The 62,827-nt window shown below is 40.3% G+C and overlaps 3 protein-coding genes across 13 annotated transcripts; all 3 read left to right on the plus strand.

The window, feature by feature from the left end:
* The first annotated feature begins 4,911 nt into the window (after positions 1-4,911).
* ZMYM6 (zinc finger MYM-type containing 6) lies at positions 4,912-47,856 on the plus strand. 9 transcript variants are annotated; one of them, XM_046023610.1, is made up of 17 exons: positions 4,912-5,032; positions 5,351-5,434; positions 6,328-6,494; positions 16,012-16,096; positions 16,785-17,034; positions 20,159-20,333; positions 20,432-20,623; positions 24,141-24,291; positions 24,720-24,835; positions 25,628-25,921; positions 26,094-26,244; positions 27,379-27,551; positions 28,878-29,025; positions 30,252-30,392; positions 30,834-30,871; positions 44,082-44,226; positions 45,930-47,856. In XM_046023610.1, exons 3-17 carry the CDS (start codon positions 6,402-6,404, stop codon positions 47,759-47,761), a joined length of 3,984 nt encoding a protein of 1,327 aa, XP_045879566.1. In that variant the 5' UTR covers positions 4,912-5,032; positions 5,351-5,434; positions 6,328-6,401; the 3' UTR covers positions 47,762-47,856. The 9 variants fall into 9 exon arrangements, with proteins under 9 accessions (XP_045879566.1, XP_045879558.1, XP_045879600.1 ...); XM_046023602.1 differs by lacking the exon at positions 5,351-5,434; XM_046023594.1 differs by lacking the exon at positions 4,912-5,032 and having other exon boundaries at positions 5,159-5,439.
* A 1,277-nt stretch (positions 47,857-49,133) lies between these two features.
* On the plus strand, positions 49,134-52,270 carry TMEM35B (transmembrane protein 35B). Of its 2 annotated transcripts, none has more exons than XM_045979277.1 (3): positions 49,134-49,342; positions 50,804-50,942; positions 51,850-52,270. In XM_045979277.1, exons 1-3 carry the CDS (start codon positions 49,235-49,237, stop codon positions 51,951-51,953), a joined length of 351 nt encoding a protein of 116 aa, XP_045835233.1. In that variant the 5' UTR covers positions 49,134-49,234; the 3' UTR covers positions 51,954-52,270. The 2 variants fall into 2 exon arrangements, with proteins under 2 accessions (XP_045835233.1, XP_045835224.1); XM_045979268.1 differs by having other exon boundaries at positions 49,159-49,342; positions 50,762-50,942.
* A 2,386-nt stretch (positions 52,271-54,656) lies between these two features.
* Positions 54,657-59,328, plus strand: LOC123925757 (platelet-activating factor receptor-like). 2 transcript variants are annotated; one of them, XM_045979249.1, is made up of 2 exons: positions 54,657-54,761; positions 56,278-59,328. In XM_045979249.1, the coding sequence occupies exon 2, from the start codon at positions 56,636-56,638 to the stop codon at positions 57,635-57,637; it is 1,002 nt and encodes a 333-aa protein (XP_045835205.1). In that variant the 5' UTR covers positions 54,657-54,761; positions 56,278-56,635; the 3' UTR covers positions 57,638-59,328. The 2 variants fall into 2 exon arrangements, with proteins under 2 accessions (XP_045835205.1, XP_045835212.1); XM_045979256.1 differs by having other exon boundaries at positions 54,718-54,761; positions 56,403-59,328.
* Positions 59,329-62,827: the final 3,499 nt, after the last annotated feature.

The raw sequence follows: 62,827 nt of genomic DNA on the forward strand, positions 1-62,827 counted from the left end.
GGCCTGTTAATGAAAAAAACAAGTTATCTGTTCCCCTTGCTCTCTGCTCCCCACACACCAAAAACTCCTGATGATAGAGAAACATTGTGACTCCAATGAATGCTTCTGTTCAAGAAGAAGAACAGAAAGCATATAACAGTCATTGATCCAAAGTAATTCACTACCTGGGCACCTGTTGTCAGATTCTCCTACTCCAAGGACAAGGACATTCTTTGATTGTTTTGTTCCCTGGGAATGGCTTCATAATCAATTTTCTCCAGAGGATTTTGGTTCTTCCCTCTGGGCTCATAGCTTTCTTCTATCCTTTATTTTCCATAAGAAATGGTCCATATTTGCAGCTGAGTAGCTTTCTCAGCTTCTATAGATATCTTCTTCATTTCAAACAGTCCATAAACCTTAAAGTCTAAGGTTTTGGTTTTGTCCAAATGCTTTCCTTAAAAACTTTGTGGATCTTATGGGGATTCACTCTGTGCCCCCCAAACCACCTCCATTCTTCTTTCTGAGACAGAACTCTCTCTACTCTGAGTGTGTCAGATTGCTATGGACAATGCCCTTGTGTTTCTTAGAAGTCCTTCTGTCTAGACGAAAAGGTCTATGAGGTACTGTTTAACTCCTTTCAAGGTCTTACAGCTGCACTCTTGAGTTCTTCTTTACCTTGAGGCCACATTTTTCCTGTAATATCCTATACATGATATTTTTTCTGAGATTTGTTTATTTCGATGATATTTTGCTAGCTGGAGAGACTGTCTTGGACCCTTTATATTTTGTCTAATTTCTGCTTGAAAACAAAAGTTCCTTCTTTAACTTATTTATCTTTTGCAAAGCTTTATCATAGATGACTAAAATAAATCAGCACTTTTTTAAAAGATTATTTATTTCTTTATTCGAAAGAGAGAGAGATCACAAGTAGGCAGAGAGCTAGGCAGAGAGAGAGAGGGGAAGCAGGCTCCCCGCCGAGCAGAGAGCCCGACTCGGGGCTTGATCCCAGAACCCCGAGATCATGACCCGAGCTGAAAGCAGAGGCCCAACCCACTGAGACACCCAGATGCCCCTAAATCAACATTTTTATATATTCTGCCCAGAAATCTCCTAAGCCAGATCTACAAGTTCACAATTTACATTTTCTATCTCCCATGTTATTATAGGTGGCAGTGCTGCAAAAGATTTTGCTGCTGCCTTGCACTGGTTAAACTTCCTTCAGCCTCCAGTAACAATTTCCTCACTGCTGTTCTGGCCTCCACTAACAGACTCCTTGTCCTTTTAGACTCTGCTGGCTGCCTGGTCCCAAAGTCAATGTCACATGTTTTAGATTTCAGTTATGGCAGTACTCCATTTCTAGATATCAATCCTATAACAGTTATCTACTGCTAAATAACATAGCACCCCAAACTTACCAGCTTATGATAAGAACTGTTTATTCATTCATGAGTCTATAATTTGGGCTTAGCTGGGTAATACTTCTGCTTATCTTGCCTGGGCTCACTCATGAGGCTGCAGTCATTTATCAACCTGGAGGATCTAAAATGGTTCCACTCATATGTATGGGGCTTTGGTGCTGGCTATAGGGGTACTCTCTGCACATGATTTTTTTCATCACTCAGTAGTTTAACCCATCTAATCTTGACATGGTGGTGAGAGTGTTCCAAGAAAGTCAAAGCAGAAGCTGCAAAGATTATTGAGCCCATATTTGGGAATTTATAGGATATCCCTTCTGCCATATTCTATCAGTCAAAATAAGTCACAAAGCCAACCAAGAAACAAGGGATAAGGAAACAGACTCCCTCTCTTGATGAAAGAAGTTGCAAAGAATTTTCCGTATTTAATCCAAAAATTCTAAAGCAAATTTAATATTTGATGATTTTATATTGAAAAAAACATAGCAGGAAGAAGATACAGATGCCCAATATCACCATTTCCATTAAGGCAAGAAAATGGGATAAAAATTATATGCTTAGAAAGGAAGAGATAAATTTGTCATTATTCTCTATATAGTTGAAAACTTAGAACACTTTTACAAATATGGATAAACTATTAGAATTAATAAATGAATTTAGCAAGGGTGCTGGCTTCAAAAACAACACAGAAAAGTCTATTATATTTCTTAAATTTATACTGGAAATAAACAGTTAGAAAATGATACTTTACCCTTTATAATACCATAAGAGGGGTACCTGGGTGACTCAGTCAGTTGGATGTCTGACTCTTGATTTCAGCTCAGGTCTCATGGGTGTGGGATCAAGCCCTGCATTGGGCTCCACACTCAGTGGGGAGTCTGCCTGGAGATTCTCTCCTTCTGCCGCTCCCCCAACTCTCTCTTCATATAAATGGGTAAATCTTTTAAAAAACCCATAAATTATCAAAGATCTAGAATAAATCTAAAAAAGATGTGCAATCTCTATACTTAAAGACTGTAAAACATTATCAAGAAAAATTACAGAAATAAATGGAGAGATATGCTATTTTCATGGATTGGAAGATTCAACCATATTAGTTTCCTAGGCCTGCTGTAAGAAAGTGCTACAAACAGAAATTTATTGTCTTACAGTTCTGGAGGCTTAAAGTCTAAAATCAAGGTATCAGCAGAGCCTTCTTCTCTCTGAAATCTGAATGGGAGAGTCCTTCCTTGCCTCTTCTAGCTTCTGGTATTTACCATTAATCCTTGGCATTCCTTGGCTTGCAGCTGCAGTACTTCAATTTCTGCCTCAATTGTCACCTGGTGTTCTTTCCACAAGTGTCTGGCTCTATATCTCCTTTCTTTATAAGGGCATGAGTTATTAAGGGTCAACCCTACTCCAATATGACCTCATCTTAATTAATTATGTTTCCTGAGGTCACCATATCTCAAATACCAATTCTCCAAGACAGGTCTACAGCTTCAGTGCAATACTAAACAAAAATTCTGGCTCAGTCCAAAATATATGAGGAAAATTTGGTCACATTTGGCGAGCAGAACCTAAAATTTATATGGGGGTACCTGGCTGGCTCAATCAGTGAAGCAGATGACTCTTGATCTCAGGGTTCTGAGCTCGAACCCCACATTGGGTGTAGAGATTATTTAAAAATAAAATATTAAAAAAATAAAATTTATATGGGGCACCTGGGTGGCTCAGTGGGTTAAGCCTCTGCCTTCGGCTCTGGTCATGATCTCCAGTCCTGGGATCAATCCCTGTGTCGGGCTCTCTGCTCAGCGGGGAACCTGCTTCCCCTGTCTCTCTCTGCCTGGCTCTTTGCCTACTTGTGATCTCTGTCTGTCAAATAAATAAATAAAATCTTTAAAAAATAAAATTTATATGAATATGCAAAGGACCAAGAAGAGCCAAGACAATTTTGAAGAACATAATGGGAAGGAAGACTTATTTCTACCAGATACCAAGATTTACTATAATGCTGTTACAGAAATTAAGACAGTGTGATATTTCCACAGAGAGAGATAAAATAAATAGATTATATAGTCCTGAAGTAAATCCACACATTTATAGACAACTTATTTATGCGTAGGTGACAATATGGAGCAATAGGGGAAAGGACAAACTTTTGAAAATAATACTTAATCAATTTAACATTCACATGTGAAAAATGAAACCTGACTTACCTCACACCATACACAAATCCCCACTTCGAGTGGATTGCAGAGCTCAATGAGAAAGACAAAGTAATTACAATCCCAGAAATTAATTAGGATCTTTGGTGGGAAAACATTTCTTAACAGAACACAAAAAGCACTAAGCATAAAGGTCTTTTATGTTTGTTAAAGACACCAATAATAAAGTGGAAATGCTGGCTACTGAGTGGGAGAAGATATTTACAATACATATATTCAACAAAGGGCTCATACTTAGAATATATGTCCATAATAAAATGGCAGACAACCCATACAAAGATGGGTAAGAGATTTGAACAGGCACGCATAAAAGCATATCCAGGTATCCAAAAACATAAAAACGGGCTCAATCTCATCAGAAATTTGGGAAATACAAATTAAAACCACAATGAGGGGGCACCTGGCTGGCTGACTTAGTTCGTGTAAAGAGAGACTCTTGATCTCTGGGTGGTGAGTTTGGGCCCCATTTTGGTTGTATAGATTACTTTAAAATAAAATCTTAAAAAGCCAAAAACAAACAAAAAAACCCATAATGAGATACCACTATACACCCATCAGAATGGTTAAAATTAAAAAGATGTACAGTTGTAGTTATTGGCAAGGATATGGGGCAATTGGATCTCTCATAAATGGCTGGTGGGAGTGCCACTGAAAAACCACTTTCTAAAATTTCTTGACATTATCCACTTAAGTTTTAGATATACATAGGAAGCACGTTCATTGCTGCATATAAACCTAGGATATGTGCAACAAAAGACGGGGAAGTTCACATCAGCATTATGCCTAATAGCCCAAACCTGGAAATATCGCAAATGTACTTCAGTAATAGATAAATTGTAGCATATTCATAAAATGGAATATTACACAGCAGTCACAAATCAAAAAACAATTCTGAATGAAAAATACTGAATCTTGGCTTTGAGCAAGTTAATTAATCTATTCATTGGGGTTGTGCTGAGGTTTTAGTGGAATGATGCATGCCAAGTGTTTATGTCAGCCATTACTTATTCCTATGTTCCTTAGTAGGCTATCTTTCTGGAAATGGGAATTAAAGAATAATGCAGACTATTTATAGTGCCAATGCCCCCAACTTTCTGCCCCAAATCCTTTTTTTCTTTTCTTTCTTTCTTTCTTTTTTTTTTTTTTTTAACCTTTTCACCCTTGGGTCTTGGTCTCTTTAAGAAGTCAACCATAACTTGAGGGAAACGGAATCCTGGGAAGATCCACTCAGCTCAGGTCCAGAGCATGACGGGAAAAGAAGGGACGGGGACCAGGGCTGCGCACGCGCAGTTGGCTGAGTGTTGCGTTGCGATGGTTCAGGCGGAAGAATTCCAGTAAGAGAAAATAAACCTTGTCCCGGCGCGGGGAGCCTTGGGTCCTAGTCCTTTTTACCCACCCGGCGTTCCCCGGGAGCAGGGAGGCGACCGGCAGGTGAGAGTGGCCGGTGGCGGCTGCAGGGGCTGCGCGGGATGGGGCGGGGCGGCGGTCGCGCCACGTGACGAGGCGGGCACCGGGCGGGGGCGGCGCCGGGAGGGCTGCGCGGCTACGCCGTGCGGATTTCGCCGCAGGGACGTGGTGATAGGGATTTGCGGGTGGCATTCTCTCTATCGGATACAACGTTGCCCCGCTCGTACTCGGTGACGGGCGCGGGGATTATTGGTGGGGACGAGACGTTGGCGGGATGAGCACCCGTAGATTGTTGTAACTGTGGCAAGTGGTCAGAAGTTCTCATCTCTTCTTCCCCCACAGGCTTTTCCACCAGTTGCCCATTTCCATATCTGGCTTGACTATTTGGATAAGGACAACTTTGGGGGAGCTTCCTTTTTGCCTCAGGTTTAGTACGTTTACTCTTAGGGGAAGGGAAATCTGCTGGATAGCTAATAGAGTTTCTTGTTTACAGGGAAGCGATTGAGAAGCAGAGCTCAGAGGGGCTTACTCGTGGGCTTGGCCCCCCAGGGAGACCCTGGAAGGTGCAGGTGGTCCACTTTAAACAAGGGCGTAGCTTTTGTTCACTGATGGTGGCATCTGGAGCTCTCATCTATCGTTAGGCCGAGAAATGGGGCCCTTATGGAGGCTTCCAGTAAAGGCTGAGTTAGAGGTGGGGGTGGGGAGCTTGGTGTGCCCCACTTTGAGAAATTAAAGCTTAGGTGGGCTTCCAGGTACTAATTCTGCTGGAGTCAGGAATTGTACTTCCGAGTTCTTTCCCCTTAGTGCTTGGTAACTTCTTCCCATATCTTGGCCAACTGGTCTGATTCCCTGTGTAAGTTTTCACATTTGAGAAGCCAAAGTGTTTGTCTTTAAAGTTATTAGGGAGGGCGGATCTTTATCCAGAAGACTTTTCTTATTTATTTATTTTTAGAGAGGGAGGGGGAGGGGCAGAGGAAAAGAGGGAGAGACTGTTGGGCAGGCTCCACACGCAGCTCTGAGCCCTTGGAGTTGGAGTGGGGCTCTATCCCAGGACACTGAGATCATGACCTGAGCGAAATCAGGAGTCGGGTGCTTAACTGATCCTCCAGGGTGCCCCCAGAAGACTTTTCTTACGTGAAGATAACTATTAAAAGAGCAGAAGGCAATAAGGGGGGAGAATAGTCATGGTCCCAGAAGAGTTGATTTTCAAAGGCTCAACTCTGAAGCCTGTGCTCATACAAAGCTTTTAATATAGATAAACATGAAGGAGAAAAGAAAAGGAATAAACCTGAGTACCAATCCTTTATGTTGTATTTTAGGAGTCCAGCTATCCTTTATCAAGAAGAAATCTGTTAGTTTTAGACTGGGGAATTCCTTTACATAAAAAATTAGAATGAAAGAACCTTTGGATGGTGAATGTGGCAAAGCAATGGCACCACAGCAGGGGCTTCTGGACAAAATTAAAGAAGAACCTGACAATGCTCAAGTAAGCATTTCATTTTATTTAAAATTTTTTTTTTATTCTTTTCTAACTGGTGAACAGATTTTTAGTTAGGCAGTTTCTGGCTTGTATGTTAAAACAACCCCAATTTTTTCCCCATTAGATGAGTAAATCAGTTTTTCTTCTCTTTAAATGAGAAAAGATCTTGGTAGCCGTATATTTCTTCTTGTAAAAAGAAAGTACAATGTATTATCATTTTTCTATACTTGGTAACTTTTTTTTTTTTTTTTAATTCTCTTGGATCTGACAGTCGTTTCCTTTCCTTCTGTAAGTATTTGTGTTCTATTCTATGCCAGGGGATTGAGGAGTCAGTTTAGTCCCTCCCCTCACTGAGCTTATAGGTTAGTAGGGAAGATAGATACTACACAAGTAATTGATCAAGTAATATATATAATTAAAAACTATGACAAGTGCTGTACAAGAAAAGCCTAAAATGGGGAATCTGATCTGGTTTTGGTTGGGGGCAGAGGCTGGGTAGGGAAGGCTTCCCTGAGGGAAGGATCTTTAAGCTGAGTTATGAAGAATGAATTGACTGGGCAAAGACATGGAGAGCGTTTCAGACAGAGATATCTGCGTATAGGAAAGTCCTGAGTTGGAAAGGTGGTTGGTTTTTTTGAAGAACTGTGAGACCAGTGGGCCTAGAACAGAAAAGGTATGAAAATAGCGATGATGGTAATGTTGATCATAACAACAACACTAATAGTATTTATACATAAACATGTATATATTATATCATAATAATTTGTGACATTATAAATATTAACTTACTGATATTTATATGTGCTTAGATTATTCCAGGCACCATTCTCACAACCATATTATTATCCCCATTTTACAGATGAGGAAACCAAAGTACAAAGAAGCCAAGCAGTTTACCAGGGATCATAGCTCATAAATAGGAGACTAGATTCAAATCCAGCCTGTTATCCTTCTTCTAGGATGAGGCTCTGAAGGTAGTTTGAGGCCAGATTATGCAGGACTTTGGGACCATGTTATAAATTTTGGTCTTTATGGGAAGACTCAGTGGGAAGAGAGCAATGGGTAGAGATTGGAGGATTTTAAGTGGGAGAGTAAGATAAATGTGTTCAGAAAGATCATCTAGGTACCCTTAGGGACCCAGATTAGAAATCTGTGGCAATCACAATAGAGACGTGGTTAGTTGTTTTGGCAAAGAATGATTTGCTTCAGGGGTACAGGTCTATGAATCATCAGTCTTTCACAATTCACAGCACTCACCATAGTACATACCCTTCCCAATGTCCATAACCCAGCCACCCTCTATCCCTCCCCTTTCACACTCCAGCAAGCCTCAGTTTGTTTTCTGTGGTTTATCTTCCTCCCCGGTCCCATCTTGTTTCATTTTTTCCCTCACCCCCATGACCCCCTGCCCTGCACCTCAAATTCCTCATATCAGAGAGATCATATGATAGTTGTCTTTCTCTGATTGACTTATTTCGCTTAGCATAATACCCTCTAGTTCCATCCAGGTCATTCTTGCATAATTCTTTTGCTTGATGCTCTTGAGTTACTGCATAAGCGAACTAATAATACTAAAAATATAAATAATATAATAACAAAATAATAAATAATAATGGTAATATTTTATTTCTCATATCATCTCAAAGGCAGTATTATTCCAGGACAGGGATGCCAAGTAGGTTTTGTCTCATTCATCAACTCTATGTCTTCCTAGAGTGCTGTGCTAAGAAGCATCTGAGGTAGTGTCTACAGGATGTAGGGTGGGGGCTGGTGGCATCCATGACATTTATTTTGCCCCCAGATGGCAAACACTTCTTCTTCCAGAAGTAACCATTTGTTTGCTAAGTTTTGTGGATTCTACCTCTGAAGTATTTACCGTCTCTGTCTTTTCATCCCTATTTCATTTTTTCTCATCTGAATTTTTTTTAACAATTTGCTACTCATCCTTTTTCCTTCGGTCACAGTCCCCAGCAAAACACAGTGTAATGATACTACTGTAGCTCTACAGATCTGATGACATCTCTCCCTGTAAAGACCTGGTCTCCTCATGTGTGATAAAGCATGAACTTTTTAGTGTAACTTCCAAACTATCCATGTTTTGGTGTTTTTGTCTTCAGTGTTATTGGTCATCCTTGCCACCTTTTCGAATCTGTTTACCTGCAGACTATCTGCAATTTATTTGAAGTCATATTCTGTTGACTTTTGTTTTTTGTTTTGTTGGCTTTTGTTTTTTTGCCTTTGCACATGCCATTTCTTCTGCCTGTGGTGTTCTAAACTAGGTAACTTGGCAAAAATTTTTCTTCTCTTTGAGATACAGTGTAACAGTTGGTCACTTGGGTAGAATTAATCATTCTTTTTTTTTCTTTCTTTTTTTTTAATTTTAAAGATTTTAAATTTATTTGTCAGAGAGAGAGAGTACACACAAGCAGGCAGAGAGGCAGGCAGAGAGAGAGGAGAGGAGGAAGCAGGCTCCCTGCTGAGCAAGGAGCCAGATGCAGGACTCGATCCAGTGATCGATCCATGATGCAGGATCATGACCTGAGCCGAAGGCAGCGGCTTAACCAACTGAGCCACCCAGGCGTCCCTCTTTTTTTCTATTGTATATTGCATTTACTTTTGCTGTGGCATCTGCAGGTCAATGAATTTTGTTTTCATACAGAGTCTGGAATCCTCAATTTTTAGTGCAACGACTGGCTGAAGGTACATGCTCAATAATGGAAATAAAAGAACCTGTGTTTCACAGATGAGGAAACTGGACCTGAAGGGACAAGGGACGTCATTAGAGTCCCATGGCAAAGTTGGGATACAAAACCAGTTTTTAAAAATTCTAGATCCAAGTTTTTTTCCATGATGCCTTGTCTCTAATATATAAATTTAACCAATATTGTGTTATGAGTTGAGTGTTCTTTCTGAACATCAAAATTGTGATAATGAAAATCCCTCTACAGCTTACATTTTATTTCTTTTATGATTTAATTAATTAATTTATTTGAGAGAGAGAGAGAGTGAGTGAGCTGGGTTGGGAGGAAGAGCTGAGGGAGAGGGACAAGCAGACTCCTTGCTGAGTGCAGAGCCCAAGACCCTGAGATCATGACCTGAGCTGAAATCAAGAGTTGGACGCTTAACTGACTGAGCTACCCAAGTCTCCCAACAGCTTACATTTTATTTATTTTATTATTGTTATTATTTTTTAGATTCTATCTATTTGTCAGAGCACACACAAGTGGGGGAACAACAGGCAGAGGGAGAAGCAGCCTTCCCACTAAGCAAGGAGCACAGCGCAGAACTTGATCCCAGGACTCTGGGATTGTGACCAGGGCCGAAGGCAGACACTTAACCAACTGAGGCACCTAGGCATCCCAACGGCTCACATTTTAAATTTAAATAGGGCCAACTCCATTCTCTTTGGTTTGTGTTAATGTTACTCAAGGTGAATAGGCTATAATTTTTTCATAATTGAGAGGGCAGGCTATGATAGAAAAGCCAATTAAACAAATAGTGTATGATGTTTTCCATGTTGCATTTGAATATTGGAAAATGGGAAGCAAGAAATAAAAAAATGTTTAATGAAATGGTGTAAAATGAAGAAGTGATTACCACTAATTTATATGGAAAATTTTTTGAGCATTTCTAGATTAAGCCTTTGTGATAACTTAGTGATATTTTTGTGATACCTTTGTGATACTAACAGATGCACAAAATAAACCAAGATAAAGCACTGATGCTCACATAGTTCAGAGCCATAGCAGCTGAGATGGTAGACGCTGAGGGGTTGAGTGTGCTTCCTGGGAAAGGAGCTTGGTGGTGCTGTTCTCGCTTCTTGCTTCTTGGGATGCACACTGCCTCTGTAACTGCTTGCTGCAAGACAAAGCTGAAGGCTGTTTTTGCTTTTTGCCCTTTCTCATAAAAGCAGAAATCTTCAGATTTCTTTTGGTTAGCAAAAGCAGGTACTAGTATATTTTGTGAAAGCGAAGTGGCGCTACCTGAACTTTTGACAAGTGGGGAGTACCTCTACTAAGAGTCTGTTCTGGATACTCAAGTTATAGTTGAGCTGTCATTCGTTCCTTGAGTTTTTAATTCCTGCTTACCATAAATTTCATAGCACTTGTTCAACATTGTTGTAAGTAGTTTACCTATATTAATCCATTTGATGTGCACGGCCCTAGGAGTTAGATATTATTCCTCTTCCTGCTTTACCCATGAAGATGCTGAGACACAGAGAGTAACTTGTTAAAGGTCACACAACTAGTATATGGTTGAACCCAAGCAGTCTGGTTCAAGATCCCATAAACCTTCCACAGGATACTGCAGGCTAAGTTGTGTTAAGTTATTTTGTCTACAGAAGAGCTACCAAGATGAAAGGACAGGACTTCTGCTGTCAAGGGAATTGATACTGTTAAGGGGGAGATGTGGGAATAAGAGGTAATTATTTATTGAGTGCACCTCACCAAAATCTATGCTAGTTGTGTCTTGTGCATTCTCATTTAAATTCTACAACCATATGAGGGATGTATCTTTATCCCATTTTACAAATGAGGGAACTGAAAAAAATGAGGGAACTGAGGAAAAGAAAAGTTGGTAATTTACCAAATTCAAAGACAGCAACAGAGTTGGAATAGGAACTGGCTTCAAACTTGTATTCTTTCTGTTGCTTTGCGTGGCCTCTGTACAGATACAAAGTCACAGTATTATGTAATTATGGTAACAGCAAATTGTGTAAGGTGTATTGGGATCTTACAGGAAGGAGCCCTTGAGTCTGATTCTGAGGAAAGGAAGGCTTCAAGGCAGCACTTGAATTGTGACAGTTACTGTTTTCAGGCAGAGGATGTGCCAAGTCACGGAGAGGTGAGAGAATGTGGTATGTTCAGTGGTTGAGTATTTCAATAACAAAGAAGAAAAGAGAAGAGAATAGATTTAAGATATTTAGGTAGAGTTGATCAAACTTAAAGATAGCATATGAGGTATGTGGGTCAAGGAGGAGTCCCTAGAATACTTAGAAGTTTCTGTCCTCAGTAAGTTGAATTTTTGGCGATACTGTTTACTGAGGGGCAAGGAACGGGATTTGGGCGGAAATAAGTGCTGTTTGGGATCTGTTGTGTTTAAGAGGCTAGTGGGACATTCAACTGGTAACTTGCACTGGGAGGCATTTGCATATATGGATATGGTATTTAGAGATTTGAAAGTTATCTACCTGTAGGTGTAGTGTTGTCAGATAAAATACAGAATGCCTACGTAAATTTGACTATCAAGTTACTGTGATTTTTAAAAAAATATTTATTTGAGAGAGAAAGAGAAAAAAATGTGAGCTTCGGGGAGGGGCAGAGGGAGAGAGAGTCCCAAGCGGATTCCACACTGAGTGCGGAGTCCAGTATGGAGCTTTATCTCACAACCCCAAGACTACAACCTGAGCAGAAACCAAGACTCAGGAAGGCCTAACCAACTGCACCACCCAGGCACCTCAACATTCATTATTTTTGATAAAGATATGTTATATGCAATACTTGGGACATACTTTACTAAAAAAGTATTTGTTGTTTATCTGAAATTCAAATTTGACCAGGCTTTTGTATTTTTATTTGCTAAATCTGGTAGTCCTATATAGGTGATAGTTGAAGTTATGAATGTGGATGAGATCTTTCTGGGAACGAAAGTTGAGGAGAGAAGAGCTCCAGATAGAAAATTAGAAAATGGATTAATTTAGGGCTTCAGAGGGATTTCATAATAGTCCCCCCAATCAGCAGCCTGAGCATTACCTGGAAACTTGTGAAAATTTTATATTTTTGGACCCTGCTGCAGACCTCCTGAGTTAGAAACTCTGGAGTGGAAGCCCAACAATCTGTGTCTTTTTTTTTTTTTTTTTAAGATTTTATTTATCTGAGAGAGAGAGGGTGCTTGAGAGAGAGTATGATCACAAGCAGGAGGGAGGGGTAGAGGGAGAAGCAGACTCCCTGGTGAGCAAGAAGCCATGTGGGCCCAGGACTCTGGGATCATGACCTGAGCTGAAGGCAGATGCTTAACTGACTGAGCCACCCAGGTGCCAAAGAATCTATGTCTTAACAAAACCTTTAGGGGCTTTTGATGCCACTGAATTTGGGAACCATTGACTTTAGGGCTGAATATAAGATCAATGAAGGATAATAAGACATAGAAATGAATTGAAGTAACAGAACCAGAAGACAATGAAACGGAATCATTGGCAGTGTCAGATATATCTGAGAAGCCATGTAAGATAAAACCTAAAAAAAAATGTTTATTGGGTTAAGCAACTGCAAGGTGATTGCTTAATCTTAAAACAGTTTCAGTTGGGGCTGCCTGGCTGGCTCAGTTGGAAGAGCATGCCACTCTTGGTCTTAGGGTCGTGAGTTTAAGCCCCATGTTGGGAGTGGAGATTACTTAAATATATAAACAAAAACAAAAAACATAAATATATAAACAAAAACAAAAAACAAAACAAAACACCAGTTTCGGTTGAAACAGTAGCCTGACAGCATTGGGTTCAGGAGGGAATCAAAGTAAAGAAGTAGGGAAATAATTTTTTTTTATTTTTCTTTTTCTCTGGCTGGCTGGAAGGGCAGAGAAGAGGGCAGTAGTTCCTTAGGAAATAGATTTTTCATAAACTGAGAGAAAAAAACCAACATGGAGGTGGTGAGGGGCTGAAGATACATGTCGGTGATATGGAGTTGCTGAAAGAGGGGAGAGGCAGAGGGATTCGAAATGCAAGTACTGTTTTTAGTCATGGTTAAGAAGATTGCTTTTTCCTGTAACATAGGAGGAGAGTTTGTTGATTAATTTATAGGCATGGTGGAGGAGGGAATCAGGGTGTTAAGGGAGTTCTTAGCTGTTTCTTTTTTTTCTTGGTACAGGTGAAATATCAGGGAGCAGGAAATTCATAGGGTTGATTTATTAGTGGTGAAGGTTTGGAACAGTTACTTTATAAATCAAAAGGGACATTTAACAGGCATATTAGAAAAATATTAGAGATTGAGTTGATGACAAGGCAAAGTAGTTTTATATTGATTCTTTCTGGTAAATTAAAGGGGGGATGTATGTAGATTACTTTGAACTTCTTTTTGCAAGTGCCAATAAATATTGTTATTTAAGTATAATGTTTAAGAACATTTACTTGGATTCATTCATTCAATGAATATTTAATACCATAATTATGAAAATAATAAAAGCTAGAATTTTTGTGGGTAAGTTATGCTTAACTTTTGGTTTGTAAGGTATAATGCTATAAACTGTATTTGTACTAAGTCATTTATCCCCCCTAATGGCAATATGGATTAGATAATATATTTTATAGATAAGGAAATTGAAACTGGAAGAGATTAAGTAACTTGTTTGAGCCAAGATTACATCTGTTTCTGCCTGCTGTCAGAACCCATAGCTTTCTTGTTAGGTTATGTTGATTGTGCCAAGGTGGGAAAACAGATATGGTCCCTATCCTTAATGGGCACGGTCCTTTTGTGTGTATGGAGGAAAGAGGAAGGGTATTAGACATAGTAAATTATCACTCAAATAAATAGGAGATGATGTATTGTGATAGGTGCAATGAGTGAAAGGAAATGGGAGACTATAGCAGGAGAATTTCTTTTTCAGTGGGGTCTGGGGTTTGAATTCATTGTAGTAATTTTTAAAAATTTAATTTAATTTAATTTTTCAAAAGATTTTATTTATCAGAGAAAGAGCACAAGCAGGGGGAGTGGCAGTCAGAAGAAGAAGCAGGCTCCCTCCTGAGCAAGGAGCCCATGTGGGACTTCATCCCAGGATCCTGGGATCATGACCTGAGCCAAAGGCAGATGCTTAACCAACTGAGCCACCCAGGCATCCCCATTATAGTAATTAAAAAAAATATTTATTTATGAGAGAGAGAGAGAAAGAGAGGGAGTACATGTGAGAGGTGGGGAGTGAGGAGAGGGGTAGGGGGAAAGGGAGAATGAGTCCTGAGCAGACTATCTGCTTAGTGCAAGCCCAGTGCAGGACTTGATCTTATGACCCTGAGATCAGGACCTGAGCTGAAATCAAGAGTTGGATGCTGAGCGCCTGGGTGGCTCAGTGGGTTAAGCCTCTGCCTTCCGCTCAGGTCATGATCTCAGGGTCCTGGGATCCAGGCCCGCATCGGTCTCTCTGCTCAGCAGGGAGCCTGCTTCCCCCCCTCTCTCTGCCTGACTTTCAGCCTACTTGTGATCTCTCTGTCAAATAAATAAATCTTAAAAAAAAAAAAAGAAAGAAAAAAGAGTTGGATGCTTAACCAACAGCGCCACCCAGGCGCCCCTATAGTAATTTTTTTTTTTTCGTATTGTATTTATACATCTGTGAGGGAGATAGCATGGGTTTTGGAACAGAGAGAGCTAGATTTGATTCCCTTCTGTGCACTTAATGTGTTTGTGACCTTGGACAAATTGCTGAACCATCTACCTCTAAGCTTCACTTTCCTCATCTATAAAGAAGATATCATATCATAGTTCCTGCCTGATTGGCAGCAGCTCATTTGGTGCCATAATGTATACTATGGGAAGTGGTAAATTAATGCAGTCGTATTTAGTCTTTGGCATGTATTAGTCCAATGCAATTTCTAAAGTAACTTTGGGAGCTGACCTATCAGTCATTTATATTGCTAAATATAGAGATATTAAAAATACAACTACTGGGGTACCTGGGTGGCCCAGTGGGTTAAAATCTGCCTTTCGCCCAAGTCATGATCCCAGGGTCCTGGGATCGAGCTCCACATCATGCTTTCCGCTCAGCGGGAGCCTGCTTCTCCCCTCTCTCTGCCTGCCTCTCTGCCTACTTGTGATCTCTGTCTTGTCAAATAAATGAATAAATCTTTAAGAAAAAAATACAACTACTGTTTATATCACCATTGTTTCAGAAGACTATTTCTTTAACTTTTTATTTTGAAATAGGTATTTAACACCAAAAAAAAGTAGGATGGTTGTGATCTCAGAATAAAGAACAGTATTTTTCAAAATAGATATATGTATTTTAAAAATTTTGTTTTATGATTATATTTCATCTTAAAACATTTTAAAGAATATATGATTAGGATAAATCTGATTTAGCCTGTGATGATTTTATGTATAATGAACAGATTGCATTGAAACTCTTGTGTCTTTTCTGCCATTAACAGATATGACAGTTTGTAAGTCTGTTGGCTAAAATTACTGATTGGATCCAATCTCTGAATCATTCAGATTTAATTTTATTTATTGCTCCCTTATAAACACATTCTAAAAAAAGGGTATTGTTCAACATTGAAATAGCTCTGTATGCCTCCTGTATATGAGATTACATTTGAAAAATGGTTACAACTGTCATGAAAGATTTTCCAGTTCTGAAAGGTCCTTTTTGTGAAGATTAAATCTAATCTAACAACTTGTAGATTTTGACTTTTGAAGTATTTGTGAAGGTGATTATGATTAGAATATAGAAGAGTTATGACAGTATAATTCTTTGCTTGAATTTCTAGTTTATTTAGATACTAACCCTGTATTCATTTCTCTCTCTTTTTTTTTTTTTTAAGGAGTATGGACATGCCCCAAAGCCAAAAACTCAAGAAAGTGAACTGAAAATCAGTGCTGTGTTTTCTGTTGGTGATAGTCCTCTTGGTAAGAAATAGAATTGTATAAGTTAAGGTTATGATTAATATTGTGATTAATATTGTTATATTCTGTTATATATATTGTTATGTTCTCACTAGTAGAATTGAAGGAAAATGCCTCCTTATGTAAGTCATTTTTTCCTTAAGATAAAGCAGTACTTTTTGAACTGGGTAGCTAGTCTTGATTAACATTTTAAAAAGTGGAATAAAGGGGCACCTGGCTGCTCAGTCAATGGAGTGTGTGATCCTTAATCTCAGGGTCGTGAGTTTGAGCCCCACATTTGGTGTAGAGATTAGTTAAAATTTTAAACAAACTATATATATGTGTATATATATATGTGTGTGTGTGTATATATGTATATGTATGTATGAAGAGATAAAAAGTGGGACTAGAATAAGATATTAAAGTATGATGCATATAGTAAGGAAACATAATTTCATGGAATTCTTTCAATTGTTAAATTTTACACATATAAACATACACACTGATGTATGTGTCTCCTGAGTTATAATGTGAAATACAGTTCTTACTATGGGTTATGGTTAAAAAAGTTTGAAAACCCCTGTTTTAGAGTGTTTATTGCCTCATTAATATTGGGTTTCAAGACTGAGAATTTATCCAAAAAAATGGATAATGTGTATTTGTTTGTGTCGATACTAAAACTGTTCCCCTCCCCCTTTTTTTGTATTTGTAGCCCAACAGTTGACCCCAGGCTTTCAGTTTTCTCTTGCATCATCTGGCCCAAACATATTGCTTCCTTTGGTTCCAGCTGTAGCTATTCAGGTTTTTTGTTCTGGTTGTAAAAAAATGCTTCATAAAGGGCAAACCGCATATCATAAGACAGGATCTACTCAGCTCTTTTGCTCCACGCGATGCATCACTGGATATTCTTCATCTGTCTGCATACCAACTCCTCCCAAGAAAACCTGCGCAAACTGTTCAAAGTATAAAATTTTTAATTACATCCCTTTTTACTCTACCTCTTTAGTGTGTATATAGTTTAGCTCAAATATGCTATTATTAACAAAACAAAAGAACCAAAAATGCTATTGCTACTTTAAATCTCTTTAGCATGTTTCTATGGAAATATTTAGCTGATTGAGAAATTTGCAAATTCTCAAGTTTTGTGATGTTAGATAAGAGACTTGGTGTCAAAAGTGTCATCTAAACCAGTTTTCTATCTCTTTAAGCTTAAATTTTACTGTGAAAAATAAACCAATTGTGGAAATTGTAGGAGCACTCATATATCCTGTAATTGTGGACAACAACCATTCACAACTATTTATTATCTTGAAAGTTATTGAAGTATAGAATAACAATAGTCTTATATAAGTTATTTAATTCTTTAGAAGATAAAGTCTAAATGGTTACAAAAGTAATGTGTTTATATCTAAAATAACCTTGTAAGTTTTTGTTGGAGGTTATTTTTGCTTTATAGTCACACAGGTGCAGAGAAAGAAAAAAATAGCAACCAAGCCACATAAATTTCTTTCTCTACGTTAGTATGTTTGAAAAATTTGGCATGTTCTGCCTACTTCTGTGTTAGTGTAGTTCTTGGAATACATTGTATTGTCAGTATTCATTAATGTAGTGTGAAAAAAGTTAAGATCTTGGTTTGATCATGGCTCTAATGCCTTACTAGTTATATGATGTTGGGTCTGGATTTTTAACTTTCCTAAGTTTCAGTTTCTTTGTCAGTAAAGAGTATCTACTTCCTCAGATTTTAATGAAACAGTGTTAGCCCAGGGCTTAGCACATAGCAAATGCTTAATAAGTGGGATCCTATTATTTTTAATAATAAAATTATTATTATGTATATTAACAGAATTTATAGGCTCCTATTTTTTTCTTTGGAGATAGATGACAGTTTCTTTGTCTTCTTGGGTTTTGGGTTTACGTGTCTAAAAGTAGATCTTGTTAAAATGGAAATCTCCAACTAAAAGAGGAATTTAAAGATATTTTACATAAATATTCAAATTTAGTTTTGTTCTAAAATGTCCTTTTAATACCTTAAACTCTTCTATACATTCTCAAACTGATCTGAAAGGGTAAATTTAGTTTTCGGTTTCTAGATACTCTGTTTCAACATACCAAATAACAAAATAAAATGAATTAAATTTTAAAGGACATAGCACAACTTATACATCCAAATGCATATTATTCTCTTTAAAATAGTCACTCTTGTCAGACACAAATTACCACAGTGCTGCCCTTATTCCAAAAATTTTTTGATCTCTTGATTGGGCATTGCATTCAGAGCCTATGAAACATTCCTTTAGACCAAGTTAGGTGACAAATCTATCTTTATACCATGATTATTGCAAATTGCCAAAAGTTGTTTGATGCCTTTATCAGTTGGCTGTTGTAGACGAATTCAACTGAGTCATACTCTTAAACGTGATATTTGACTATAACATTGAAAAGTTGTTCTTGGAGTTCTTATAAATAAAAGAGAAATTAGAAGAATGTTGGAGCCATGTTTTTGGAAGATGTATTTTTTTTTTTTTAAGATAAATGTTAACGTGTAAGTTTCATTTGGATGCATAAGATTTAGAATGCATTTATATTTATGTGCACAGATTTGCATTAAAAAAGTCATTCTCATTGGTTTACATATATGTATATTATACCACTGGTAGATTTACATTATTTTTTTTTTTTTTTAAATTGTAATTTCTTTATAAGTGGTCATTGCTGCTATATATGAACAATATATGTTTTTTTTTTCACTTTCATTTTATTTATTTTTTCAGTGTAGATTTACATTATTAAATAACATTCTTTATTGCTTTGTTTTTTAGTAGAAAAATCACTTTTAAAAATTAATAACTTCACCCATGTGTAAGCATATCCACTTGGTTTCCAAGATTCACTGTCCTATTTTTAAGGTTAGGTGAGTTTTAGAAAATTAAAGTATCTTGTTGTTATTACTATTCTTTGATAGTTTACCATGGAACAGTTCTGTATAATAAAGGCACAGGGTGGGAGGCAGAATAGTGGAATGGTTAACTCCACGGACTGTGGAATCATACTGCCTAGAGTTTGTATTCTGGCTTCACTGCTTACCAGCTGTGAGACCTTGACAAACTATTTAACCTTTCTGATTTGGTCTCCTCATGTGTAAAGGGGCAATTGTAATAATACTTATAATCACAGAATTTTTGTGATAATTATGTTGGATAATTTGAATAAAAAGAACAATGTCTGATACATCCTAATTACTCAATACATATTACTGTATAAAATATTATTGCCATTGTATTCTTTGTGGTCTGTCCTAGTACTTCTAATGAATGACCATTTACTTTAGTTTTTTACATTGGTCAGAAAGATGGCAATACTTAGCCTTTGTTTTTGCTGTCAGTGCTTATTACAGCAATGAACGCTTACAAAATAACTTGAGTTTTACAGAACGACTCAATTATTTGTGCTCCTTCTGTCTTATTCTTAATTCCATCTGTCCTCTGCTACCAAACTCTTAATAGCTCTTTTATCTGTTTCCTTGCTCTCTTCATTTATAGTTAAGTTTTATATATCACGCTAACTTTTTATATTAATCTTTGGTAATTCTTCTCTTTCCTAGATCTTGCATTTCAATTAAAAAATCCCAAAACATGTCATTCCTTGTCTCACTCATGTTTCCACTCTTGGCAGCTGCTGACTAGTAAGAGGACAAGTATTTTGTGGTCTGGAGTTGTGGGATGGCCACTTGTTCCATTGGCTCCAGTGGGTGAAACTTGGTTGGAGCTGGAAGCCTCACTGTTTTTGTCATGAACATCTGGCTGGATATATTTTAAACATAATTTTCCCTTAACACATCCATAAATTAGGTATCATAAACCCATTTATGCATGAAAAATTGAGAGAATAATTACTTCACTCATTGTCACTCAGCTAAGTAACAGAACTAGTCATCAAACTCAGGTTTCTAGAAGCCTTATCCTAGGCCAGCTGTTTTTTCCTATGCAGTAGCTGCCCTTCATAAATACAGTTATTTTAGCTCACAGGGAGGAAGAAATTACAGTTATGAAGAACACATTTCATTTTGCCTTTGTTATTTATTTTTAGAGACATTTTAAATCCAAAGGATGTGATCACAACCCGATTTGAAAATTCCTCTCCTAGCAAAGATTTCTGCAGCCAATCATGTCTTTCTTCTCATGAGCTAAAGAAAAAACCTGTTGTCACCATTTATACCAATAGCATTTCAACCAAGTGCAGTATATGTCAGAAGAATGCTGATGTAAGTCACATTGTACCTTTAGTGGGACTCTACTCAAAGACCCGAGATTTTTAATTGGCTTTGCTGATTTTGGATGTGTATGTGTTTTTATTTCCTAGATTCGATTTGAAGTTAAATATCAAAATGTGGTGCATGGTCTTTGTAGTGATGCCTGTTTTTCAAAATTTCACTCCGCCAACAACCTCACCATGAACTGTTGCGAGAACTGTGGAAGCTACTGCTATAGTAGCTCTGGCCCGTGCCAATCCCAGAAGGTTTTTAGTTCCACAAGTGTCACAGCATATAAGCAGGTATGAAGATCCGTCTGTCACACATAGGTAGGCTCGCTCCTTCCAGGGTGGAATCAAATGCAAAATAAACAAGATCAGTTGATTTTGGTGTATGAGTTCCCCTGCAGAAAAGTAGGATCGATTCTGGTTGTGTAAGTGTTGATTATGGTAGTGAGATGATACAGGCAAACGAGATTATGGTCAGGAATTCACAAACGGAATTTCATGTTTTCCTAGGAATCTGAAATATTTTGTGATATATTGATAAGTGAAGAAAGCCACATATTATGTAAATAAACTGACCACTTATAGATGATAAAATCGGTGGATCTAAAGCATATCTTTTTCTTTTTAGAAAACACCATTTTTGGTGTTCCTGGGTGTCTCAGTTGGTTAAGCATCTGTCTTCATCTTAGGACATGATCTTCGGGTCCTGGGATCAAGCCCTCCATCAGGCTCTCTGCTCAGCAGGGAATCAGCTTCTCCCTCTCCCTTGGCCTGTCTTCCCAACTTGTGTACTCGCTTTCTCTGAAATAAATAAAATCTAAAAAAAGAATATATTTTAAAATCTGTTTTGGAATGAATGGTATTTATTTAAGCACATGCCTTATCAGACTACTTTAGCTAATTTTTTTTTTTAAGATTTTTATTTATTTATTTGTCAGAGAGAGAGCACAAGCAGGCAGAGTGGTAGGCAGAGGCAGAGAGAGAAGCAGGCTCTCTTGTCCCTGCTGGACAAGGAGCCTGATGCGGGACTTGATTCCAGGACCCCAGGATCATGACCTGAGCTGAAGGCAGCAGCTTAACCGACTGAGCCACTCAGGTGTCCCTACTTTAGCTAATTTTTATTTGTTGTAATGCATAATGGATTCATTTGGTTACTAAGTAGATCAATTTGTGTTAATTATTGCAGAATGATTTGACATCTCTAGGGGTGCCTGGGTGATTCAGTCAGTTGAGCGGCTGCCTTTGGCTCAGACTGAGCGGCTGCCTTTGGCTCAGGTCATGATCTCAGGGTCCTGGGATCAAGCCCCACATTGGGCTCCCTGCTCATTGGGGAGCCTACTTCCTCTCCCTCTGTCGCTCCCCCTGCTTGTGCTCTCTCACTCTCTCAAATAAATAGATAAAATCTTTTAAAAAAAATGCTGTGCTTAAGAAAATCTTTAAAAAGTTACTTTTCTAAAAAAGGGTATAAATGATAATTAAAAATTTTTTTTTCAGTTAGCAAATTTGATTTATTTTTAACTTCTCTGAGCAGTTGGTAGTGGACATTCATCTTTGAAAGTTTCCCTTTTCTAGGAATGACCAGTTTTGGCAGTTAGGTTACTTTTTCCTCAAGAATAAAATTCGTGTTATTTTTATGTATGTGATCCAAAAATCAGTTCTTTTTTTTTTTTTAAGATTGTACTTATTGGGGCACCTGGGTGGCTAAGTAGGTAAAGCCTCTGCCTTTGCCTCAGGTCATGATTCCAGGGTTCTGGGATCGAGCCCCGCATCAGGCTGTCTGCTCAGCAGGGAGCCTGCTTCCCTCTCTCTCTCTGCCTGCCTCGCTGCCTACTTGTGATCTCTGTCAAATAAATAAATAAAAAATCTTAAAAAAAAAAGACTATTTGAGAGAGAGGGAATGAGAGAGAGCAGGAGAGGAGGGAGGGTCAGAGAGAGAAACAGACTCCTGGCTGAGCAGGGAGCCTGATGTAGGACTTGATCCCGGGACTCCAGGATCATGGCGGGAGCCAAAGGCAGCCAGTCAACTGACTGAGCCATCCAGGTACCTGCAAAAATCTGTTCTGTTCCTTATTTTGTTGCTGGTATTATACTCTGTCAATTGCATAAATGATTTTCTTCTTTTACCAGAAAGATTATGTAGTGAAATTTCACAAATTATATTTTCCTACTATTTAATTCCATATATAACTTATTTTTTTAAATTTAAATTCAATTCATTAACATATCGTGTATTATTAGTTTCAGAGGTTCAATTCAGTAATTTATCCGACTTATATAATACCCAGTGCTCATTATATCATGTGCCCTCCTTAATGTCCATCACCCAGTTACCCCATCCCCCTACCCCCCAACCCCTCCAGCAACCCTCAGTTTCTTTTCTTTTTTTTTTAAGATTTAAAAAAAAAATTTATTTGACAAAGACACAGCGAGAGAGGGAGCACAAACGGGGGAGTGGGAGAGGGAGAGGTAGGCTTCCCACTGAGCAGGGAGCCAGATGTGGGGCTTGATTCTAGGACCTTGGGATCATGACCTGAGCCAAAGGCAGACACTTAATGACTGAGCCACCCAGGCGCCCCAACCCTCAGTTTGTTTCTTATGATTAAGAGTCTGTTATGGTTTGTTTCCCTCTCTGATTTTGTCTTGTTTTATTTTCCCTCCCTTCCCCTATCATCCACTGTTTTGTTTCTTAAGTTCCACATACAAATGAGATCATGTAATTGTCTTTGTCTGATTGACTTATTTCACTTAGCATAATACCCTCTAGTTCCATCCACGTCATTGCAAATGGCAAGATTTCATTTTTTTGTTGGCTGAATAGTATTCTGTTGTACACACACACACACACACACACACACACTCCCCTTTATCCATTCATCTGTCAATGGACATCTGTCTGGGCTCTTTCTATAGGTTGGCTATTGTGGACATTGTTGCTATAAACACTGGGGTGCAGATGCCTCTTTGGATCACTATATTTGTGTCTTTGGGATAAATATCTATTCCATATAACTTCTTATTGAGAGACTTTATGTTATGTCAGTGACAGTATAGTGTAATAGTTAGTCTGGAACTTTGGAGAGAGATGAAATGTTTCATCTCCCACTTTTCTGTTTATTTGTTAATTGAATTAAAATTAACCTTTTTGTTAATATAATTTCTTAAAGTATCTCACTATGTTGTTGAAAGGATTCTATGATACACTATATAAGTTATTTAGAATAGGGCCTCGCTCATGGTGAGCACTGAATAAATAATAATGTTGGTAATTTATATAAATGTTAGCTATTAATATTATTGTTTCTTAAAACAAGTAAAGTTACAGGCAGATTTTATTGTGAACTCAGCTTGAAAAACAGATAATTCTGTAAGATCTTCTAATATACATTGAACATCATCTCTTTCCTCCTGCTAAAGAGCCTTATTGGTTAAGTAACCTTAAAGGTGGTAGGTTATCTTCTAGATTGATGTCCATGATCTGCTGAGGATGACTTTTTGGTTCATGGATTACATGGTCATCCTTGATTATTTGTAATGAGAAAAGTACATTACAAATACCAAATTCATTACTTTTAATGTGTTTTATTGTTAATATACATGAGTAGTTACTAATTTTCTTCAGTTTACATTTTATCATTGTCTGAAAGAACTTATTTTTCCCATGTCCCAACTTTCAGAAAAATCTATAGAGTAGCCTCGTAGTCATGTTCAACTATTTCAGCCAAAGGCAGCCTTTGTTGGTAGTGTTTCTTTTTTCTTACACAACTTGTATGTTTGTGCTGGGTATCTAAATGTTATTTTATTTTCTTGATAGAATTCAGCCCAAACTCCTCCATATGCCTTGGGGAAATCATTGAGGCCTTCAGCTGAAATGATTGAGACTACCAATGACTCAGGAAAAACTGAGCTTTTCTGCTCTATTAATTGCTTATCTGCTTACAGAGTTAAGACAGTTATTTCTTCAGGTAATGTTTAAAATTCAATAAATATATAGATTTAGTAACTATTGAAGAACATTGTAGCTGCTTTTCTTTCATTTTTTTGCAAACCGAATTTATCTATGTGGTTAAATTGAGACTCAAGATTTAGTTTCAGAGAACTCATTTTTAATTGAAAATAGTTTTTAACTGATTTTTTTTATTGAGGTATTTATTTTGTAGTTTCTGTATGAAAAGAAAGACTAGGAAAAAAAAAACACAACAACTTGTAAGTTCCAAATTTTTGTGTAAGTAGGACTTCACTGTGATTAGTTGCAGTTAGCACAGATTTTTGTAAAGTTCCTTTATTTTGGTTTTATATATTACTGAGTATTTTTTTTAATCCTTCTAGTACACTTTTGGATCATTTGTTCATCATGTAGCTTAGTTACTGGTTTTTATTTTTTGTTACCAAGGTGTCCAGGTTTCATGTCATAGCTGTAAAACCTCAGCAATCCCTCAATATCATCTAGCCATGTCCAATGGAACTATATACAGCTTCTGCAGCTCCAGTTGTGTGGTGGCTTTCCAGGTATGATCTAAAGTAGTATTTTACCCCTGAGCTTCTCTCAGGCATTGCTCTATGGCAGTATATTAACCGCTGAAGGTCTGTATTTAAAAAAGGTTAAGTTAGAAAAAAATTCTATTCAACTCTGGTCCCCGAAGTCATTTCTGCAAAATGTCTCAGCCAGTTACTGAGCCTCAGTGCCATCTTCCTTATCCAGGGTCCTTACCTAAACTACTCTTCCCTCCCACTTTTGCCCTTGGTTCTCTCCCTTTCAAAAGGATGGATACTAAGATATGGTTCAGGTAGGTGCTCTGGTGTCCCTTCCCTCTCATCCAAATACATAATGACTCCTGGCATGAAAGTGTAAGCCTCCATTTACTTGTCCCATTTGTTCCTCACTCCCTGAGAAGATGGAGAGAGTAGAGTTTAGTGACCCTCTTGGGTGGCCCTGATACAGTGTCCCTGGTACCAGGGCAAAAGAGATCACTGGTGGCCACTATGCTTTTCATGGCCATCAGAGGCTGGTTGCCAGTGGGAAGGGTATTTTGGGGGAAAGAAGGGGTCTGCTTTAATTTGTTAGAGCCCTATATTAGAGGTGTCTGGGAAGCCCAAATTCCAGTCCTTAACCTTACAATATTGCATTTTTCAGTCCTTCTATTCTGGAAGTATGCCATTTAAACTCTTTCTGTGAACTGCTTTGTAAAGTGCTAAGGAAATATTTGTGGGGCATTAATTTATTAAAACAAGAAAATGAAAATTACCCAACTCACATTACTTCTCAGTCACTAAACTTTTGCCTTTTTTGTGTTCTTTCAGAATGTATTTAACAAGCCCAAAGGAACAAACTCTTTAGCGGCGCCCCCGTCTCAGGGCCAGGTGGTTGTAAGCCCGCCCTCTGGGTCAGCAGTGTCAGCTGCAGGAGGTAATGCCTCTGCCAGTTCCGGTTCCAGTCCTACCGGCTCCATCAGCAGCTCTGCCTCTGGCACAGCCGGTTTCCGGCCTCTTGCTGCCCCATCCCAGCAAGTTGCTGTAGCTCGGACACTTGTTAAACTCAAGTGTCAACACTGTAGCCATCTGTTTGCCACAAAACCAGAACTCCTTTTCTACAAGGTAAAGAGAAATCATGAAAGGGATGGAATATAAACATATCCGTCAGAAGCATTTGTCTTTTCATCTGTGACAGTCACTTAATTTGCTTTGAAATGTAAAGGAGAATGATTTCTTAAAGATGAAGCAACTGTTTAATTAGGTCTTAATGACTGTTTTTTTTTTTTCTCTGCAGGGTAAAATGTTTCTGTTTTGTGGCAAGACTTGCTCTGATGAATACAAAAAGAAAAATAAAGTTATGGCAATGTGTGACTACTGTAAACTGCAGAAAATTATAAAGGAGACTGTTCGATTCTCAGGGGTTGATAAGCCATTCTGTAGTGAAGGTAAAGGAAGCAAGCAGTTCTTTTTTTTTTTTAAGATTTTATTTATTTGACACAGAGAGAGAAAGACAGCAAGAGAGGGAACACAAGCAGGGGGAATGGGAGAGGGACAAGCAGGCTCCCCACTGAGCAGGGAACCCGATGTCGGGCTCAGTCCCAGGATCCTGGCATCATGACCTGAGCGGAAGGCAGACACTTAATGACTGAGCCACCCAGGTGCCCCACGCAGTTCAGTTTTATCCGCAGAGCGTATTGTTGTTATAAAGTAATTCATGCTGAGTTGGACCATTAATCTATAATTAATTTTCAAGTGATTTTGTTTTATGAAATATAATTTGAGGCTTTTTTCCTGAGTTGATGCTTAATTCACTTTTTATTTATTTTTATACCTAAATCACTTTAAAGTCTACACTTTTAAATGTTAACAGTAATTTCAATTAAGAAAAATTTTTTAAAGATTTGTTTATTTTAGGGAAAGAGAGCACGTGGCAGGAAGGGGCAGAGGAAAAGAGAGTCTTAAGCAGACTGCACGTTGGGCACAGAGCCCCATGTGGGGCTAGATCCTGTGACCCTGAGAGCACGACCTGAGCTGAAACCAAGAGTTGGATGCTCAGCTGACTGCGCCATCCAGGCACCCTGAAAAAAAAATGAATGTTAAATATTGTAATACATTTGTGATCATGATTGGCTTGTGGTGATGTTTTAAATCACAGCAATCTTAAATAAATTGCTTTAAAACTCAGAAAAGACTTTTGGAAGATAATTAAGTCAATGGTATTAGTATAGAGTCTAAAAAATCTCTTCATAAGTTTAGCAATGACTTGAGAGATCTTTCTGTTCTTGCACCTACTTGTAAAGTGGGTACTTAAGCAATTACTGCTTCTTGGCTTAAGAAACTTTTAGATCTCTGACGTTTCTGAATATAGGTGGCCTAATATTTAGAGTATATTTAAAAGGTGATATGAGTTTGTTTTGTGAATATAGAGACTATCCTTGCTCCTATTTTAGAAGCAAATAATTGTGTCACAAGTATGTAGAAGTTAGCTTAACTGGTACCTGAGACTGTGGAAACTCACTTTATCTCCTTCAGGTTAATGTAAGTTTGATGTTTCTTCTTTCATCCCTTCTGGTGCTCAGTTTGCAAATTCCTCTCTGCCCGTGACTTTGGAGAACGGTGGGGAAATTACTGTAAGATGTGCAGTTATTGCTCACAGACATCCCCTAATTTGGTAGAAAATCGACTGGAGGGCAAATTAGAAGAGTTTTGTTGTGAAGATTGCATGTCGAAATTTACAGTTTTGTTTTATCAGGTAAATGTAACATACCTTTTTGGCTTTCTGAAATTAGTATGAATTATTTTCTTAAAATATGTTTGGATCATGTGAAGTAAAATTTAGTTTAGATTTAGTTTAGAACTGGGTTAAAGTAAATTATGGGCTCCTAAAGCAAAATTCAACCGAATATAAATATGAAATTTTGGGAGTAAAGAGCATAGGGTTTCTGGAAACTTTGTTGTTGTTTGCACATGTGTTCCTTTTATTTTTATATTTTGTTTTCTCTTGAGGCATATGGACCTTGTTTATAACTGAGTTCTTTTAAGTCAGAACCTTGTTTAGTTATGTTGTGTTAAGTGGCTCTCTCATTCAGAAGGTTACTGTGATGAATTAGAAGTCAGACCTTGTTCTCACTTACTAGGTCAAATGACTATGACTGAACTCCTTACCCACTACCTTTTAAAAAAATTACTTTTTTGAAAGGCTAACTCTGAAAGCTATAATTAATTGAACCACTGATACATACCCAATGCTTCATAAGTGTAATTTAATCCTCACTATGATCCTAGAGGTAGGTAAATTACTACCAGTTTATGAATATGGAAAAAGAGCAAGATCCAAGGAGGATAAGTAACGTACCCTTCAAGAAGCTAGTAGGTGACAGTTGGACAGCACCTGTAACACTCAACTGAAACCATTTGGTTTTTTTTTATCTACCTACCCCCTAAAATATAATCTTGGTGGAGAAGTTGGTCTTTGTCATAACAATATTACCAGGAAACTATCAGTGCTCAAGACAAAGGACATCTAATTAAACATTTTTTGAATGAATCAGTGTCTTTACAACTCCAAAATCCATATTCTTTCTATTCTATATTATGCTGCTTCTTAACCTCTTGAAAGTAGAACCTAGCTCTAGATTCCTTCATCAGTAATTTTGAAAATGAGAGATAATTTTTTTTTAAAGATTTTATTTATTCATTTGACAGACAGAGATCACAGGCAGGCAGAGAGGCAGGCAGACAGAGGAAGGGAAGCAGGCTCCCTCCTGAGCAGAGATCCCAATGCGGGGCTCGATCCAGGGATGCTGAGATCATGACCTGAGCCGAAGGCAGAGGCTTTAACACACTGAGCCACCCAGGCATCCTGAGAGAGAATTTTTATATTCTATATATTGAGGGCATCTATGTGGAAACAAATAAGTATATCTACTTTTAAGGACATTATTTTAAACCTTATATTTTGTGATCTCACCTGACTTATGCATCCTGTTTTCATAGTGCCTTCTGGTTTTATGATTAATGTTATATTTTCATTATTTTTTGGTTTTAAGCCTTTTTTTTTCTTTTATTTCTTTCTTAGATGGCCAAGTGCGATGGCTGTAAACGACAGGGTAAGCTAAGTGAGTCCATAAAATGGCGAGGAAACATCAAGCATTTCTGTAACTTGTTTTGTGTCTTGGAGTTTTGTCATCGGCAAATTATGAATGACCCTCTTTCACAAAATAAAGGTAAAATTAAACTTGGCTAACAGGACCATTATGTCACTGCTAGGTTATACTATTAGCACAGACAGTTGTAAATAATATAATAAAAACAAAATTTTACTGGATTCAAATAGCCTGGATGTCCTTAAATTTTTCCTCTAAGAATTCTTTAAGATTGCCCTTCAGGGAAGGTTAATCCTGATGCTTTTTGCTATCATAATCAAACACATCGAAGAATCAATAAATGTTATAATCACTAATTTTATAGAAAGTTAGATTTGGTTGCTTTTGGTTGAATTTATCTATACATAAGAGATAAATGTTATTCAGTTAATACTAGGAAAAAAAATAGAAAATCAGGGCAAACAAGGGGAGAGGATATAAGTATATATATATATACATACACACTATATATTAATGTAGTTTCTGTGACTGGCATAAGATTTGATCCAGAGCTTGCTTGTAGCCAAGGAAAAAGGAACCAACACATTAATTATATCAGGAAAAATAAAGTAGACCAGTTCTTCATAGGTAGCGAAGTTTTTTTAGCTAAGAATAAAATAATTTTGCAAGTAGGACAGCTAATATGGTCAAAATTTCCAGATGAATAGATATATTTGTGGCATGTTCTTAAAGTAGCTCCTTGAAGTAGTACTTCTCTAAGTGAGGTTCAAAACATTTGATATTACGCTCTCTAAGCAAAGCCTGGAATGCTGTTGAATTCATAGAATCCATGGGCTTCGTCTGGCTTTTGTCTGTCTTTGCAGTCTTATTGATTATTACCTTAATCACGTATGCCACATGCCAATCTCTTATGTCATCATCTATTCCCTAAGACCAGTGGGGTTAGTGGTAGAGTTTTCGTTTTATAATACGGGTTAGCAAAAAGCCAGTGGATGGATAGGTGCCTCACCAACTTATTTATAAAAATTATTATGTTAAATTTTTATTGGAAGCAAGCTTAGGTGGAGGAGTTTTATATTCACTAATAGAAAAGGCCAGTTAATTCTGAAGCTAGTAGCTATATTTTTAGCTGTTAAGCAGCTTTTGAAATTTATAATTTTAGAGAATCAGCCTGTCTTTAAGTCCTAATGAATGTTAATCTGACCAGAATCACTCTCTATACAGACTTAGATATTTGCACTGCTCCTTGAAAACTTAGTTGTTAAACAGGGTTTTTGTGTGTGTGTGTGTGTGTGTGTGTGTAACCCTTTTGTTTATACTAGATCTTACCTTTTTATTTTAATCAGTAAATATTTATAAGGCGCCAAGTGCTTCAGTGGAGCTCTCTTCTGCAAGGAAAAATACAACACCAGTTATAACCAGTGTGGTGTCATTGGCAAAAATACCTCCTACCCAGCCTACAGGGAACACTAACAGTGTTTTAAAAGGTATGACCTGATATAAAGGCATTTGGTTAGGCTGTAGAGGTGAGTGCTGTCTAGTCTAAGTAGCTCTTGTTGCTAATATTTACAGTTATATTTCTATAAGGAAACATGCCCCTTTTTCTCAGAGGGAAGTGGGTACCAAGGAGGTTGGCCTGAGTAGGGAAGGAAATGGAATATATAGTTTATTTTTTTAAGAACCTAAGTGGTTTTGATGTAGTTGCCTTTATCACTGGAGATTTTAATACATCTGGATGAGATTGAGGTCCAAGAATCTTTCCTTTACCAAACATCCCAGGTAATATTGATGCCCAGTTTCCCTGGACCATTTTTTGGTGAAATTCTGGACTAGACTCTGGCCCACCTTAGTAAGAGGAAAGTAATATCTTGGTCTCAGTGTTTACATCTGTATATTCTGGGGATAATGCATGTTTTAATTTACAACAGGTACAGTTACTAAAGACGCAGCAAAGATCATCGAAGATGTAAGTTTTATTGTTAATATTTTTCCTCATAATGCCACTTATGTTTATTTTCATTTTGGGTGTAGCATTCCAATACGTACCTGAATATATTTCTCTTTGCACCTTAGTCTTTAAAAAAAAAGAGTGATCTATTATGTACTATTTTTGTTTTGATCTTAAAGTTACATTATTAATAAGAATGCGTTCCTGATTCATTTCATTGTGTTTTTGCTCCTTAATTTCTTTAAATATTTGTTATTTCCATCTGGTTACTTATTTTTCTTATTTTTCTCTTTTCCTACATTCAAGTATTTTTCTTTAAAACTTGAGTCTCTTGGGCGCCTGGATGGCTCAAAGTGTCTGACTTTTGATTTCAGCTCAGGTCTTGCTTTCAGGGTTCAAGGCCTGTGTTGGGCTCCATGCTGGGTGTGGGGCCTACTTAAAGAAAGAAAGAAAGAAAGAGAAAGAAAGTCTCTTGAAAAAGTTCAGTGTAGTGTTGTTTTATGCATCTTCAAATTATGTGAGGCTGAAAATAGTGCATAGTAAAAATACATTTAAATTCCCACTTTATGTCTCAAATTTGAAATATTGTGAAACTTTCCAAAATTAAAAAAAATATTTTGAAGAAATGCATAATTTCGAATCTGGCAGGCTGAAAGGATTGCAAACTATGTCATTGTTGTCTGTGTCTTGTTTTAGCAGGAAACAAAATTCCCATGATCCTTTATCAGTATCTTACGAACTTAATGTATCAGATTTTGGGTTAATGTTTTTGGTAACTGTTTTTGGCTGTTCTCTTAACGTTTGTTTTTGGTACAATTAAGAGTATTTTTATATATCATATAATAATGTCATTCAAGTACATTAAGTAGTTAATGCTTAAAAGTGTGCCCCAAATTCAGTATCTTTGGAACGGAAGTTAGATGTTCTAAAGCTCCGTGATGAAGGCCAGGCCTCAGCTGTGAACCCCCATGCTGTTTATTTAGGAGAGTGAAACCTGCAGAATAGTAGAGATAATGCTCAAAAAACAAATGCATCAGTAAAGAAGGCACATCATTTAGTTTGCATAAAAATATAACCATGCAAAAATAATGGAATAAATGGGAAGAAATACCAGCAACACCGCTGCAAAATCAGTGCTCCCATAATGTGTCCGTAAGGCCAAGCCGTTGCCTGTGTTAAGGTATGAAGTGTTTTTGATGATTTGAAAGGAATTGAAAGTGAGACAAAAAGGTTTACTACAAGTCATGGCTGGCTTTCCAATTTTAAAGCCTACAGAAGTTTTAAGAAAATAAAAATGAGCAGGCAAGCTATATTGGCTAACAGAAGCTATCAGAAACATTTCAGCTTTATTATAACCTAAAGAGGCTTTAACTTGGAAGACAGCCTCACACCTAATAGAGAACTTGTGAAAGTGGTAAAGAAGGTGCATTTGTGCAAGGTTGGTGAAAGGGATATAGACATTTTGCTTGGGTTGTTCTCCATGGATTAATAAGGGAAAACTTGCTAGAATTAGGAAAACAGGGCCCCAGCAGTTAGCCCGGGCCTTCAGCACAGCAGCCAACAGTGAAGTAACTGGCGTATGCTTTTGACCATATTCCAGCGACAGTTGCTAATATTAAAGGAAATGACCCAAATGTGGATTGCTGTTTCATGGTGGCAAGGTGAAAAATGGACAGTGTGTCTGCATATCAGGAAATCTTCAGTGATAAAAAATATCTTATGTGAAAAAAAAAATGAGAGAAAAGAACCAGCTACATTAGATCCATTCATTAGCAGAAGTCTTTCAAGGACTCAGACTAGCCTTTCCCCTGATAGGGAGAGAGCTTCTCCTAATTTGATACTTTTTAACTCTGTCCTTACTTGTGTTGTTGGAAGTTGTTAATGGTAGCTAATACTTAATTATTTTCAGGCAGAATACTATATTAGTTAATGAAATACAATTAACTTTGTACTTAGTATATTATGTATTATACATTATATTTTAAAATTACATAGCCAATAAGTTGCTACGTTACAGAATAATTGTTATTAACCATTATAACTATAATTAATTAAGGTATTAATATACTACATTTTTACTATACTAATATACTATGCTTAATATGTTATTAGTATGTATTATAAAAGTATTCTGTAGAAGCGCCTAGGTGGCTCAGTCAGTTAAGCCACTGCATTTTGCTCAGGTCATGGTCTCGGGGTCGGATTCTGCATCTAGTTCCTTGCTTGGTGGGGAGCCTGCCTCCTCCTGTCTGCCACTCCCCATTTGTGCACACACTGTCTTCTCTGACAAATAAATAAAACTCTTCAAAATTAAAAAAAAAAAAAATGTCTGCCTTCAGCTCAAGTCATGATCTCAGGGTCCTGGGATTGAGCCCCCTGTGGGGCTCCCTGCTTGGCCGGGGAGTCTGTTTGTCCCTCTCCCTCTGTCCTTCCCCACTGCTCGCGTATTCCATCTCTCTCTCTCAAATAAATAAATGAAATCTTTAAAAAAATAAAAACGTTCTATATTGGCTGTAGATTTATGTATTCTTTTTTTTTTTTTTTAAGATTTATTTATTCAACAGATAGAGATTACAAGTAGGCAGAGAGAGAGAGAGGAGGAAGCAGGCTCCCAGCCAAGCAGAGAGCCTGATGCGGGGCTCGATCCCAGGACCCTGGGATCATGACCTGAGCTGAAGGCAGAGGCTTTAACCCGCTAAGCCACCCAGGCGCCCCGTGTAGATTTATGTATTCTGAGACTGCATCCCTCCTCTATATGTATGGGACAGGTAGTTTTGAATTGTTCAGGATTTTCAGGAATTCATCTCTCATATTAAATATGACTGCTCTATATATTCTTTCCCCTATATGGAGTACCTCTATAATTCACCAATCATTTAATCTGTGTTATAGAATAGCTCTGATTAATATTTTCAGTTTACTCTATAGCAAGTATAGTAATAAATAATGTAGTACTCTTACAATGTTTAAAAATCTGATAGTTTAGAATCTTTTCTTTGTTTCTGTGGGACTTTTGTGTGAATCTCCTTCAAGTTATTTAAATAGTCTTAAATTTCAGGGAAAGGTGAAATACGGTACAGTACAAAGAAGAAAATCTGCAGAAGTAGTAAACTTTCTATAAAGATCTAGGAGTAAATGTTTTAGACTTTGCAGGACATACAGACTCTGGTGCAACTCCTCATCTCTGCTATTGTAGTGCAGAAGTAGCCACAGGCAGTCCATAAATGAGGAGTGAGTGGCTGTATTCTAATAAAATCATATTTACAGAAACAGGTGGTGGGCAGGACTTGGTCCATTCCATACCACTCCATACTTTGCCAATTCCTGCTCTACTGTAGTCCCACCATTGAGAATTAACCATTGTTAGATTGGGCTTATTTGCTTAGTTTTTTTTTTTCTCTTATATATTTTTTTTCTTTTAAAATATAAGTTTCTTGGGGTACCTGGATGGCTCAGCCATTAAGCATCTGCCTTCAGCTCAGGTCACGATCCTAGGGTCCTGGGATCCAGCCCTGCATCGGGCTCCCTGCTCAGTGGGAAGCCTGCTTCTCCCTCTCACACTCTCCTTGCTTGTGTTCCTTCTCTCACTATCTCTCTCTCTATCAAAAAAATAAAATCTTTTTTAAAAAAGCAAGTTTCTTTTTAAAAGATTTGTTTATTTTAGAGAGAGAAAGCAAGAGCGCAGGGTGGGGGAAGCAGAGAAGGAGAGAGAGACTCTTAAGCAGACTCACTGCTGAGTGATTCCATGACCCTGAGATCTTGACCTGAGCCGAAATCAAGAGTCAGAAGCTCAACCAACTGAGCCACCCAGGAGCCTCTACTAAGTTTTTTCCTTTAATTGAAGTATAATTGATGTACAGTATCCTATTAGTTTCAGGAGTTTATTGGGACATCATAGTGATTTGATATTTTATACGTTACAAAATGATTCCCACAGTAAGTCTAGCTACCATCTGTCACCATACAAAGTCATTACAGTATCATTATGTTTCCTATGCTGTATATTGCATCTGCATGGCTTATTGATAACTGGAAGTTTGTACCTCTTAATCCCCTTCACCTGTTTCGCCTGCCCCCCCAACCTCATCCTCTCTGATAACCAACAGTTTTCTTTATGTATGAGTCTGTTTCTGTTTTGTTTTGTTTTTTAGATTCTATATACAAGTGAAAGAAATCCTGTGGTATTTGTCTTTCTCTTTTTGACTCATTTCACTTATTTGTCTTTCTCTGGTTTATTTCACTTTGCATAATACCCTCTATGTCCATCTGTGTTATTGCAAATGGCAAGATTCTCTGTTATGGCTGAGTTATATTCGTGTGTGTGTGTGTGTGTGTATCACATCATCTTTATCCATCCGTCAGTGAACACTTAGGTTGCTTTCATATCTTGGCTATTGTAAATAATGCTGCAGTGAACTTTGGGGTGCATCTATCTCTTTACTTTGGTATTTTGGTTTTCTTCAGATAAAGTCCCAGAAGTGGAATTGCTGGATCATATGGTAGTTCTATTTTTCATTTTTTCAGGAAACTCTACCGTTTTCCACAGTGGCTATACCAGTATACATCTTTACCAACAGTGCATGAAGGTTTTTTCCCTACATCCTTGCCAACACTTATAATTTTTTCTTTTTTGTAATATCTAATCTGGCAGGTTTGAGGTCATAAATCATTGTGATTTTGATTTGTCTTTCCCTGATGATGAATGGTGTTGATCATCTTTTCACATGTCTGTTGACAATCTGTATATCTTCTTTGGAAAAATGCCTATTGAAGTCCTCTGCCCATTTTGTAATTGGGTTGTTTATTTTTTTGATATTAAGTTGTGTGTTCTTCATATGTTTTGGATATTAATACCTTATCAGATGTATGATTTGCAAATATTTTTTCCCTTTCAGTAGAATGCCTTTTCATTTTGTTCATCATTTCCTTCTCTGTGTAGAAGCTTTTTAATTTGATGTAATTGTTTGTTTATTTTAGCTTTTGTTGCTCTTGCCAAAAAAATGTTGCTAATATTGATGTTAGATAGCTAACTTCCTGGGGTGCCCACATGGCTCCGTCAGTTGAGTGTCCAACTCTTGGTTTTGGGTCAGGTTGTGATCCCAGGGTCACGAGATTGAGCCCTGTGTTGGGTTCTGTGCAGAGCAAGGAGTCTGCTTGAGAGATTCTCTCTCTCCCTCTCCCTTCCCCTGTTCCTTCCCTTGCTCATGCTCTCTCGCAAATAAATAAATTAAAAATGTTTCAAAATAGCTAACTTCCTATGTTTTCTTCTAGGAGTTTTATGGTTTCAGCTCTTACATTCAAGTCTTTAATCCATTTCATATTTATTTTTCTATGTGGTGTAAGATAGTGGTCTGGTTTCATTCTTGAGGGGCTTGAACTCACAACCCTGAGATCAAGACCTGAGCTGAGATTAAGAGACAGATGCTTAACCAACTGAGCCACTCAGGAGTCCCTAGTTTCATTCTTTTACATGTAGTTGTTGGGTTTTCCCCAACACCATTTATTGAACACATTGTCTTTTATTCACTGTATATTCTTGTCTCCTTTAACGTAGAGCAGTTGACCATATATGGGCGGGTTTATTTCTGGGTTCTCTGTTCTATTCCATTTGATCTGTGTGTCTCTTTTCATGCTAGTACCATATTATTTTGGTTACTATAGCTTTGTAGTATGGTTTGAAATCAGGGAGTGTGATACTTTCAGCTTTGTTCTTTCTCAAGATTGCTTTGGCTAGTCGAGAACTTTGTGGTTTCATACGAATTTTAAGATTCTTTGTTCTAGTTCTCTGAGAAATGTTGTTGGTATTTTGATGGGAATTGCATTGGATCCGTAGACTGCTTTGGGTAGTATGGGTGTTTTAACAATATTAATTCTTCCAACCCATGAGCATGGTATAGCTTTCCATTTATTTGTAGCTTCTTCAGTTTATCAGTGTCTTATAGTTTTCAGGGTACAGATCTTTTATCTCTTTGATAAAATTTATTCTTAAGTATTTTATTCTTTTTAATGCATATATAAGTGGGATTGTTTTTTAATTTTCTCTAATAGCTCATTATTAGTGTGTAGAAATGTAACTGATTTCTGCATGTTAATTTTGTATCCTGTGACTTTACTGAATTTGCTTATTAGTTTATTGACTGCTATATAATAACACATTTTATTTATCCATTGCCCTATTGATGAACATTAGGTTGCTTCCAGTTTTTAACCTAAAAAATCTCTGCTACAATGAACATCCTTGCATATGTCTCCATGTGCACATGTACAGTCGTTTGTCTAGTGTAGATATGAAAAGGTGGAATTTTGGAGTCAAAGAGTATTTGCATTTTTAGTTTCTAATGGCTATTTCAGTTTTATACCACCAGCAGTTTATGATTGTACTCATTTCCCACAGCCTCACTATCATTTAGTGTCAGATTTAAACTTTTTTTTTTTATCAATCTGTTTAGTAATGTCTTACTGTCTTACTTTGCAGGTCACTAATTACTAGCATATTTGCTTATATTTCTAAGTTTTTGAAGATTTGAATTTTCTTTGAATTTCTTGTTATTAATTTTCGCATTGAATTTTTTTCCTTATCGATTTATAGAATTTCTTTCTATACTCTGGATTTGCCCCCCACCTCTTTCTACTCAATTTCACTGATACAAAAACATGCAGTAATACTTAATATCTATAAAAAAAATTCTTTAACAGCATAGACCTCTGGCTATTGTCCTATTTCTCTGCTCTCCATTTTAGAAAAACTTTAAGGGTGGCCTCTACTTACTGCCTCAATTCCCTTACCTGTTATCTTTCCTTAGCTCACGTAAGTCAGGCTTTGTCTGCACCATCCCACTGGAACTGCTCTTGTCAAGGTTGCTATCAGCCTTTATTTTGCAAATCCAATGGTCATTTTCAGTTCTCATTTTACCCATCCTTTCAGTAACATTTGATACAGTTGATCTCCCCTTTCTTCTTAAAATACCTTCTTCAGGGGCACCTGGGTGGCTCAGTGGATTAAGCCACTGCCTTCGGCTCGGGTCATGATCTCAGGGTCCTGGGATCGAGCCCCGTATCGGGCTCTCTGCTCTGCAAGTGAGCCTGCTTCCTCCTCTCTCTCTGCCTGCCTCTCTGCCTACTTGTGATCTCTCTCTCTCTGTCAAATAAATAAATAAAATCTTTAAAAAAAAAAATTCTTCTTCAACTTTCAGGTCAGCATACTTGTCCTTTTTCTTTTTCTTCTTCTTCTTTTTTTTTAAGATTTTATTTATTTATTTGACACAGAAAGAGAGATCCCAAGTAGGCAGAGAGGCAGGCAGAGAGAGAGGGGGAAGCAGGACTCCCTGCTGAACAGAGAGCCTGATTCGAGGCTCAATCACAGGACCCTGAGACCATGACCTAAGCTGAAGGCAGAGGCTTAACCCTCTGAGTCACCCAGGCACCCCTATACTTGTCCTTTTTTTTTTTTTTTTTTAATAAATCAATTATCTCTCTTGTGGTTTTTGACCAAAGTACATTCTTCTCTTGTTTCTTTTTTTAAAGACTTTATTTATTTGACAGAGATCACAAGTAGGCAGAGAGGCAGGAAGAGAGAGAGAGGAAGGGAAGCAGGCTCCCTGCTGAGCGGAGAGCCCGATGCGGGGCTCGATCCCAGGACTCTGAGATCATGACCTGAGCTGAAGGCAGAGGCTTTTAACCCACTGAGCCACCCAGGCGGCCCCTACTTGTCCTTTTTCTTTTTCTTTTTTTTTTAAATATTTTATTTATTTGACAGAGAAATCACAACTAGGCAGAGAGGCAGGCCGAGAGAGAGGAGGAAGCAGGCTCCTCACGGAGGAAAGAGCCCGATGTGGGGCTCGATCCCAGGACCCCGGGATCATGACCTGAGCCGAAGGCAGAGGCTTTAACCCACTGAGCCACCCAGGTGCCCCTACTTGTCCTTTTTCTTAATCAACATTATTCCCAGGCATTCAATACAGTCCTGTGGTTTTAAACACCATGTAGATGGTGGCTTATTCCTAGATTTATTTCTCTTGCCATGACCTCTGAGCTCCAGATTCATATATCCAATTGCCTACTTGACATATACACTTAAATGATTAATAACCATCTCAAATAATATGTCTAAATCAGAACACTTTTATTTTCCCTCAGAACACTTTTATTTTCCCTTCTAATGTTCCTTACTTCTTACCACTGCAGTGCTACCTCCTTTGTCTGAGGCACCATCATCTTTTCTCTGCTACATTTCAGTGACTGTCTACTTGTCTTCCTGCTTCCATTCTTGCTCTTTGCATTGTTTCCCTCCATATTGTTAGCAGAATGACCTTAAAGCAAATCAGATTGTGTCCTTCACTGAAATGCTGAAAAATGAGGGTAAAAAAGGGGAGGAGCTAGTTTCCAAAACAATAGTAAAACTCTAAATTTTATAAAGGTAGGTAGTTAAAACAACTGATCCTGAAGCCATGAATAGACAGACACCTCAATAGAAAAGAAGTCCAGGGGATCCTGGGTGACTCAGTTGGTTGAGCATCCTGGGACTGAGACCCACATCAGGCTCCCTGTTCCAAGGGGAGTCTGCTTCTCTCTCTCCCTCTACCTGCCACTTCCCCTGTTTGTGCTCTCTCTCTCTGTTGGATAAACCAATAAATAAATAAAATCTTAAAAAAAAAAAGTCCAGAAATAGACCTGAATATATATAGAAGTTTAGAAATAATAGAGATGGCATTTAGATCAGTAGGAGATTTAGATTATTCAGTAAATAGGGTTGTGACAATTGAGTGGACATATAGAAGAAAATGCAGTTAGATTTCTACCTTACAAGTTACACCAAAAGGAAGTCCAGATGGAGAAAATACTTAAATATAAAAAAATAATAAAGTAGGGAAAAATTCAGGAAAGAATTTAAATGCAGAAGTGGGGATTCTTTCTAAATATGTCACAGAACCCAGAAGCCATAAAAGATTTTTTTAGGGAAATTCAGCTACATTTCAAAAGCAAAAGACATGGAAAAAATTATAAGATTGCAATTAATGTCATAAAAGGCTTTTTTTTTCATATGTAAAGAGCTTCTATGAATCAATAAAAAGACCCAGCACCCATTAGGAACATGGGCAAAACTATGATCCTTCAGTTTACAGACTATGAAATAAAAATTGTTCTTAAACGTATGCAAATATATTCAACTTCAAAATTAGAGAAATGCCAGTTAGAACTACAGTTTTATCAGATTGGCAAAGATAAAAATGATGGATAACACTGTTAAGGCATTTTTACATATTGTCAATAGCAGTTGGTAAAACTGCTACAGAGAACAATTTAGTAAAACTTGTTAAAATTTAAAATGTAAATACCATATTACCAAGGAACTCCATTTTTAGGAATTTATCCTTCAGATACATTTCACACATTTATGAAATGAAGTACATACAGGGATGATTACAGTAGCAATTGTTTGTAGTAGCAAAGGCTTGAAAACAACCAAATTGTTTCATCAGTAGTCAGAGCCACTGTGAGTTCATCCTGAGTTACTGTGTGAACTAGAAAAAAAAAAACAAGGCCTACATGGGTAGGGCCTGAAATATACCCTCTCCTAGATCATACTTAAGTCACGTGGGCTGCTAAGTGGAGTTCCCTTCACAAGCATATGCAGCAGCTCTTTGGGGACTGTAGTTAAAATAAATATGCTATATCCATACAGTAGAATACTATGTGCTTAAAAAGAATATGGTAGCTATATCTGTACATAGAGCAGTCTCATATATAATAAATGAAAAAGACAAAATGATACAGCATACTGCCATTTATATTTTAAACACACACACACACACACACAGCACATGCCTGTACATATGTATAGAAAGCTCTGGAAAGCAGGCAGTAAATAGATGATACTGGTTGCCTCTGAGGAGTACTGAATGACCAAGGCAGAATTTTAAGAGGGGAAATTACTGTTTTTTCATTGTTTCGTGTTTAAATCTTTGAATTTTATGTCATATGTTACAGTACTCATTCAAAAAATACACACAGAAGGTCTTTCTAAAAAGATATTATGTATTTATTTGACTGACCGAGATCACAAGTAGGCAGAGGCAGGCAGAGAGAGAGGAGGGGAAGCAGGCTCCCTGCTGAGCAGAGACCCCCCCCCATGCGATGTGGGGCTCCATCCCAGGACCCTGGGATCGTGACCTGAGCTGAAGGCAGAGGCTTTAGTCCACTGAGCCACCCAGGCGCCCCATCACATAGAGATTTTTTAAAAGCTAGAGGAAAACAGGGCACAAGACAGGAGTAGATAGTTCGCAGAAAAGGAAAAACTAGTAATGCTTAAACATGCAAAATACCTAACCACACTACTGTTAGGTAATTTTTCATTTCTTGAGAAATAGCAAAAAGTTTCATAGTACTGTGTTAACTAGAATGTTGAGAAACAGGCTCACATACATTGCTGAAGGTCATATAATTTGATATAATATGCCTCTGTGGAAAGCGGTTTGGCTGTACCATCATAATTAAAATCTTCTGACCCACCAAACTGCACTTAGAATACCTTGTTCTATAAATATACTAGCACATGTAGGATTAATTTATATGTAGGGGTATTTATTATAGCATTCTTTGTAATAGCAAATATTTTTAACATTCACTGTTGAGCTGCAGAGACTCGTTGGGTTACCTGTGGTACATTCAGTGTATAAAGCTGCCCTAGGAGCTTTATATGTTCCACATTCAGTGTGCCACTGAATGTGGTACATATAAAGTGGTATATGTACCACTGAATGTGGTACATTCAGTGTATAAAGCTGCCCTAGGAGCAGCTTTATACAAAGTTATGTAAATATACCTCTATGATAGCTTGCTGTAAGCACAGTACATATTATCCCTGATAATATGCCGCCAATCTGTAGTCAGAAGCAACTTACTTAATTACAGGGAGCATCTCTAGAAGGATGTATAAGAAACTGGGGACAATGGTTGTGTTCAAGTTTGAGTCTGGATAGAGAAGACAGACAGATGGAAAACTTAGTTTTCATGTAATACTTAAAAAAACAGATATTTATCTGAGAGAGCACACACGGAGAGGGGTGGCAGAGGGAGAGGGAGTCTTTCTTCTTTCTTTTTTTTTTTTTTTTTTTAGGATTTTATTTATTTACCAGAGAGTGAGCGAGAACAAGGAGCACATAGTGGGACTCGATTCTAGGCACCTGGGATCATGACCTGAGCCAAAGGCAGACACTTAAATGACTGAGCCACCCAGGCATGCCAGGGGGAAGAAGTCTTAAGCAGATTCTGCTCTGAGCACGGAGTCTGAGGCAGGGCTCAGTGTCACCACCCCAAGATTACTACCTGAGCTGAAACCAAGAGTTGGAGGCTCAACCCACTGCGCCACCCAGGTGTCCCTTCATGTATATGTTTTTATACCTTTTCTGTTATTACATAATTCAAAATTATTACAGCTGTTGCCTATTTAAAAAATAAATGTAGGGGCACCTTCTCTTAAAGGTGAAGCGTCTGCCTTTGGCTCAGGTCATGATCCCAGGGTCCTGGGATTGAGCTCCTCATCAGCCGCCCTGCTCAGTGGGGACTCTGCTTCTCCCTCTGCCTCTGCTTTTTTTTTTTTTTTTTAAAATTTTATTTATTTATTTGACAGACAGAGATCACAAGTAGGCAGAGAAGCAGGCAGAGAGAGAGAGAGAGGAGGAAGCAGGGTCTCTGCGGAGCAGAGAGGCGGATATGGGGCTCGATCCCAGGACCCTGGGATCATGACCTGAGCTGAAGGAAGAGGCTTTAACCCACTGAGCCACCCAGGCACCCCTCTGCCTCTGCTTTTGCTCTTGCTCTCAAATAAATAAATAAAATCTTAAAAAAAAAAAAGTTAATGTAAATAAAATCTGCAGTGGCTTGCCTTCACATTTAAAATACAGTCCTAATTTCTTGTTTTTAAAACTAAGACCTTCCAGATCCTATATAATTTGGCTTCTGCCTCCTCCAAATGTTTCATTCTAGCCCCTGCTTACTTTATTTAAGCTTTATTACTCATCTCTCTTCCTAAAACATGCTAAACTCTTTCCCAGTTGAGGGCTTTTGCATCTATAATCCCACTGCCTGGAGTCCTCTGTCTTCAGGCCTTTGCATGGTTTGCTCTTTTGAGTATTCAGAAGATCTCTGCTCAAATGTTTATTCCAAAAATACCTCTCCTCAGCAACATCACTCTCCATTCCCTTATCCTGGTTTCTTTCTTTCTTTCATAGCACTTATCACTACCTGGAATTATACGTTGTATATTTGCTTTACTTGTTTATCTTCTGTGTCTCCCTACAGAATGTAGAGCCCATAAAAGCAGGACTTTGTCTTGTTTTTTGGTGTATCCCTAGGGTTTATAAGAGTGCCTAGTTCACAGTAAACATTCTGTAAATATTTACTGAATGCAAAACATGTTTTCAGTACATTCTCCAACTCTGTTGCTTATCCTTCAACTTTCTTGTATAAAGACCTTCTTTGGAAAAAAAAAATCAAGGTAGTCAAATGTGTTAGTTTTTTCTATTTTAACTCTTTTGTGTTTTGTTTAAGAATACTTTCTCCTTGGGGTGCCTGGCTGGCTGGTCAGTAGAGCATACAACTCTTGATCTTGGGGTTGTAGGTTGGAGACCCATGTTGGGTGAAGACATTACTTAAGAAAAAAAATCTTTAAAAAGAGAATACCTTCTCCTTGTTCTGGTTATTTGAAAGTTCTCCAGTGATTTGATTTGATTTATTTTTAAGGTTTAAAAAATATTTAAAGTAATCTCTTCTCCCAATAGTAGGGCTCAAACTCAACCCGAAGATCGAGAGTCACATGCTCTGCTGACTGAAGCAGCCAGGTGCCCCTTTCCAGTGATTTTAAAGTTTTATTTATTTATTTTTTTAATGTTGAGGTCTTTAATCAATATGGAATATATTTTTGCATATGGCTTGAGATTGGATCTAATTTTTCTGAATTGCCAGTTGTCCTCATCAGCAAAGATTGTTTTCACTGTTTTGATTGTCCTTACTATAGGCAGAGTTTTTTTTTTAATTAATAAATGGAACAGATACTGATGAGAAGAATTAAGAATAAGTGTATATTTTCTAAAGTAACTTCTTCATTGCAACTGCTCTTTCAGAGGAATTATATTTCTTTTGTTCTGTTCCACTTTTCAATTGATACAGTTATGATCAGTGATAAGGTACTAAAAAACATCTCTTTTTGGTTTCTGAATTTTTTAACTAGGGAATCATGCAGACAGATGCCTTGAAACTTCTATCTTCCCAGTCTTCCAGGCTTTTAAAAAACAAAGCAGTATTGTGCAAGCCTGTCACACAGACCAAGGCTACCTCTTGCAAACCACATACACAACACAAGGAATGTCAGACAGGTATGTATCCTTATGCTTTTCATATGTAGAAAGTTATTCTGTTTTGTTTTTGTTTTTTTTAATAAAGGCAAAGAGAATCATTTACAGTTTCTTAAATGTGAAAACATTCATTCTTGGATCACAGACTTTGAAAACCTAATTTATTCCTTTTATAATTTTCATTAATGCTAATAACTACCAAATTGAGTCCATCTGCACAAATAACATTTTGTGTAGAGTGGAAACATCTCTGTGTGTGTACTGCTGTTTTTCAAATGTACAAATTATTATAACTACTAAGATACATATTTATATAAAAGCATTAGTGATTTTAAAGAAAAGCATTAGTGATTTAACCTCAGTTCTCTTTTTAAAAACACTGTAAGTTGATTTGTCATTTACTGAAAGTATAACTATGTATCTGAGGTACTGGTGGTCAGGAAAATTATTTTAATTCATACTTGGAACGGTTGTAAACTATTGCCCCAGTCCATGTTAACTGCCACTACCTTTATATTTTCAGTTAGTTCTGTAGCCTACTCTGCCCGAAGCATTTTTTTATTTTTGTTTTTAGTAATAATTTTACTACCCAGAATATACTGTATTTAAAAGCATAGTCTGTCAACACATAATCATGAGTTTTGATGTAGGGTGCCTTTGTTTTGGTAGGAGTCAAGGAGAATCCTGTTTTCCTTCCAGAGTAAATTTGATTGCTTTATATTCCTGTTAAAATGATGCACTCTGTGTGTACATGAATTTATATTGTATGCACATTCACATGTGGAAGGTAGTAAAGGATTTGTGGATAGCTATATGTGCGTATGTGGGTGGTTACACATTTAAAAAAAATTTCTAGATTAAATATTGGATTGTTTAAAATAAACTGTTGTGAACTACTTTTTCATTTGACAGTGTTCATCAGAAACATTCCATACCAATATAGATTTAAATATATATTGAGATTCTTAACGGATGCATAGATTGCAACATATCTATCCCTTAAGATTGGACATTGAGATTGCTTTTAGTTATTTAATATTATAAACAGTTTTAAGTTGTGTAAATGGTTTTTTGTTCACTTGACTAATTATGTCCTTAGGATAGATCCTAAGTAGTAGAATTTCAGATTCAAAAGCTATCACAGATTTTTAAGGCTTTTTTCAACAAAATTGAAAAATTACATCAGCTTTTGAAAACATCCATTTCTCTTTACCCTCATTGACACTGGGTATTCTAACAATTAACCTTTATTTTTCCCCTCAACTTTAATTTGGAAAATTTCAGAATTCAAAAAGATTGAAAATATGGCACAATAAACATTAGTATGTCAATATATTCATCTTGATTCACCAGATTTAACTTTTTGAAACATTTGTTTTCCTTTTTTTCTGAAAAATTTAAAAGTAAAATAATTTGTTCTTAATTTGATGTATCCTGTGGACTTCAGCCCTAATTCCAGTAATCTATTGAATACATAGCATTGGTAGTTCATGTACTACAGCCTACAGTTTTGCTTTAGTTAGTGGCCAAGTTTTGGGCAAGGAGAAATTCAGTTTTTAATGGCACCATGGAAGTATTGGGGTTTGGGTTTCAACTTTAATTAGTGTATTCCTTTAACAAATATAAATAGTACTAAAATATAAATTTTAAATGTGTGGGGGAAGGCATAAAGAATATGGCTTATTTCTTTTTGAAAATAACAGTGATTCACATATTTCATGCAGATTTCCCTATGCCTAATGAGAAACATGATGCGGAACTTGAGTCTCCACCTGCAAAGAAAAAAAGAATAGGTTTTTTCCAGACTTATGATGCGGAATATTTAAAAGTTGGTTTTATTATCTGTCCAGGATCAAAAGAAAGTTCACCAAGGCCACAGTGTGTCATTTGTGGAGAAATTTTATCCACTGAAAACATGAAACCTGCAAATCTTTCTAATCATTTGAAGACAAAACATTCAGAATTAGAAAACAAACCAGTAGATTTTTTTGAACAAAAATCTCTTGAAATGGAATGTCAAAATAGTTCTTTAAAAAAGTGTTTACTAGTTGAAAAGTCACTTGTGAAAGCTTCTTATTTAATTGCTTTTCAAATTGCTGCCAGCAAGAAGCCGTTCTCCATTGCTGAAGAATTAATTAAACCATATTTAGTAGAGATGTGTTCAGAAGTTTTGGGTTCAAGTGCAGGAGACAAAATGAAAACCATTCCTCTTTCTAATAATACAATTGGACACAGGATTGATGAACTTTCTGCAGACATTGAAGATCAGCTGATTCAGAAAGTCAGAAAGTCCAAGTGGTTTGCCCTTCAGGTAGATGAATCATCAGAAATCTCAAATATCACCCTTCTTTTGTGCTATATTCGTTTCATTGATTATGATTGCAGTGATATAAAGGAAGAATTACTGTGTTGCATTGAAATGCCTTCTCAAATAACTGGATTTGAAATATTTGAACTAATAAATAAATACATTGACAGTAAATCTCTGAATTGGAAACATTGTGTTGGTCTCTGTACAGATGGGGCTGCAAGCATGACTGGCAGGTGTTCCGGTTTCAGAGCGAAAATTCAAGAAATTGCCACGAATACTGTGGCATTTACACACTGTTTTATTCACCGTGAACATTTAGCAGCAGCAAAGTTGTCTCCATGCTTACATGAAATTCTTTTACAGTCAGCACAAATTTTAAGTTTTATAAAGAGCAATGCACTGAATTCACGAATGTTAACAATTTTGTGTGAAGAAATGGGGTCTGAACATGTGAATTTACCCCTTCATGCTGAAGTACGCTGGATATCGAGAGGGAGAATTTTAACAAGATTATTTGAATTACGACATGAAATTGAAATTTTTTTAAACCAAAAGCATTCCGATTTGGCAAAGTATTTTCTTGATGAGGAATGGGTTGCAAAGCTGGCCTATCTATCAGATATTTTTTCACTTATAAATGAACTCAATTCAAGTCTCCAAGGAACTATGACTACCCTCTTCAATTTGTATAATAAAATGGATATATTTAAGGAAAAGTTAAAAATGTGGTTGAAGCGTGCACAAGAGAATGATTATGACATGTTCCCTTCATTTTCCGAATTCTTAAACTCATCAGACTTAAATATGAGAGGCATTGCAAGCATTATTTCTGAGCACCTGGAAGGACTTTCTCAAATGTTCCACGACTGTTATCCACCAGAAGAAGATTTGCGTTCAGGAAATTTGTGGATAATTAATCCTTTTATGAATCACCAAAACAGTAATCTCACGGACTTCGAAGAAGAAAAACTAGTACAGTTATCTTCGGATTTGGAATTACAATCAGTATTTAAATCAATGTCTGTAACTCAGTTTTGGGTAAATGCAAAGACATGTTACCCAGAACTCCATGAAAAGGCAATGAAATTTTTGTTGCCTTTTTCAACTATTTATTTATGTGACGCTACATTTTCCGCTCTGATGGAGTCAAAACAAAGAAATCTATTGGTTTCTGGTCCTGCTCTAAGACTTGCAGTCACATCTTTAATTCCAAGGATAGAAAAATTGGTAAAGGAGAAAGAATAGTAACATGGCTATTGCTTATCACCACAGTCTATAAAATTTTGTGTTAAATTTTGTATAAGTACCCTAAAATATAATTTCCTAATGTGGATATGTGCTTTCAGTGATTAAATAAGTGTTGTAATATTTTTTCTTTTTCTTGAGGAATTTAATAATTATGCATTTATAAATAGTTATATATAATTTTATTAGTCCAAGGTAGCAAATTTAGCTATTTGATTGATTGGATAATCTGGATTAGGGACAAAAATGAGGGTAACAAAAGGCATTTATAATGTCTCAGCACACCTGGATGTTAAAACCTCTTGGCCTTTAGAAACACATGGGCCATTGCAGTCTTCAGCCAGGCAGCCCTGTTGTGGGGAGGTACAAAACTCAGATCCAAGCTGCTTGGCCCCTTGTAGGGGTCTCTGTGGCCCTCTCCACCAGGGCTGGGCAAATGTTTTCTATAAAAGGCCAGATAGTCAATATTTTAGGTTTTGCAGGCCATACGGTGTCAACTACTCAGTTCTGCGGTTGCAGCCCAAAAGCAGCTGTATGCAATACACAACAAGTTTGGCTGTTTCAGTACAACTTTTTATTTATGAGCACTGAAACAATATAGTTTTCATGTGTCATGAGAGCTGCCTTTAAATTTTTTTGTATCATTAAAAAATGTAAACATTGTTAGCTGGGGACGGGAGGGAGTGAAAAAAACCAGACAGCTGACTTAATCTGGCGCACCGTTTGTCCATCTGGGTCTAGACAGATCTCCAGGTAATAGCAGATGGGCCAGGAGTGGCCTGTAGGGTTTTGTTCAGTGGACGTCTCTCTTCCCGCAGCTGCAAGTGTCTGAGTTTTCAAACACTTTTCACAGTTTAATTTCAGCTGAGGGAAATTCAAGGGAAAATGTATTTTACACAAAGATAGGAAAGAACAATTTATAGCCGCTTGTTACTGTTTATTACTAATGATTCCATAACTTGCAACTTTTTTGAGCTCTTCCGTGTGCCAGGCATTGTGCTAGGCCTGTTCTTCAGAACGAAGAGGCTCATCTGCCTTCACAGATGCTGACACTGAGGCCCATGGAGGTTAGGTGTCAGCTGGCAAAGCTAGGGAGGCTCAGGCAGGAAGGAAATCCCGGTCTTCTGGGAGGCACGTGCAGATCCTCCTGTTGGACTGACTCTGTACTGGCTGGGAGACAAGAGACTGCTTGAATTCAAAGGGTCCCGTTTAGTCAGTTGAGCCAGTGGGCCTCAGTGTCCCCATCTGTGAGATGGGACTGCCCCGCCAGAAAAGAGGGTGGTAACAGCCTAGGGAGGCGAGGAGCGGGAGGCTCTGGCGCGGGTCTTCTGCCCGCCCTGGGGAGGAAGGAACCCAGCGGGCGGCAGGGGGCGGGTTCGGCCGGCCCCGCCCTGCCTTGCCTTGCCCAGCCCTGCTTTCTCCTCCCTGCTGCGCCCTCTTCCCTCTACTCGCTCCCGCAGGGCCCGGGCGGCCATGGCGCTCGGGCTCGCGGCTCTGCGCGTCCTGCTGGGCGGCTTCTTCGCACTAACGGGGGCAGCCAAGCTTTCGGACCAGATCTCGGCTCCCGTGTCCCAGCAGATGGTGAGCGGCGGGGCGTGGGCGACGGGCGGATGGACGCGGGGGCGGCCGCGCGGCGGCGGGCGCTGCGTCCCCTGCAGTAACCCCGGCCCTGGTCCCGGCACCCGGCCAGTCCCTGGCCCGTCTGCCCGCCTGCCCGAGTCGGTGCCCCGCGGACCCGCCTGCCTTCCGGCGAGACAGCGCTGAGCTGGGGAGAGCACGTCGACTGAGACGGGGGTGCCTTCCTAGGGTGCTCCTCGGAGTCCTCTGGCTCTTGCCTAGACGGAAGGGGCGGGGCAGATCTTCCAGCAGAGCCCAGGGGACCCCGAGCAAACCTAGGGCGGGAAGAGGAATGCGTCCGGACCCTGTGGGTGGAAGACAGAATGCAGCGGGGGACCCAGCACCCTCTCCGTCCCCTTCTCCTCCTTCGCTTGCCTGCGTTCTTGGGAGTGTCGTGAGGAACGGGTTTAGTATTTATTACTCCCCGCTTGGTGGAGTAGGAAAGTCGCCCTGAAGGTGAAGTGTATCTGCTAAATGTTACACAGCTAGTCAAGACACAGGAGCTAATCTAGGTGCTCTCCTGAATCAGAATCTGGAGAGCCCTTACCATGGAGGCGGAGAGGAACGTCCACAAGTCCTCCTTCTGTCTCCTGGCTAGTTCCAGACTCCTGAAAAACTTTCTTGTGGTTATGCCCAACAGTCTCTCCAGCTTCTCAAATAAGCCAGACTTGGACACCCCTGCAGCCTCCCTCTCCCAGGCCTGGGTTCTGCCCTTCCTTCCTGGTTTAGGATGGTGGATTGTTTGGGGAAGTACATCCCCAGAGCCAGACAGCTTAAAGTTTTTTCGTTGTAGCAGAGGAGGGAAGGTAGAGCTGAGGTGGGGAGTAAGGGTGCAGGAAAAGGTAGCGGGCCTGCGGGTGGTTGTCATATGGCCCAGATCAGATCCTGACTCAGCACAATAAGCCTCTTTGAGCTCCTTAACTGCTCAGTGTCTACTGCAGTGGAATGCAGGCCCAGCATACCATATTCAGAGTGGAATCTGTTGAATAAGCAACAATTAACCTTTCATCCTCTCCACAGCCTCCCAATATTCCCATCATAGTATCCTCAAGAAAGTCGGGCCAGGCACAAGAAGAAGTTGTGGCATGCCTAACTTCCTGGTCTTGGAATTTGGGGCTGAGGTCTAGTCCAGTGAGAAAACCAGTCCTCCTCTGCACCACCATCCGGCCCTTCTCCTTGGAGTGTAAAGCCCGTTTCCTGATTCCAAAGCTCAGTCCCTCAGGGAGGCCCTCTCCTCTCCAGACTGACCTCAGCCCTGGGCCTGACCTAGCACGGTAGCTCCTTTGTTGGGGGAGTTGAGGATGCAGACACAGAAGGCCCCCATGGAGTGCCCAGGCGGCAGACCCTTGAGTGTGGCTGACAGGCATTCCCTGCTGCCCCTAGAAAGCCCTGTTTGTGCAGTTCGCTGAGGTATTCCCGTTGAAGGTGTTCGGCTACCAGCCGGATCCCGTGAGCTACCAAGAGGCTGTGGGCTGGCTCGAACTGCTGGCTGGGCTGCTGCTGGTCCTGGGCCCACCGATGCTGCAAGAGATCAGTAACTTGCTTTTGACCGTGCTCATGATGGGTAAGGGGGTGCAACTGCGCTGGGGACATGGGGACTTCTGGCAGAGGGTAATAGAAGATCTGGCTGTTCCCTTTACTGTTGTCACCTTTCTTTTTTCTCTGGAACCAGGAACACTCCCTGCTGTACTATAGTTTCCATGGTCTTTAGACCAGGACAGGTGCTTTTTAAACTTAATATACTATAACATGATTCTATCTCAAACATACTTCCTACGATGTCTTGTAACTTAAAAGCCCCTACCCCTCTCTCCTCACCCCTACCCTTGAGGCGAGGGGATGAAGTAGCAGCTGCCGTGGAGTTATGTGTCTGGCAGTGGGAACAGAGAGCAAGGAAGCTGGGGCCCCTGAACAGAAAGGCAGAGTATTTCCCTGTGACAGGCAGTTCTAGAGGAACCCCTCCCAGCAGCTCTGCTCACACGAACTGCTGATGTTCAATGACAGCTGCTGCTTCCAAGGTCAGATGTCTTCAGGCTTGTCTGTATCCCCTGGTCTGGTGTCACCATTGCTGTCACCATGGCCATCCCTTTCCCAGGCCGCCTTTTCCGTCTCTGGAGCTTTCCTCATCTTCAGATCTTTCCCATATCTCCACCACTAACCCCTGGGCCACCTCCTCTCCAGTAGGATTAAGAAGGGAGAAGGATCAGAAGTTGTTCTAAAAGGCCCATCTACCTACCTCCCCGTCCTGCTTGGCAGGCTTGTACCTCTTTCTTTCTTGCCCTCTGAGAGTGGCTACATTAGCCTCTGATTCTTGGTTCTGTTCTCTTCTGGAGGCCAGAGAGATGAGCGCAGCTAGTTTAGGGAGTGTGTGTGTGTCTGTGTATGTGTTGGGGGTCGGGTGGGGGTGTTGAATGGGAGGGTTTGAGCTAGAGTGGGTCAGGGAGCCTCAGGGACCTCACTTTCCATTCCAGGGGCTATCTTCACTTTGGCATCTCTGAAAGAGTCACCGAACACCTACATCCCAGCTATCATCTGCCTGGGACTCCTGCTGCTGGTGGATACCTGCCAGCTCTGAGTCCAAACTAAGAAGGTGATCAGACCCACCAGGAAGAAGACTCTTCTGAGTGCATCCAAGGGAACCTGGGAGTCCAGGGCCTCTTGCCTCTTCATGCCATGTCACTGTCAGGGCAGGAACATGGTGAAACACACAGTCTACTGCCTTGTTACCCGTATGTCCGGGGTTGGCGGGTGTTGAAGTGAACATCTTATCTACCTGACCCTGCTTTCTGTCTTGGACATTTACTGCTCTTTTTTAAAGGATACATGTTAAACATACTAACATTCCTCATGTCATGTGGAAATTGAAAATAAAGAGAAAAGCAATTTAAATCACCCCAGATTTTAATGATGCACTAAAATAACTATTAATTCCTTTTAGTAACTACCACTTTATACAGATATTTCTTTATACAATATTTTTTAATGAAAATGAGACAAAATAAATTATTACCTGCTTTTCAAAACTCATATACTGTAACATGATTCCAAGTCTGTTTTACCTCCTTGCTGTTAATGGGTGTATAGTGTTCCACCGTAAGGATGTATTTACTCAATGCCCCACTGAGGAACATTTAGATTGTCCCCGTGTTTTGCTGTTGCACACTTAACAGTAAACCTTTGCATACTTACTGTCTTTCCTTAGAAGTGAAGAGAGAGGATGAGGAGGGGCAGAGGGAGAGACAGAATCTTAAGCAGGCTCCATCCCCTGCAAGGAGCCCAGCAGGGGGCTTGATCTCGTGACCCTGAGATCACTACCTGAACTAAAATCAAGAGTTGGCCGTGGGATGCCTGGGTGGCTGAGTTGGTTAAGCATCTGCCTTCGGCTCAGGTCATGATCCCAGGGTCCTGGGATGGAGCCCTGCACTGGGCTCCCTGGTCATCAGGGAGCCTGCTTCTGCCTCTGCCTGCTGTTCCACCTGCTTGTGCTCTGTCTCTGACAAATAAATAAATAAAATCTTTAAAAAAAAGACAAAAGGAGTTGGATGCTCAATGGATTCAGGCACCCCTAGGTTACCCCCCTTTTTTTGCTATTGTAAATGTCATAGTAAATCACCTTTGCATACTTACTGTCTTTCCCTAAAAGAGAGAGTGCTGCTTCAAAAGGCACTCACATTTTTAAAATTTTTATGAAATCATTATAATTTACACATTTAGTATGGCAGACTCTTCTGCCTGGGTTCTTAAGCCACATGAAATACTCCTTCCTAGTCTTTTACCTTGTGCACCTTAGGCATGCAGAGCTAACAAAGATGAGCACAGAGTCATCGTTTCACAGGCTCTAAAACTGCCAGCCCTTGGTAGCGAGGCAGGGCACCCAATGTGGTGCTTCCTGGATATCGACATGGAGGCAGAGGACTCCCAACTCCAAGGGATGCCACGTGGTAAAGTGCTCGGAGCCTGGGATGAATCCCAGAGATCCTAGGGGATCAGAACCAGGGCTGTGTGTGTGTGTGTGTGTGTGTGTGAATTACTGAGGGAAAGAGACCATGTTAGAGTCCCTACTATCATATCGTCAACTATCTTCACCTCACTAGGGGCCTTTGGAAAATGATAAATGCCTCCCATAATGGAAGATAGGAAAAGAGTTTATGCAACTCCTCTAGCCATCAGCACACAGATCACTTTGGGGGTAGGGACAATGGCTTTTGGGAGCCCGCAGGAGTGAAGTCTGTACACTAGTCCATTTCATCTGCACCACAGAATGGTAATTTCCGCTCTGACATGAAGAACTAGGAACCTCAGACAAGTTGGCACCCTTAGGTCTTTTCTTCTTGTGCCTAAGGGCAAAGTGGTTTGATCTAGACTGAGTGTGTGTTTGTATGTGTGTATATACATACACTGGTACATCTGTAGTAGTACGTAAAGATAGTCGTATACGTAAAGTACATATGAATGTGTTTGTGTACATTCACTACATAGAGTATCAAAATAATCAGGAAGCCTCTTCTTTCAGAGGTCCAGCGATGACATACCTTCAGTATCTAGGTTGTGTAATTTGGCTGCTTCACAATGACATCAAAGACTCATGATCTCTCAACTTTCTGCTCTGCTGCTTTTAATGTATTGGCTCCTGCCCTCGGTGTTGCAAAATAGTTGCAGCAGCTCCAGACAGCACATTTGCACATGACATCCAAAGATGAAAAAAGAGGAAAACTCTCTTAGAAGACCCCCAGATTTCCCCTCACATCCCACTGGCCAGCATTATATTCCATTTCTATTCCTAGACCCACCACTGGCAAGGAGACTGGAATACCCATGATGGACTTAGACTAGTAAAGGTTTGTGCACCCTGGTCGGCAATGAATGGAGGGGGTAGATGAAGGTTCCTGCCACTTACTAGCTTATTTGCAAAATATGGGTAATGACAGTAAACACTTCATAGAGTTGCTGGGAGGACTTAGTGAGCTGAAGTGCTTACAGTCCTGCCTGGCACATAATAAGTGCTTAGTAAATGCTATTATTAAATAGCATTTGTTATTAAGTAGCCGTTTGTTCTACAGATGAGAAAACACATTCAGAAGGCTTAAGTGCCTGCCTGTCAGATCTGAGACTAGAATTAAGGCTTGATTGACTCCAGAACCCACACTTTCCACCACAACAGCTTCCCAAGTCAAAAGTGGGCAGGGATGACACCCCCTGTTCTCTTTGACAGGGTAAATGGAATGATCTGTCCAATGTGATTAAATTGGTCTTGCTTTCCAGAATTGCCCCTCTGCATGAAAATTCGGAAGCCCAAGAAAGTAGAACCTGGAACCCCTAGGACCCAGGCCTCTTACCATCTCTGCTCCTCCCAGAATGCGACGTCAGCCTGTCTCACAGGGCTGTAAGTAAAACCTCTCACAGCTGGCATTAGATCGAGGGCTCCTGTCTAGCACAGTTTGGCCTGTAAGCTGATGAGCAGCTACGGTGCCCCCAGGCGCGGCTGTAGGGCCCGCCCTGCAGCTGTGGCAGAGGCAGCGGGCTGGCGCAGTGGGTGGGCCAGCTGGTGTGGAGCAGTTGGGATTGACAGCAGCAGGAGTCTCTTGAGCCTCCTCCATCTCTTGCTTCCTCAGCCCAAGGAGAAGCCAGACCTCAGGAAATGTGCCCCTCCAAACTGCTAACCCTGGAACTAAAAACCCTGGAACTTGGTTAGGCCAGCACCATGACATTCAGCTGCAAGGCCTTTCTTATACCTTTCTCTCTTCCACCCTGTGTCCCGGGCCCTCAAAGATGCTCCCTTCTCTTGGGGCCCTGCCTGGACCCCACAAACCAGCTCATAACTGCCGCAGGTGGGCCGCAGCCCCTCCAGCTGTTGGGCCCATTCTTAGTTGGCTGATGGGAGGGTCTGAGATGTGTGGTTGGGAGTGGATTCTGCTCTGTCTCAGCTCCTTAAAGCCAGGCCCCCCAGAGCCCCAGAGATTGCTGCAGCAGCCAGAACAGCAGGAGGTGAGAGAGGACGGATGTGCTGGGATGGCAGGGAAGGTTCGTAGTGGGCCAGCTGGGGGCGAGAATCATAGCGGACAGTGCCGAGAGGGAGGGGGAGAAGAAAATACCCTCGGGGTTCCAGACAGGACTGCAGCCTCAGAGGTTCAAAGTGTGAATTTTGGTATCGGAGGAACTGAGTTTTGGGACACCCTAGGAGGGTGACGATGCCAAAAATAGGGATAGGACCTTGGCTTGCGCACTTACCCCCCTTGGGCAAAGAAGAGGAATATGCCCAGATGTCTCTGTGTTGTTTTGTTTGCTCCGGGTGCCTGTGTGGGTGGTGTACACATTCATCTGCCTGCTGCCTGGAGGGGAAGGGAGCTAATGGTTACGAAGTGTCTCCCCAGTGTCAGCCACAGCGCTCAGAGTTTTACTTATGTTTCCTCATAATCCTCCCAACAGCACTGTGAGGGAGGTATTTTAATCTCCGCTTTAAGAGCAGAGAAGCCTGGCTCAGTGAAGCGGAGTAATTTGCCCAAGGTCATATGACAAATAAATGTGTGTTTCTAGAATCTGCCTGATTCCTGGGCCTGTGCTCTTTTTGGCTCTGCTGTCCAAAGTTTGGAATCAGACCCAGGACCTCTTTGTGGTCAATTCCGGGTCCAGAGGAAGGGAGCAGGCTGGAAAGCCCGAGAGTTGTAAGTTTTCGGCCCTGTCCCAGGGGATCCGGGCAAGCGCCAGGAGAGGACCTTCAGCTACCCAAGTCCAAGGTCACTGTACAGGGGCCTGTCCTCAGGGTCACGGCATCATAAGCCTGTTCCTCCATCCACGCTTTGTGGAGGCAGGAGGATTAGGCTTTTTCTGGGAAGCATTCTATCATCCAGTCTGGTTTCTCCAGAACTCTGTTGGCTCAGCCTTGCTTGGGCTTATTGCAGGTGCCGGTGCCTCCATATCATCCGAACCATACTCCACCTGTGAGGGACGCATCCACCCTCTCGGTCACCAAGGCTGGAAATTTCTAAGCTATCTGGGACTAAGCCTCTTCCTCTTTTCCCCGCAGCTTATCAGCAAGCCTATTCTACTTGATATGACTCTGGAGTTCATCCCCTATTCTCCATTCCCGGGGCTGCTGGCTCAGCTCGGCCCTCAGCCTCTTTCACACGGACTTCTTGCTTCTAGTATCTCCTCCCTGCAAGGACTGAGGCCGAGGAGGCTGGGGCCGAGGGAAGGTGGTATGGAGGGCTGTTCTGTGGCTAGCCTCCGCCCTGACCTCTCTTCCGCCCAAGGTCTGAGATGAACGACAGTGTTGGGGACCCAGGTGTCCGTGGCTGCAGCCCCTGGGATGACCCTGCTCGCTTCATCGTGGTGCCGGCGGCCTACGCCTTGGCTCTGGGCCTGGAGCTGCTGGCCAATGTGGCCGGCCTGGCAGTGTTCGTCCGCAGCAGCCGGCGTCTGGGTCAGGCCCTGAGGCTCTACCTGCTCAACTTGGCCCTGGCCGACGTGCTCTTCACGCTCACGCTGCCGCTCTGGCTCACCTACTACCTGGGCCCGGCCCACTGGCCCTTCCCCGAGGCCGCCTGCCGCGCGGCAGGGGCCGCCTACTACGTAGCCACCTACGCGGCCGTGGCCTTCGCCGCGCTCATCAGCTTGTGCCGCTGCGGCTCCGTCCGCGGGCCCCGGCCCAGGGCCTCCTGCCGCATCGTGCTGCGCCGCCGAGGACCCGCGCGCGCCGCGGGCGCCGCCGCCTGGTTGGCGGGCCTGGCCTGTGCCTCGCCCTCGCTGGCCGCGCAACACGCGCTGCACCCCGGGTCAGGCGGCGCCGCTCGGTGCCTGGATCACCGCTGGGCGCGCGCCGGCCTAGCCTACGCCACCGTGGCCTTCTTCGCCGCCGCCTTCCTGCTGGTGCTCGCGGCCTACGTGAGCCTGGCGCGGACACTTACCGCGCCCTCGGGCCCCGGCCCGGTCCCCGCCGGCCCGCACCGGCGCGCGGCCAGGACCATGGTGCTGGGGCTCCTGCTGGTGTTCGCCCTCTGCCTGGCGCCCTACCACCTGCTGCTGGCGCCCTGGGTGGCCGGGCGGGAGGGCGCGGCGGGTAGCGACGACGTTGGGTGCCGCGCCGCGTCCACCCTCGACGTCCTGCACGCCCTCAGCCTGGCGCTGTTGAGCCTCAACAGCTGCCTGGACCCGCTCATCTACTGCTTCTCGGTGCGCCGCTTCCGCCAGGACTGCTGGGCGCTGGGCTGTCGTCCGGGGCTGGGAGCGCGCGGCGCGCACGCCGGCTCGCTGACCTCGTGAGGCCCTGGCCTCCCACGCCTGCGGCACCCCTGCCACCCTGCGCGTCGGATACTGGATGGAGGAAGCCCTCGAAAGGACCCAGATTCCTATCCTGACTCAACCACGGGCTAGTTATCTCGCCGAAGGCTCCGGGCTCCCTGATGGCAAGGAGATGGAACAGTCCTTGCCACGCGAATATTCCCTAGACGTTGGCATCTTTTGGACAGAGATAATATGCGGTGATCTGGCTCCTGCGTCCCGCTCAGCATTCTCTCATCTCCCTCTCTTCATCTTCTGCCACCTCTGCCCCTCTCCGTGGGTTTAGTCACCTTCTCAGTCCCTGGAACAGACTAGTTTCTTTCCCTTCAGGGCCTTTGCGCCTGACTTTCCCAGGAATGACGCCCCTCTCTCTCCTTCACCAAGTTAATTCCTCTTCATCCTCACGTCCACAAAAGTAACTCTTTGTAGGGAAACCTTCTTGACCAGCAATACACATGCGAGCACACACAAGATTTTTGGGTTAGATCTGATTGTTCCTTCATAGCTATTTTCACAACTGTAATCAAGCAATTAAGTGGGTGATTCGTTTTTTCCCGCTTCTATCCTGCCAGAATTTATTTATGTTGATCCAGAAGAAGGTACCATTTTTGTAGAGCCAGAAAGGTTGAATATTGGCCGTTGTTCTTCCAGTTCAACTTAATAAATTCCGTGTTTACCTTATTCACTACTGTATCCCCTCTGCTTGCTACTGTGTCTTGCACACAGTAAGACCCCAGTATATAAGATGAATGAATGAAACCTGGAAATTATTAGCTTAAAATGCTCAAGGAGTCACTCAGAAATTCCAGATTGCTAGATTTTCCTCAAGTTTTTTTTTGGATTCTCCAAACTTGTATTACCTGGATTCGTTCTTAACTCAGTCTTGATGATTGCTTTCCTTTTTCTGTTGTTGGATACCTGCAATTCTGCCATCGCTTCCACTGTGCCAAGACTCCTGTGCCAAGACTGGTGATAACCAAGCTGGAGATCTATCCTGCTATTAGCTGGGACAAGGATCGGCCAGAATTGCTGCCTTCTGCTTCAGCTGAGCTGGGACTCTGTTAATGCGTGCAAATCCCTGCCAATGTCACCGGCCACCAGTGTTTTCCCTTTACATGCCTTGCCGACTCAGCAGTTGGCTTCAGTTGGGGAAGGGAGCCACTTCCACTTCTCAGCCATGTTACTAGAGGCCCCACAGCAGGACTGCTTGGCTCTCAAGGAGTTTAGAACTCATGAGGGCGAGCAGCATGTTCATGTTGCCAAGTGGCTGGGTCAGGAAGAGCCCCCCAATGAGCTACTGGGTCTTACTTCTGAATTTGCCTTCTAATAATAACATTTGATAAATTCCTTCTTTTCTTTTGATAAGTTACCTTTCGTTGGTCCCTCACTCCTTCTTTACATTTTTTTCTTTTACATTTTAAAAGTAATACATGTTTGAAAATAAATTCAAAGCATAGAAAAATGTGAAATAGAAAGTAAAGTTCCCCTAGTGGTAGCCATTGTTCATTTTTTTCTTGTGTGGATCTTTCTAGATTATATATTAATAGTCTTCACAAACCCACAAATGGGATAGTATTATAAGACTCTTCTGCAATTTTTTTCTCACTTGATAATTTTGTACATCTCTTTATATCTTTTTTTAAAGATTTTATTTATTTATTTGACAGAGAAAGAGAGATCACAAGTAGGCAGAGAGTCAGGCAGAGAGAGAGGAGGAAGCAGGCTCCCTGCTGAGCAGAGAGCCCAATGCGGGGCTGGATCCCAGCACCCTGAGATCATGACCTGAGCCAAAGGCAGCGGCTTAATCCACTGAGCCACCCAGGTGCCCCTCTTTATATCTTTTTACAATAATTATATTTTGTGCATCTACCTCATTCTTTTTGATAGATGCAGAGTATTCATTTTACTCAATTAGTTCACTGTTGCTGGACACTTGCTTTCATTGTTGGCTTCTGTAAATGATGCAAATGTCCACAAATCTTTGCATACTTTTAAATCTGTAGAATAAATTCCTGGCAATTAAATTGCTGTGTCAAGGAGTATGTGTGCACTTAAGCTGTTTAATTACATCGTCTAATTATCACCAGAAATGCCACACCAATTACACACCCATCAACAGTTCGTAATAGTCCTTGTTTTACCACACCCTTACCGGAACCGGGTATTGTTACTTGCCCTCTCTGGAATCTGGACACCTGTTTGCATAACAACTATGGGCATGGGTACTTTTTTCTCTTTTTCCTAGAAGGATGCTCAGTCTCCTCCATATTTATTTGAAACCTGGTGGGGGTGGGAGTGCGAAGGAAAGGGTGTCACCTAAGACATCATACCAGCCAAATCTTAGCCTATCTTGCTTTTTGGAAGAATTAAACAGAAGCACAAATGAGACCCCAAAAGCACACCTGTAGGTCTGTAATTATTAGAGAGATCTTCTTTGGGGATTATGTTGGTTCATCCCATGCAATGGGGACCAGCATCCGGGCCAAGGTCAGGAGGCAGCGTTAGCCCACATCATGAATTCACTTGCTCCGGTGGGATGAGTTGCTCAGCCTGGGGGTCCATGAGAAACGATCTGGTGTCCCACATTAGGGCCAGCTGAGTCTCCTAAGGCTGAATTTGATTCTGTCCAAATAAAAAATGAATCCCTATGGCCTCATCCATCCCTGTGGTCTTGTACTACCTTGCTTTTAATGTGACTTTTCCTGTAGTAAAGTAGTCAGTTTCCCTTGGGAAATGTCTAACTTAGTCTTCTGTGTCTGACCTGGGGAAAAATAACTTGAGACTTGATTGCCTCTGGGAGGTCAGATCAGATGGAAAGAAAGCCACTGTCTATAGTTACAGTGTGTGGGGATCATCTTCTTTCCTCCTTTTCCTCCTTCTGTCGACTCAGGAGAGTGGGATGTGGGGTGAGGACTCAGAGGCAAAGAGCTGGAGGGATGAAGAACAGATTGCAGTCCTTTTGGATTATTAATCCCCTTATTTATTTCAAATCTTCAAGGATTTGATCTAAGACCCTCCCTCAACCCAGGATGGAGAAGAAGGGAGCCCAGGTTGGTTCATCCTTGATTAGATGCTGGACATCCCCTTTCTCCAGGATCTGGGGAAAACTCATCTGCCAGGTGTTTTCAATAGCTATTAATTAGTATGCCCTAGACTCCCCCTACCTCTTGCAGGCCAGGAATGCCCAATCCCTGGTCCTACCCACCTAGGCCCTTTGGTGTGGTGGTCCAAAGATGGTACCAAGAATTTGCTGCTGACACAGAAAGAATCAATCTCCCCTTCTTTGCTGGACCCCACTTTCTCCCTTAGTTTAATCACAGTCTAGATCTCTGAACCCAGCCTAACTGCACTCCTGTCCTTGGCCAGGGCTGGTCCAGGTTCTTGGCTCTGCACACACCTGGCTGGGCCCCTTGACCAGCTCTGCAGCTGCTGTGACCTTACCTGTTCCCACTTGTGTCCTTACCTCCAACCCAGGTACCACCTGCTCCTTTGGCCTCTGTGGGGAAGCCCATTAGATTTTACCTTAATTTCTCTCTCTGTCTTCAGCCTCAAGGTGATCTCTCTGGAACTGATGCTTTTCCCTGACATCTATTTCCCTTTCCTCTAACTCTAGAAGGATAGTGTTCCCCGCCCCCCCCCCCCCCCCGGCTGCAGCTGTCCTTAAAAAAAAATAATAATAAATTAAAAAAAATATATATATATATTTGCAGTGTTCCAAGATTCATTGTTTAGGTACAACACCTAGTGCTCCACGCAATACATGCCCCCCTTAATACCCACCACCAGGGTCACCCCCACCAAAACCCTCAGTTTGTTTCTTCGAGTCCACAGTCTCTCATGGTTCATCTCTGCCTCTGATTTGCCCCAAATCACTTTTTCTTTCATTCTCCCAATGTCCTCCATGTTATTCTTTATGCTCCACAAGTAAGTGAAACCATATGGTAATTGACTTTCTCTTCGTGACTTATTTCACTCAGCATAATCTCCTCCAGCCCCGCCCATGTTGATGCAAAAGTTGGCTATTCGTACTTTTTGATGGCTGAGTTATATTCCATTGTATATATGGACCACATCTTCTTTATCCATTGGTCTGTTGAAGGGCATCTCGGCTCTTTCCAGTTTGGCGATTGTGGCCATTGCTGCTCTGAACATTGGGCTACATATGGCCCTTCTTCACACTATATCTGTATCTTTGGGGAAAATACCCAGTAGTGCAGTGGCTGCAACTATCCTTTACTGATCCTGAAACCACCTCCTTGGACTTCATTCCAGTTTTAGGAACTACAACCCCCTTCCCACAACAAGCACCTGTAGGGCTCTCCCAGTTCTGCCTTTCCTGCTGTTGGTGTGGCATATGCCCACCTCCTACACATAATAGAGACATGTTGACATAAAATCATGCTTCCTCACCCCTAATTCTTAGTGAGCACTAGTCTAGTTCTGAAATGTACTTGTGGTTGGGATGTTGGGTTCACATTGGCCCTTGGCATTTGTGGAGTGCTGGGAAAAATTACAAATAGGGACTCACATACTATTACATCTAAATATTTAAAAGTTGTGAATTAGGTAATCTCTACACCAAATGTGAGGCTTGAACTTAGACAACCCTGAAATCAAGACTCACATTCTCTTCTGACTGAGCCAACCAAAGCTAATGCATTGTTAAATAAAATGTGTTCCATTCTCCTATTTTAACAAATATACCTTCATAATGACAGGATAAGAAAATATGTGTAAAGTTGCAGTTTTTAAGGACCAAAAGCCAACAAATTATAAAAAGTGAATGAATTAAATTTGACATATTATATTTAAACACTGTGTTTGAATCTTGTATAAGACATTATTGTCATAGAAAATATAAAATATTTTAACTTAATTTCTTGCTTGGAGTTCTTTCAGCTTTTTGGATCAATGGCTTTGTAGAGTTCATCATATTGGGACAAGTTTTGGTCATTGTTTCTTAAAATCATTTTGTGTCCTTTTCCTATTTTTCTGGGATTCCAACTGCAGGTATATTTAATGACTTTAAATTGTTCTATTGAGTCTGTTTATTTTTCCCAGTCTCTTTTTTCCCTCTCTGTTCTTCATTTTGAATAATTTTTAAAAAAGATTTTATTTATTTATTTGACAGACGGAGATCACAACTAGGCAGAGAGGCAGGCAGAGAGAGAG

Source organism: Meles meles, chromosome 1, assembly GCF_922984935.1.
Source record: "Meles meles chromosome 1, mMelMel3.1 paternal haplotype, whole genome shotgun sequence".
In the NCBI taxonomy this organism is placed as follows: domain Eukaryota; kingdom Metazoa; phylum Chordata; class Mammalia; order Carnivora; family Mustelidae; genus Meles; species Meles meles.

Coding starts and splice junctions, on each gene's coding strand:
- ZMYM6 (XM_046023610.1), top strand. CDS start 6,402: ATGAAAGAACCTTTGGATGGTGAATGTGGCAAAGCAATGGCACCACAG. Junction 27,552..28,877: donor TTACAGTTTTGTTTTATCAG/GTAAATGTAACA, acceptor TTTCTTTCTTAG/ATGGCCAAGTGCGATGGCTG. Junction 44,227..45,929: donor ACACAAGGAATGTCAGACAG/GTATGTATCCTT, acceptor TATTTCATGCAG/ATTTCCCTATGCCTAATGAG.
- TMEM35B (XM_045979268.1), top strand. CDS start 49,235: ATGGCGCTCGGGCTCGCGGCTCTGCGCGTCCTGCTGGGCGGCTTCTTC. Junction 49,343..50,761: donor CTCCCGTGTCCCAGCAGATG/GTGAGCGGCGGG, acceptor TGCTGCCCCTAG/AAAGCCCTGTTTGTGCAGTT. Junction 50,943..51,849: donor TTTGACCGTGCTCATGATGG/GTAAGGGGGTGC, acceptor TTTCCATTCCAG/GGGCTATCTTCACTTTGGCA.
- LOC123925757 (XM_045979249.1), top strand. CDS start 56,636: ATGAACGACAGTGTTGGGGACCCAGGTGTCCGTGGCTGCAGCCCCTGG.